We start from the raw sequence: 71,857 nt of genomic DNA, 5'->3' as shown, positions 1-71,857 counted from the left end.
AGATGTGCTTGGTGAGTGCACCGTCTGTCTACTCCGCCCCTGCTCGGAATCGTAGCTCAACCGGTAAGACAACGGGCTCACGCTCTCTTCCTTGATTCGTTCCAGGTTAGATTTCTTCTTTTATTCGTAACTTTTATTCCTGTGCAATCATTTTCTGTTGACACTAGCAGTCGCGACAGAACCCTTGGGAGGTAGAGGTAAACAACTTCCCTTTAAAAACAGTTTTGAAAACTGGGGTGGTGTTGAAAGCTCTCCTTCCTAAGCGATAACTACGACACCTAATCAATTTGGCGATGTAGGGACTGCCGAAGGAGGAGAATAATAAAGAAAGGTCAGCCGAGCAGCCAGCGTGCCTCGACTTTCCATTTGGACATGAAAGAGGCGAAAGTGATAGAAAGTAGCGAAGACAAAAAATTCACACCAACACTAACGAACAGAATAAGCACACAAAACAGATATACGAAAGGAACGCACACACAGCACACGCACAGGAGTAAAGTCAAGGCAAACGTTCCCAAAGATTTGTTCAGGTCGGAGTGACGGATAAGTGACATCAAGAACCTTGCAGTCGTGTCACCAGGGCAGTTGCAAGCGGTGGACCAATGAGATAGCCGAGCATTAATGCTGCATCTGCACGCAGTCCCAAAGTAGTCTTCATGGTTTGCCGTGGCATCCCCAGCTTTCTCGCTCAAAATTCCGACCTCTCAGGAACCTAGCGAAACCACTACAGGAAAGTGATATTTAGCATAATGCAAGAATTCAACGTGGAGATGAACGCACTAAAAGCCTTTTATAGTATTCTGAATATTTGCTGTGTAATTCTTTGTCAAATCTAACTCCCCATGCATTTGTATCGGCCAGTTTCCATGGCTCTGGAACTTAGTCGCGGAACGTGCTAGACTTCAAACTGTGCACAAAGCAAGCTTGCGCCCCCAGTATTACCTGCGCTAGAAAAGTTTACATTTAGCTAAATAACTACAGAGTAATCATTGTAGAAAGAACTGCTTAAGCGTGAAAGCTGCCCATGAGTAGGAAAACGGGGACACATGTAGTACATGTTTAATGTCCCCACGAACACTGCAAGCGTCACAGTGAGGAGAAGCAGCTCAGCGTATATTGTGCAAATAGTGGTTGGCGAGAGCGACGTTGACGTGAATGCGGCGAACAATAGCTTCGTCACACTTTCTTAGGCCTCACTGCTTTTGGAAAGTACAGGTGTGATCAATTCTATACAGTAGCTGGTAACGTTTTGATCTGTCCGTTCATATTGATGCCACCACAGTACGCCAGCGTCATGGCATTCCGTCGAGTGAATGGAATAGAGATGACGACGCGAGACTGGCTGTTGGCCACGGGAGCTATTTGTTCAGTACAGCGTGTTGTTGGGCTAGTTGGTGCATCAAGCTAGCAAAATTTTTAACTGCCGTTTTTGGATCGGATAATATTACACCAGGGGAAGGCCGGTGTGTGAGATCCAGGGGTTATGGCCACCTCTTCCGCCACATGTGGGGTTGTTGTGGCAATTGTGAGGGTCGTCACGGGAGTAATAGTCGGTGAGGAGACGACAGCGACAGTGGAGGCCGGTCTGTGCCTGTGTGCTGCAGCAAATAACACGCGAGAGATCACGCCGTGAACGCTGGGCAGAGTATTCTCGTAGGTCGAGCTTGCCGACGCGGGGCGCTCCTCACAAGGCGCACACCCTTGAGCGCTCGGTACTTTTCTGGGGTATTTTTTGTGAGCTCCTCACGTGGCGCAAGCCGAAGTGCAATCCTGGCCGACGCTGGGCGCTCCTCACCACGTGCACTGGGTAGTTTTTTTGGCATTTATTTGTGGTGACGCTCGACGGCGCAACTAAAAACTGAAAGAGACCATGCAGACGAAACACGTTTGGTACATTCGGAAGATTGCCTCGTTAGAATTATACTGACAGCACTTTTATCGTAAACTTTGCTCACATAAGCTACATAATTAGGAGAAGAAAAGGGAATGGCCATGCGACCTACTAACGCATTTCCCGCAACAGAACCTAGTATGTCATATGTGCCAGTTCTGCGATTGGCTGAGGCTGACAAAAACAAACACCAATTAGCCAGGGATTAAAGCTTGCCGAACGAGCTATTTGCGCTTACATTTACGGCACATTCTTTTTATAGCAGTAAGAATTCGGGGGGAGGGGGTGGGAGGGGGGGAGGGAAGGGGGGGGGGGTACACAGCGATGCTTACTGCTGTTGGTACTCTGCGCACCATGCCTGTTTTAGCTGCACATCAGCACTGCGGCATTTTGGGGTTGGCTCAGACGACACTGGCCGATTGGCATAAGCGACGGTGTCTTACGTGACCATATTTGTCGAGCAAGCACCATGTTTCACGAAACGATTTTTTTCTACCTTAACAAAACCAAGCCAGGTAAAAATACGGCCAAAAACAAATCAAATGCAGAAAATGGCCCTCCGTGGTATGCATGGTGGCGCCACCTAGGTGGACTTGCGGTAACAAGGCTCGCAGCACACTAGGTTTAGCTTGAAGACCTGCTCTTGTGATGTCATTGCACACGTAGTGAAAACACACGATTTGGCGGGAGAATCAAAATTTTAAGTTAACTTGATTAATTTTTCAGTGCATAAAGCATCGTTTCCTTCCGTACCAGCGCTGGGAGCACTACAAATCAAGAAATCTTTCGAATAAAATAAACTTGTACTGTCTCCGCATGGCTCCTATAAACAGCCCTGTTGGTAATATGAAGACTGCACGCCCCTTTTGAGGGGTATTAAAATATTCCGTAGTCGGCGGCCCAATATGAATGGTTAGTGTAGGAACAGCACGAGCTATGGCTGAATTTGCTTTGAAACTTATAAGAAGAATATGTTAAGCACGACCGATAAAGTCTATACATGAAAAAGTAAAGAAAGGTTAATCGAGTGACAATTATGTAGGTCACACGCTAACAGTTGCAATACAGTTAAGTCATATATAGCTGGAGGCGAAAATTCTGCATCCACATGCCATAACAGATTCATATGAACGTTGATAATTCACGTTTGATGCTCTAGATGGATTCTTTTTACACCTCTAGAACCTCAAATTTCAGGTCGCTTAGAGTGTAGGCTGATCCATGTTAAAAGCGCTAGCCAGGAGTCTACATTTCGCTATCTCCTTCACTAATTACGTCCTACGCTGGCTTACAGTTTACGCATGGAGGACTGAAGCGTTTTAGTGTACCTCTAAATGAAAAAAAGTATAGCCCACCCGCATGAAACATCTCATTGCTCGCTTCATAAACCAAAGTGCCCCTAGACGTTATATATCTATATGCTTACTATACACAACGCCCAGGCTGCATTAATGGGGTAAAATGGAGAAATGAGCTAATTGAGGAACAGACATCTGGAAATTTAAGGGCGAGCTAAAACAGCCACAATAAAAGGGGCCGACACCGGTGTTTACTATCAACTTACTATCAAGTTTATTTTCAAAGGAAACACACATACCCCTCAGAGCCTAACAAACAGGCACGTGTCCCAGCTGCACTTGCGCATACGAAAAATACCAAAAAGTCCTTCAACTCCTTATCTACCGTATTTTTTAAGTGTCGCTTCCTTTTCAGAGATAGTGAGAAAGTGTTGGGTGACACAACCCGAGACCCTTATCTCCACGTAGAGCGCTTAGGCAAGTTCTCTTGTGCGATCTCGGTGCTTGAAAAGCCCTTCTGTGCCGTAAAAACACGGTTCACTGCCACATTCACACCAATGCGAGGCCAAATGAGTGCAAGGCTTTCCTTTCAAAAATGAATGATCTTCCCTAAGGCGCACATTATTGCACCGGCCAGTCTGGCCCACATACACGCAATTTTCAGGTGTTTTGTAAAAAAATCGCTCATCCTGTGGTCCTTTCGTTTGTGTACCGTTTTCAATGTTGCACTTTTTGAAGGTTTCTTCATGCAAATTCCCCAACCAGCCCAGCTCGCCATTCTGCTGCAGCATGTTTCCAGTACAGTGGGCTCCTCTTTCATTCCTTATCCCAGTCTTCACAATCCCGCCACCCTGGCGTCAATGATTGTTACATGGGTGTGGAGAGCCAGAGTGGCATCTCTTTACGCGCGACAAGGCCTGTGTCCTGCTGACCTTCAGGTATAACGTAAAAAAACCGCTTGTCCTGTGGTTATTTAATTTGTGTCCCGTTTTCAGTGTCGCTTTTTTTAAGGTTTCGCCACGCAAGTTCACCAACTAGCCAGACTCGCCATTCTGCTACAACATGCGACCACACAAGACTGCAGTACTCAGCATTAGTTTCGTATGCTGTTATATGTATTCCGTGCTTGATTGTACAGTGCGGTCCAGTATTAAAGGGATACTGAAGTGAATTTGTAAAGCCCCTGTTTTTGCTTGCTCTGCGTAGACTGGCTCAAAAAACACCTTTTTAATCGTTTATTCCAGCGATAAGGCTACCTTATTTATTTTATAAAGCCTCAAAGAAGAAAAACTATACCATGCGCAGTTTGCGGCGGTCGCAACAACTAACAGCATGACGTCAATACCATATGCTACGTGATTGGGTGACCTCCAAGATTAGAAGTCAAACCAGTTTTGGTATCGGTTCTTTGAAACAACGTGCTTGGCATCCGAAGTTATCGTTGGATGGGCATCCTCGACATCTCAGTCGTCGGCATACCGCGCTCCTGCCATGTTGTCGGCTGTAAAATGCGTCACATAAGCCTACCAGGACGGCTTGTAATAGTAACAATCATTAGCCAAGGTATACGCAGTGGATGAACGGAACGGCCCCTCCGTCACGAGAGGCGCTCAAATGCGCTCACGCCAGCTGTGACAAGGTCCTGGCCACCTCAACACCATGCCCCGTTCAACTCCACGTGCCCCTTTTGCTCCACTCCAATTGACCAGGGTACAGCAGAGCACATGGTGTGCAGTTGCCCTGCTCCGCGAAGCCTATGCGCTGTGCACATCACCACCTGCGGCCCGCTCCCCGGACGTCCGCAAGATTTCACAGCGTGGATAACAGGTCCACATCATGGCCCCCTGCTCCGATTCTTTCGGGAATCCGGAGTGTATCTGTAGATTTAATTTCCCCTTATGCGGAATAGCAAACTTACGCAATAAAAAAATGCGATGCGCTTTCCCCCCATCTTTGGACCTTGCCTGGCTCGTGCCTGTATCGTAAAAAGCGTGTTAGCACCAGGCCAGGGGTCGCTTAATTCAAAATAAGCACCGAGTGCGGAAGCAGTCTGCGCTTATGGCAACATCACGCAACAAGAAGTCGCCAGCGTGTCTGGGTCAATCTGCACGCGTTCTGCGAACTCACTCGTGGCTAAATGAACGTTACAGCGCAGAAATGGTGTAAGCCCGCTGCGTAATTCTCGTTTTGTTTACCGGCGAGACGCGAATTTGGAAGCCGCGAGCGCATGCCTCGCGTTCCTTCCCTTTGTGCGGCGAGAGGAGGGGGTGCTTTTCCCGAGAACCTTCGTTGCGCTGGTATGCGGTCAGCTCTTCCCGCGGTCGGGCGGCGGCCGTCCTTGGCCTCGGGAGGGGATTAGCCCCGACTTCCTCATTGTGCCGGCGAGCGCTCATGGACAAAAGCCCCGTTTACATTGACCCGACGAGGGCGCGTTGAGTCGAAATAAACAGTTTTTTTGGACTCGACACCCCCATGTATAAGCGGACGGGGTGGGTCAGAGAGCCGTCGCGGCGAGTCCAGTCAACTCGGAGGCAGGGGGTGGGTTAGCTCGCTCGTCGGGCTGAGTCGGCGGGCCGCGGGGAGCAGAATACCGTATTTGCGCGGTTCTAACGCGCCCCCAATCGTAACGCGCGGGTAACTTCGCGCAGGAAAATTCGAAAAAAAAAATGTGACACTGACGGTACTGCGCAGATGGAAAAGACATGACACCACGTACATGGAAGAGGGAGATTTTATTTGGCGTATGCAGCTCTGGAAGCCAAAAATGAATTGTGCTTCACAAGGTTGCTGATCCAGCTGCTGCTGGAAATAAAGTTATAGCGGGGCACACTGAAGCTGCTTGCGATTTAAAGTGCCTTGATCTTCATAATTCTAAGCGTTAGGGGCTACGCAGAAGCACAAAAAAATGTGCAACAGCCGACCAGGGTATGCGGCATGCCATTGAGGAATTAGTGCGCCGAAATTCACTCACGTGGTGTTGACGGATTGTTTTTATTGGATTGAGTTGGATTTTGCGGGTACTTCGTGTCCGTTGCGCATGGCAATGCTGCTGGCCGCTTTAAAGCCTATTTCGGTTTTGAGCCCGATTGTAACGCCCACCCCACACATATATTAAGCTACCTTTTACCAAAAGAGGGTGCGCGTTAGAATCGTGAAAATACGGTAGCCCCTTTTCCGTGAACCCCGCCGCTCCCCTCACCTCGATTCTTTGGACGGGGTTCATATAAACTCGGACGCGTCGAGGTAAGCTGAACCCGCCACTCAACTCACCCCGCCCCCGTCGCGTCCATGTACACGGGGCTAAAGGCGAGGCGGTGAGACGTTAAGACGTTGCTGTAAGGCGTTAGTCTAGACCGTTCTAAGCCGTCCGGCTTTCGCTTTGGAGCAGTTACCGCCCGTTCAACCTAGTGGGGTGACTGCGCCTCACGGTATGCGACTTTGTGTAGCCGAGGCCTTGCCTTTGGCTTAGCGGTGGCAATAACGTTCGCGGAAAGCTGACTAGGAGTTGCCTGAGAGAGATTATCGGGTCATGTGACCGCGGGGGTGACAGGTTTACGATTGGTTAGTTCTTTTTGTGTGTGTGTGTTTTATTTGTTTGTAGCGTGCCAATCGGGGCTTTGAGAACTGATGTCACCCTGATGTCAGCCCGGATATCCGCCTGACATCATGTGCACTCTCGCACCAGCAGGGGCGCTGCCCAAATCCTATAAATGCTAGGAACCCCATTACCGGGGGTCGGATTTTACTTTTTGCAGGCGCTTCGCGCCATCGGCTATGCCGAGCGTTCTTCTAAGATCCACCACTTGGGTCCATTCTCGTTTGTAGGTACCCTGTACCTTCGGCTATGCCGAGAGTTGTAACGAGTTACCCCATTTTATGTAAATATTGTAAATTTCTCTTGTAAATAGTACTGCCCATAAACTCCAAGTTATATCGTACCCAAGCCTGCGTCTAATGGCCACCGGAATCCAGCAACCACCGAACCCATCGACCCCTCGACGGCCGCCTCCGGCAGCTTAACAGATCGTCGGCCGCACTGGCGAACATCTCGTCTGGTCCTCATCGGCTGACGGCGGTACCAGCGGAGCCACCTTTGGGGGAGGAGTGCGAAGGAAAACTTTACTGGCGCAGTCGGACAGGCTGGTATCCGGAAGCAACGGTACGACACCTGCATCGCCTCTGGCGATTCGCCTCGGGCGAAACAACTTGGCAGAACTTCACCGCGGCGAGATCTCGGATCGTCGCCCCTGGCTGCGGAGTAGCCGAACGTCGACAGAGCCACAACCACCCTGGGCGGAGTCACCGATCGACAGCATCACCAGGAAGCCTGGCGTGAACGCCGAACTCCGGAAACCTCGAGCGACCACAGGCCGCTAGCCACACTTCACGCAGCTAAAGTGGGTGAGTCTCCTCATTTCTTTCCCCGCTGCCACTGTTGTGTCAGAGCTGTGTGTGGGCCAGAGATAGCGGGTTAAAGGGCATTGCAGCGGTATAACATTGTGGTAAAATACCGGAAAGGCGAGGCACACACCAACGCGGATACCCTGTCCCGCCTCCCGAACGAGTGCTGGAATGAGGCGAAGTAACGGCTCTGACATACGCACTGGCCGGGGAACAGCGTGGGGAGGCCACCGGTGTCGGTGTGTGTGCGAGTGTGTGCGCGTAGACGAAAACGGAACACTGAAGAAGTGGCCGTATGAACAATCGTCTAACCAGTGGCAACCAGTGTACCTCTGGCGTTTCTATGTGTTTTTTTTTTGTTCCTTTTGTCTAGCATTGCGGTATTGTTGTGTCAGGGTGTAGTGTGTCTCACGTTATATTGTGTCATTTTTAGTTTCAGTTCTAAGCCCTAAACTGCGTGAAAAACAATAGCTACATGCAGCTGATTTTTTTTTTGTTTTAGTTTTTTTGTTCTGCTAATACTGAGTTCAAGTTATTGAGAATCTTGGCATGGGGGTGTAAGCCCGCTGCGTAATTCTCGTTTTGTTTACCGGCGAGACGCGAATTTGGAAGCCGCGAGCGCATGCCTCGCGTTCCTTCCCTTTGTGCGGCGAGAGGAGGGGGTGCTTTTCCCGAGAACCTTCGTTGCGCTGGTATGCGGTCAGCTCTTCCCGCGGGTCGGGCGGCGGCCGTCCTTGGCCTCGGGAGGGGATTAGCCCCGACTTCCTCATTGTGCCGGCGAGCGCCCATGGACAAAGGCGAGGCGGTGAGACGTTACATGTAAGGCGTTAGTCTAGACCGTTCTAAGCCGTCCGGCTTTCGCTTTGGAGCAGTTACCGCCAGTTCAACCTAGTGGGGTGACTGCGCCTCACGGTATGCGACTTTGTGTAGCCGAGGCCTTGCCTTGGCTTAGCGGTGGCAATAACGTTCGCGGAAAGCTGACTAGGAGTTGCGTGAGAGAGATTATCGGGTCATGTGACCGCGGGGGTGACAGGTTTACGATTGGTTAGTTCTTTGTGTGTGTGTGTGTTTTATTTGTTTGTAGCGTGCCAATCGGGGCTTTGAGAGCTGATGTCACCCTGATGTCAGCCCGGATATCCGCCTGACATCATGTGCACTCTCGCACCAGCAGGGGCGCTGCCCAAATCCTATAAATGCTAGGAACCCCAATACCGGGGGTCGGATTTTACTTCTTGCAGGCGCTTCGCGCCATCGGCTATGCCGAGCGTTCTTCTAAGATCCACCACTTGGGTCCATTCTCGTTTGTAGGTACCCTGTACCTTCGGCTATGCCGAGAGTTGTAACGAGTTACCCCATTTTATGTAAATATTGTAAATTTCTCTTGTAAATAGTACTGCCCATAAACTCCAAGTTATATCGTACCCAAGCCTGCGTCTAATGGCTACCGGAATCCAGCAACCACCGAACCCATCGACTCCTCGACGGCCGCCTCCGGCGGCTTAACAGATCGTCGGCCGCACCGGCGAACATCTCGTCTGGTCCTCATCGGCCGCACCGGCGAACATCGCGTCTGGGCCTCATCGGCTGACGGTGGCACCAGCGGATCCACCTTTGGGGGAGGAGTGCGAAGGAAAACTTTACTAACGGGGAATTCAGTATAGAAAGCATCGACCAAAAAAAATCAATTTCAAAAAAAGAAAATCGCAATCGGGGATGCGAACTTTCCACTTGCAAAACATTACACCTGGCGCTCCAGACCACCTCGTTGAGGCCAAAATGAAGTTTAGGAAGTTATCACACGCAAGTTTTTTCAAATAATAGAAAGTTGGGTTGGGCCTTCATCGTCCAGTTAGCGTCTTAGGCCAAGCGCATAAACGAAATCCATCACAAAAGAAGCGCCGACCATTGGCAGCGGCACCTTTGGCATCGAGCTTGCTATCACGTCAACAAAGGTAGCATGCTGCCTGAATATACCTACATAAAATAATGTCCGGAATGCTTTCCCGCACCGTGCGCGCAAGCACGCGCGCACACACGCACACGCTCACATCACCAAAATCCATCCTTCCGTACAGAGCAGCTTTGTGTGTAGCACGCAGGACTCCACTGGCAATCACTTAACTCGAACGTCTAGCGCTTAACGAGACACTAAAGGCCAAATGAAATTTTGTCCTGACTCAAAGATCACACGTTTCCTAGTTCTCTCGGCTTTTGTTCCACGAGCCAAGATGCGTTATTTTCGGCAGAAACATCAACACAGCGCTGTTTCTGTCGAAGATGCACCCACTTGCCCAACCACGAACCCTGATGCGTTATTTGCTGAGAAATAAGTACTTAAAGCTGGCATTTCTCTCTCTCGTTTCCCTTTCACTTTTTCGTGACGTAACCATTGCGACACAAAGTAGGGGCGAGAAACCGGTGCTGTCTAGGTACTCTCACGCTGACAACGGTAGCTTTTACGTCTCCAAGCCGTGGCCAACCCCGACAGCGTTTCTAACGGCCGGGAAGGCTGGCTAAGAGTTTTACGATTTTCCACCGGCGGAATGAGAAATGCTCTTCAATGCTCTATCGGTCGGCGTTGCCCACTGTTCAAGCCTCCCAAGCCCCATCAAGCCGGCTGCGAGCGAAGCGACAAGCACCGTTTCGAATTTCAAGCGCGTCGTCTTGACCAGCATGGCTTTAGGCTGACGCCTTCGCCTCGCCTCGTCCTCTCGATAAAAGCTGTCTCATATTATCTTCTCTCGCGCGATCCTAGCATGAGATAAACTGGCATCACGGCAGTCGTGTCGGGTAGTCGTCGTTGCCCGCGCTCCCACTGGCCCACGCGAAACAAGGGCAAGCAACGCTCGCTTTAGGGATTATCAACAGCTCCTCGCGGCGAAGAGCACAAGGTCAGATCGGTCAGTTAAACTACTAACAATACCTACTGTACCTTTCACAGGCGATAAGGTTCGATCTGGGCGTGGGAATGCTTTACCGGTAGCAACACTTTAAAAAATATTACTGTTCCTCTTCCTCCTCCTCTGAGTGAGGAGAACGAGAGATTCGAAGCTCAGGAGGGTAGCTTAAACACGTCGTGTGCATCTTGTCCCTTTTGCTGATCCTAATGAAGGGAGTTTAGTCTCTTTCTGCCGGGAGTATTGCTTGCAGACTCTCGGGCGTTCACCGTCGCCGGTTATTCACTTCGCTAATTGCGCACCCGTTCTTTTCCATACTGAAGCTGAAAGCATGGTGGGCAAATGAATAGTGAGGAAAGCAGCCGGCCTCCCAATGTGTGAAAATGCTTTTTTAAATAAGACTAGCTCACGGAAAGCTTTGGTTTACTGTTATTTCGCATGCTCAATCACTTAGGAACTGTTTATTTAACGAAAACATCTATTGATGCTTCTCCAATGAGCTCTCGCCGTTCATAACTTTTGTGGCGCCACAAACCGCATTACCCAAATGCGTACGTGGCGGGGTCGCCTGCTTTCTCGTTTCGCTCATTTTCTGCCTTATTAAACAACTGCAAGTTGAGAGAATGGTGTACAGTAGCTGACCGTTTTTTCGGTGTCCGAAAATTCGGACTTGCTGGATATTTCGGAATTTCCCGAGGAACCCCCAGTTGACCTATACGAGTAATGACTCACGGATTTTCCGGACTGCTTTTTTATTCGGACTATTTCTTGTTCCACTCCAGGTCCGAAAAATCGGTCGGCTACTGTATTTAGATCCTCGGCTACTTGCTTCCGACCTTAGTGTACCTTTAAGGGGCCATAATGACAAAATGCAAGTTTGGTACAGTTATAGGGCTGGTTTGTCCCAAATAACAATCACAATTTTGTCCGAAGATTCAAAAATACTCTAGATATTAAGGGAACATATCAAGTATAGCCGGCAGGCGGGTAAAGCTAGCTCTCAAATCTGTCTAAACACGGATGCCGCCATGATGCCACGCTATAGTTGCCAGATCAGTAGTTGAAGATACGGCTAACAATTTTTTTGAAAATCAGGAACAAATTTACCACGCTAAACTAAAATTAATCAACTTCTATGGCAATAACTCAGCATATTTATGAGTTTATATGCTTTTATGAGTTTTTCAACGCATTTATGTTTGCCGGACAAAAATAAATGAAATATGAAGCAAAAAGAGGGGTGCGGGCTGAGGCGCCAAATTCAGTTTCCGTATTTTGTGAGGAGCGTAAGTCATGTGGTGGTAATTTACAAAGTTTCACTCTACCACACCTTGGTACCTGCTGTGTCACTTCGTTGCTTGAGAAAACAAGCTTATCTACCCCCGCGCTGGAGCCCGCGCACTGCCGACGATACGGAATAAAGCCGCCGTCGCCGCCTATCTTCAAAGACACCGTCACTACATGTCAGTAGTGGCTGTTGCCGATTTTAACTCGCCGTCAGCCGGTCATATCATGTTACGCGAGACATTGCTGGGCGGATCGCCTCCTTTTGAGCGTATGTGATTCGTAAATTAAAAACGAACAAATGTACGAAACATTTTACCATGCCTAGCGTGTAACTAGGCTCTTGTTTACGTGTGCTGTTACATTTTCACTGAACGGTGTTTTGCTTGAGTGAGAGATAAAACAACCGCTAACTAACAATAATAATGGCAACCTTATTTGCACCATAAGGTGGTTTTTTAGAGGAGGACAAGGCGAAGCAGAAAGGTACAAGTTTTCAATTGATGCGTACTCCTTCAATCACTGAAACATGCAATCCAAAAATTATAAGATATAGTGCACCCGTACGCACTCCTGTTCAGTATTCGCATGACACATTACGGATGCTCGATGGATCAGCGAAGTTACATATTTTTGCGTCTACCTGTACTTCCACTCTTATATCACCCACGTATATACCTGCACAGAGGAGGAGTCCGAGGAGTAAAATTCATTCATGCGAGCCTTAGGTGCTGATGTCTGGGTGCCATCCTCGTTGGTGTTTTAAAAGAAATATTCTGTCCTTTCCTGTGTGCTTTCGCTAAATAGGGAAAACGGCCGCTTCCGTTCGCGCCCGGTTTTTCCTGAAATGACTGCGGTTTTGGGCCAGAAATCTGTCTATAGAAACCACCTGTGAAACCTCTTGTGCTAACGTACATACGCGCATTCTCAAGTCTCAATGGCCCTGTCGCGTATTTGAGCAAGGTAAGCCGAGCAAGGATATATGTCTCCCTTCACAAGTAAATGAATTTGCGTGTACCTGTGAATTAGTTATTGCGCCTTATCTGTTATATCATAGGGGTTAATGTTCAAACAGCTGACAAATATTAACTATAGAAGGCGAATCAAATTGCTTAGCATGGAACAGTCATCATTCACCAGTGTAGAGTATTCAGACTTAATATGTATTGCATGTAGCAGTCATTAAGATAGCCGACAATAAATTAAACTGAATTTTTCTATTTGCGACAATTACATCTGCGCGTATCGGTTCAGCCAGGACCGCCTGGAGACGTTCTTCAGCTGTATAGATCCGTTAGAAGGAAGGGTTTATAAACCAGCCGCCTCGCAGTCCGATACGCGTAGCACACTCCTTCCTATCTGTGCCAACGTCAAACTGGTGACAAACCTTGTCGAATTTCCACGCTTCCTTCCAGCGTGCTCACAGCAACAAGAACGATGACGAAGTTGCACTACCAGAGCTGGGTGCCAGTAATGCTGTAGCTGATTATGAAAGTTTCGGCTAACGCTCATTCTGGTTGAAGTCACCAGCATTCTTATTTTCATCAAAAATAATGGCGGCATGATAAGGACATCAGCCCCTATGTATCATGTACTTAACACCACAGAACATATTCTGTGTTGCAATTCCGGCAACGAAACAAAGACAAATTCGGCATTGACAGCCGTGCCCTCTCATTCTTCATCAGGTTATATTTGAGACCTGAGAAGGTATTTGTGGCAACTGAACCCAATAAAATCCTCTACACCTACATCACTACATTACTTTTCATACATACAGCACATACAGTAAATTACTTTTTGGCTGAGAGAACAAGCAAAAAGAAACACAGAAAAGGCAACGAGCCCATATCTACGAGAAATTCTCATGGAATTTTATTTACCCACCAGTAACCCCACCAGGCCTATAGAGAAGCTTGTAATGCTCAAAGCGAGTCTAAGGTGACCTAGTGTGCGAATTGAATGAAAGGAAGAAACAGTAGAAGAAAGGTGAGGAGGTTACTCAAGGAAAGAATGAGAAGAACTGTCCGGTTGGCTGCGCTACCCATGGATATGGGAATAAGGGGCTTGAAAAGGAAAGAAAGGCGTGATATAAAATAAAGGATAGAAAATTGAGGAGAAAATTTGAAAAACGGGGCGTGGAAACGGCAAGCACAAAGACAGCACCTCAAACAAAAAGCAAAACGGCATAAAAATAGGCAGGAAAAACGATAAAATCAGGAAACGAAGAATGCTACTCTCTGTTTTTCCCTCTTATGCACTTCAATCTGCTTCTTCAAGACGAGAATCGATTTGATTGCTTCCGCCGCACCGTGTCTACAACTGATATATGACTGATTGGCTGTGTACATGATGTTAATAGTGTACGTAATTTTTATTTTTTCCTGAGGTGGAGCTGCTCCTTTCTGGCAGGCTCTTGTGCCAAACTGACTCTTAGAATTGCACTTGTTTTGTTCATGCCTCACTCACTTATGCCTCTCGTTCATGCTGCTTCTCATTTCATTTATGAAGTATTCGCTGTAGTAGTCATTGCCGCTGCACACGGGTGCGTCATTGTCTTATGCTGGTGGTTTAGCGCTGAGAGAACTTGAAGAGGCGATGAAGCAAACATGCAAGTTTTCATTATTAAAAACACTGCATTGTTCCAATATCAACGATTCCAATTTTATGGCAAACATCTACTATATAGTGGATCTATTAATGAAAACACAAGAATTCATAGCGACACCGCAGCCATTTTCCGGTGTTTCGTATTTGACGTTACAGAATCTTGTTCGTGTGATTGGCGGCCGCCTATTGAGCCCCCTACGACAAACATGACTGGGTGGTTGCTGTGGGCCTCTTGTTTGATTTTATCGGACTACTTGAACGCTAACTGGTAGGGAACACGCTCATAACTATGTGCTTTTTTAGTTTTGACAAATCACGTCACTATAGGGCGAAATGGGAAAGCTTGCCAATATTTCTGGCGTTTTCTCAGTTTAAAAAAATTCTGCAGATTTTCAGAGAATTAGCTACTGATGCGTATCATTCTTGTACCGCTTGTCTTGAGTGTGAGTTTTTTCCAGCCAAATGTTTTGGTTTTTCTAAATACTGTTGGAACAATTATCCCCATTTACGTTGTTATAACGATTAGAAGTAGAACTTTCACGACGTCTGCATTATTGTGTAAATGCAGGACGTTAAACGGTTCGCCATTTTCTGTAACTTTTTTATATTTCTGGTATTTTTGCAGTCTTTCAGAATTTCTTTTTACCAATTATCTCATTTACGCTAATATAACAATTATAGGTGGGACTTTGGCAAAGTGTGCAATATTGTGGAATTGCAGGTCGTTATATGATTTTCGATTTTCGATTTTTTAATCTTTTTTATTCATCACTTTTTCGAAATTTTGTTCGAACAGTTAACTCCATTTACGCTGTTATAACGACCACAGGTAGAACTTTCACGAAATCTGATTTTGTGTAAATGCCATCCATGCGTCATATATTTTGCCATTTTCCGTAATTTTGTAGCATGTGTGGTACTTTTAGTTTTTCAAAATTTCGACCGACAAATTATCGCCATTTACGTTATTATAACGATTACATTTAGAACTACCGAGATATCTGCATTTTTGTGGAAACGCAGGGCGTTACGCGTCCTGGCTGTGGGGGCACTCGGCAAAGAATGCCGCGCATTAAATCATTCTTGCCTGTAACAAAGCTGAGCGAATAAGCAAAGACAAGTTTTTTTTTTTCCCAATGGTACAAACGTGTGGTTTGTCTTCATGGCCCCTTTACGTTATAACAACCTGGGAAGTTACCAAGGAGGCCATTTGGACGGCGCACTTCGATTCACCCAAGGGCGTGCAGAACACGAGGAGTCCTGCAATGAGTACGCAACTCTTCATCTTTGTTGTGTGTCCTCACTGCTAGTATGCTCGGACCAACAAGGCAACGTGCGATCGCGGACAGTCATTTCTAATCCATGTGATTAATTGTGTCTGTGTATTCGACCGCACTTAGCCGTCAAGCAGTGCGTAGGTAGATAACAATCGTAATTTCGCAATCAGCGACACAGTGCTATTAACTGGAGCAGAGAGATCTGCTCTCGCATTGTCTCACGTCTTACCTTTATGAATGCAGCCGAAGGCAACAACAAGACCGCTTAAAGGGACCTTGCGACGCTTTCGATAAACGCTTTCACTCTTTCCTTCTTCATCATCATCATCATCATCATCATTAGTTATCGTTCGACTCGAACAAACATACACAAAGGCAATTGCAGACCAAGAACATAAAGTAGGATACAATTCAATAATTTGAATTACAGGGAAATAATAATAACAAAACTCGTCATACAAGTAATAGCACAAATTCAAAGTGGCACAAAAATGTAAAAAAAGCAACTGGTTACACAACTAATACAGATACATTACGACGGTGCTGTTGTCGAATGAGTTTTGAGCAAGGTTTTAAACTTTATAGTATTACGCTCATTGGCTATTGTATTTGGAAGCCGATCCTCAATCGTTAACGGAAGAAAAGATTTGTTGAAAGCGTTGTTTGAACCTTTTAAATTTTGAGCACTCAAAGAATTGAAGAGACGGCGCGAAGGTCGAATTGGTGGAAGAAGCAGGGATCCATGTAAGTACGCAAAATTGAAATACAGTTTGTGAAAGAAACAAAGGCGTGCTATTTCTCGTTTAATATCCAGGGAGTTGACAGACAGCGATAATTTTATAGTTGTAACACTTGTGCGGAAATTGTACTGGGAAGATATGAAGTGCGCCGCGCGATTCTGAATGGCTAGAGGGGCGTTGATTAAATAAGATTGGTGTATATTCCAAATTGGAGAAGCATATTCGAGTTTACTACGGACGTAGCTTTCGCAGGCAAGTTTACGAACTGAGGCCGGTGAGCAGGACAGGGACCTTCTGATGAAGCCTAATGTTTCATCAGATGAAACCTAAACCTAATGATGAAACCTAACGCCATGTTGCCCGCTGTATGCGTCCAGAAAAACTGACTACTAGTCAATTTTTCAGGCCATGATGTCTGGCATAAGTCGGGCCAGGCACCACGGTGCTAGCTGCATTCGCCGTGATGACACGTTTTGATATACTAATGGTTGGACAAAGAAAATGATCTGTAGAGCAAAATCTACCTTTTGGTGTTTCGCTTATTCGACGGCTGAATGCATAAAAAATGGCATAAATTATTTGTGTTGCAACTCGACACGGCATAGTTTAACACCAAGGGCTGGTCCCGTGGAAACGCACTTGTCAATCAATATTGGCGCATTTGATTCCCCGAAGCTATTTCTGTACTATGAAGCACCCAGTATATTGAAGGCCGCCACAGCAATTTGGACACCTTGGGGATCTTTACGTGTGTCTAAATCGGCACACAAGGAAGTTTTTGTTTTTTAGTTACATCAGACAAACCCCAATCCTTGTGTGTGTGTGAAGGGGACAGTGTGTTCGAAGTTTTCAAGTTGATGGTGCGTGAAAGACAATATCCCCGAACGGAGTTGACCGCGAATTATCAACTGCGGATTTCCGAACCGTTTCCTCGTGAACCGGTAACCATTATTTATTTTTACGGTTCAGTTTCCGTTCGGGCTCAGCGTGCTCAAAAAATCACAGTTCGAGTTCGCGTTCAGTTCCGGCAAAAATACCAGTCCGGTTCCTGTTCGTCACCCTGGTTGTTGGACCTTGCTTTACATTCACTTGGTGTACATCCTTGCTTTACACTCAGTTTATCCTGTGCAAGTTAAGCACGTGAAGCAGAATTCATTGTAGGTGTATGCGGATGTGTCCATTTGTGTGTTTTTATGGTGACAGTTTTGCGCCGAGCGAGCTTAATGTCGAAACAACACGTGAAGTCATAAGGAAGCAATTTCGACGGGCACTGTTCGACTCACCCACAGCCATGCAGAGCACAAGAAGAAATGCACTGAAAACGCAAGTCTTCATCGTTGGAGTGTCTTCGCTATAACTACTGCGCTTAGCGCGAAAGCCAACAGACGGTCGTTGACGACCTGTCACTTCAAAGTCTTTACAGGGCCGGCGTTATCTAGCGGATTTTCCCAGGCGACGGGTGGTTGGCAGCGGCCATAATTCCGCACCAAACAGCATGCGGCTTTTATGCTTAGTGCTGAAATCCTCTGTCGCACTTTTCAACGGTTCACTTTATTGAATGGTTTTATTTGCAACACCCGAATGAAGGCTCACAACACTTGTTCAAAGGCCTTCACAGATGCGCTTAATAATCACGCCCAGCTAGGGGCGCTCCTTAAAAGCGTGTCGAGGATTAGCAACAGAGTGCGGGGCTGTAGTGTTGCTCTTCTCTTGATCAACAAGTGCAGATCCTGCTGGTGTTGACGGCGACGCGCATTGGGACAATAAAATTGTCTGTCCTTAAAATTAACGTCCTGCTTGTATCCGCTTACTGCCATCGTAACTCTCCCGAAATGCACGCGCAAGCATACTTTTTACAGAGTTTATTTTGCCGCAGGGCATTTATAGATGAGGGCGTATGAATAGATGAAAAAAGGTGACTTGAGGAACATACAGATATTCGCTTCACAGATGAAGTCTAGAAGGGAACGATGATGGTGCCCCTGTCTCCATGCGACGTGAGTGGATGCATTGTCTACGCGCAAGCCCGACGTCACAAGATGTCGCATCTTCGTCGGACGCAAGGTGACCTAGGACAAAAGTAAATGATGGAGGTAGGCTACTGCATCGCCGCGCCGCGGTGGCAGACTGAGAATCCAGGGATGGGAAAAGAACCTTGGAAGCGATACCATTGGTGGGTCACGGGGACAGTTAAGGCCATCTTCGCTTGAAACCTCCGAAGCATAAGCTTCTCGGCAGGGGTAAGACCCTGGAGGAGTGTGGAAGCGCATGGTTGAAGGAGAGTACGTCTGCGGCGCCGAAGGTGTTCCTTTCTTGCAATCGGGAAAATGGCATGATCCAGTTCTACGGGACCGTCGGGGTTCGAACGGGGGCTGCTCGCCGAGCTGCTACGTTTGTCTTGCAGTGAGCTAATATTAGGTCACGCGGAACCCATTCAACGTGTGATCTCGTGGGCCATTCGTGCCGAAAGTTGGCGAACGCTCTGGGCCAGCATAGAGCTACGACTGACTAACCAAAGTAAGCGGACTGCTTGAAGAAGAAGAAGATGAAGAAGAAATTTGTTTTCCGAACATATATTTACACAACAAAACATACAGAAGGCATCACTGAGAATACGGTGCGTCATTTTATCTGTACAGAGATTCCGATTAAATTCAAAACAGCCTCTCTCATCGTTACAGGTTCCGCACAGTAGGATTATGGAGGTTACCTGACCTTAAATCGGGACGTGCCAGTTGAGGTATGGGTGGCTTGTAAAATGAATGGCAGGGAAATCACAGTATCTTCAGTACTGGCGTCGGTATAGCACATGGGGAGGCCGCATATACAGAAGGTGGCTATCCATTTCGAGCATGCTTTGTTGAAGGGCGGATGCTGAACTGTTGAACTCTGGGCAAAGGATGTCGGTTGGCTTGTTGCCGCTTAACTATGTGAACTGCCAAGGAGAAGACTTCGCTGCGGTAGTAGTGGCAGCATGTGAGATAATGCGTAAACTATTAGTACGCGCGTAATCACACAATGCAGCCTTCAATTTTCGAGCTTCACGACGTGGATGAACCATTTCATCCACCGTCTTCATTTGAGCATGTTCCTGGAGAGCAACTATAGTGCTATCGCGTGGAAACACAGCAATTGCTCTCGTATACTCTGTTAGTTGTTCCTAATCGATGCGTTTACGCTGCCGGCAAATGCTGGAACTGAGCAGAGTACACCAAGCGCGGTTGTAAAGCTGCTCTCACTATCGGTCGTGCCACGTGTGAGCTCTCGCCTCCAGCTTTGGGAGCGACGGCATACTAGTGTGTTTGGCCGGCTTGTTGTTTAGCCTGATAAAACAAATAATTCGCCGTTCTTGACTGATGTATCATCAACCTCAGTACTTGACCACCGGGCTCCTTGGAGTGCTTGTCCAACCAGTTGGAATGGTAAGGCACAAGCCGCAAGTTTCCGGCGGCCCCAGTGGTTTGCAACGGACTGTATATTGTTACGCCTGTTAAAAGCTGAAGGCCCATCGAAGAGGCAAAGGCAGCGGCGACATCTACTTCTGATTGCAGGGAAGTCGCCTGAGTGGCCAGGTGATGGTGAGTGCGCCACTCGGTGAGGCAATCAACGTAAACCAGAAATTGAACATTCAGTTCACCATGAAGCAGCCATGCCAGTGGCATAAAATCCATACTGAACAAGGTCGGAGCCAATACCGGCACCACGTACAGGAATAAAGGACCCAACATCTTCTCAATAAAGGTGCATGGCAGATGTCCTGTTTTGAAGGAATGACTGGACGAACTGCTACACCCGCATGGGAAGGTGAAGCATATCAGTTGAGTCCAGGATAGCAGCGTGACTGATGGTGCAAACGCTTTTTGGGTGTCCATTGCTAGGATGGTCCGTACACCATGACTGCGGCTTGATGACAAGGTTGCTGCTGCAACAACGCTAAGCCCGTCCTCTGTGACTAGCGATGGGCGAAAACTGATTTGTGCGGTGTGGTAATACCCATGCGGTTAAAGCCACCACGAAAGGTGGGTGCGTAGAATTTTCCCTGCAAGCTTGCAATACATCACCGTAAGTTATATCGGTGGCAGGTTTTCTAGTACCATCGCTGTTTGCCAGGTTTTAGTATCATCATCATCATCATCATCAGCCTATCTACGCCCACTGCGGGGCAAAGGCCTCTCCCATTATTCTCCAATTATCCCGCTCCTGCGCTAATTGCGACCAATTTATCCCCGCAAACTTCTTGATCTCATCTGCCCATCTAACTTTCTGCCGCCCCCTGCAACGCTTGCCTTCTCTAGGGATCCATTCTGTTACCGTTAATGACCAACGGTTATCTTGCTTTCGCATTACATTCCCTGCCCACGTCCATTTCTTCTTCTTAATTTCTACTAATATGTCCTTAACCCGCGTTTGTTCCCTGACCCACTCGGCTCTCTTTTTGTCCCTTAATGTTACACCGATCATCTTCCGTTCCCTTGCTCTCTGAGGCCTCCTGAATGTAAGTTGAACCCTCTTAGTGAGCCTCCAAGTTTCTGCCCGTAGGCGAGTACAGGTAAAATGCAGCTGTCATACACTTTCGTCTTGAGGGACGATGGAAGGCTTCATTATCTGAGTATAGTATAGTGTAGTATAGTATAGTATAGTATAGGTTTTAGCATAGTGACGACCATAAGTCGGCGTACTCACTCGTGAGTACACTCATTTGTACTAATTTGTAGTCAAACTCACGAGTGAGTACGATGACGATTGAGTACACACCCAGAAAAAAAGGTGAGTATGATGACGAGTGAGTACAGGGGTAAGTCCACTACTCGTGAGTACAGTACTCATGAGTACACTACTCATGATTATGAATACTCATGAGTACAGTATTCATGAGTATGAGTACTCATGAGTTTGAGTACTAATGAGTTTGAGTACTAATGAGTATGAGTACACAGTACTCGTGAGTACACAGTACTCATGAGTACAATACTCATGAATACTGGTTTTGCGAGTGCTTGCACTCTGAGTATATGTACTCGTGAGTAGAGTAGTGCAAACAAGTTTTATCACGAGCTCGAGTCCGGACGCGCGTGTACGAGTCGCAAACATTTAGCGGTGCCGCTGTGCAGCTTAACAGTTAAGGATGGCAAAATTAGACAACGAAAACTGCACCTCCCCCCTTTCCCGGTCCCTCTTTGGCGCTGTAAGCGTTTCTCGGCGGTCGCTCGCAAAGGCATCACGGGGAAGAGAGAAAAACGAGGGGGTGAGGACCCGGCGGGAAACGCGGCCGCAGTTGCTCTTCTCCTATGGCACTTGTTGACTGCCGCAGTTATTTTCGTTGACGCGGCCTGTGAACGCGTGGCGGCTTCATTGCGCTTGCTGCCTTCCAGTTGTTTTAGGGGAGAGGCGGCAGAGGCTGCTAACAATGCACGCACTAGGCGTACTGAAGTCCCTCTTTTTCGGTCTTCAGAAGTTTCCGTAGACGCATGTCACGCTGTGTAGTCGTTTCGTGAGCCGAAGCGCTCATTTCAAAAGTCGGAGTTAATTTACGTAACTCGCGTCAAACCGACTGCGTGGTTTGTAACGTTTGTCTCACCGAAATTGTCCGCACCATTCCGCTGTGCGTATTCAAGCGACAATTTGGCTAATGTACGTGCGCCCATATGGTTTTATTAGGTTCCCATTTTCAAACATTTTGCTCAGGTTAACTAGTAATATGGTCTCGTGTAGTGCCATTTACAAGTGAGCTTATAGCCCCACCGTACAGGCGCGGTGGTGGAATTTGCCCCAGCAATGGAAATAAAATATCCGGGTACAACTAAGCACGTTTGTGAGTTGTGAATCGGGCAACATAATATCCAGTTGAACACGTGCGACGGCTTGTTTAGCCTCGCATATTTTGTTTAGCCTCGCATAATTAGTTAAACATTTTATTTTTTTCTGTTTAGCCTTTCATTCCAGCCACGATCTAGCTAAGATGTTGCAGTCGACAGGATCAGGATTTGAGACCATGAGAGGACGAACGGACGAAGAGACGAACAACGTGGACGAACCGCGCCACGACTACGAGAGTGCGGCACGCAGACGTGAGGCACCGACGGATGTCAGTGCTGGTCGACACACTGCTGTCTTCAACGGGACGCTACGTCCTATGCTCTGCGAAGAAACAGCAGTTCGTGAGCGCACTACGATTACGCAGGCTACCCTGCTTTGGCCGTAAGGACGACATCGTCTTGCGTCGTCTAGAGGACAACGGAGAACGTCGCCATCTCTCCAAATGGACGAATGTGCCAACGCTACTTCAGGCTGCCTCCGACACTAAACGGCAGAGGACCCTGCAAGCAGCGCTGTTTGAGAGCAGGAGGCTGCGTGAGGAGGAGGAGGAGGAAAAACGTTCTTAATGTACAAGACAGAGTTAAAGAGAGGGGGAGGCGGTTAGGCCTTTCGTGCGTGGGTGGTATTCCTCAGTCCGGGATCCCATTGGTCGAGGCCGCCACCCGTGCCCTCTGGACGAGAGCCTGCTGAGACTCTAGGTCCGAGCAGCCGGACAGGGCCGCCTCCTAGCCCTCCCTCGTTGGCTTCACTTTGACTTTTAACCCTGAATTATACTGGCAGGCCCATACCATATGATACGTGGCTGCCCACTGACCGCAGAAGTTACACGAACCCGAGAAGGACGGGTTGATGTGTTTGAGCATTGCGGGGCTGTAGAATGAGCCCGTCTGCAGCCGGGGAAAATGGCGCTCCTCAGCTTTATCCAGGCCCTTGGCGGGCACTGGGAACGCCCGCCTACTGCGGCGCAGGCATGTTGTGACCTCAGAGAATGTGGTTAGCGCGTAAGGTACAAGTGTACGGTCAGAGCCTGGGAAGTCAGAGGAACTCCGGGGGAGAGACGCTCGGGCGGCTGTGTGCGCAGCCTCGTTCCTTTCTACTCCCTGGTGGACAGGTACCCATACAAGTTGTTTTATGGTGTCGCATATTTCTGGATTGGCATTTGTGAGAATTTTTTTCTAGTTTTTCTAGCTAGGAGTGCTATCCGACCCCTGATGAAATTTCGGCAAGCTTGTTGTGAGTCAGACATTATGTGCGTTGCGTCAGAGTGAGTGGCGGCCAAAGCTATAGACGTCTCTTCAGCAAACTCAATTTTACTCGTTTTCACCGATAGTCCATCCACCTGTATTCCCTCATGCAGGACCGCAACCGTACAGATGCCCTCCGGTGTGGGCCCCGCTGCGTCTATATAATACATGCCTTTACGGGTGCCATATTGTTTTATTATGGTTGTTGCTCGGGATTGCCTTCTTCCCGAGTTTCAGTCAGGATGCATATTACGGGGCAGAGGTTTAACGATTAGTTTGCGGCGCCAAGGGGGAGGGATGTCCGCTCTGTCCTCAGTGGTAGGGAGTAGAGCGATGCGGAGATCTTCAAGTACCGTATAAACCGGAATATAGGTCGAGTTTTTTTCCAAAAAAATCCGCACAAAAGTCACCCCTCGTTCTATATAGCGGTCATTGGCAGAATGTAAATCATTGTCTGGCTACATGTGCACGCGTAGTCCGTCGCCTCGCCAATCGCCATTTGTGTTGGACTGCTCTCTCGCTCTATCAGGCCTTTATTCGATTTCGCTTTTCTCTAGTTTTTCGTCTTTTACTCGTCTATTACGCGTGCGTGCGTACATTTCTGTACGTCTCTGTTTCGAGATGAGTGGCGGCAGTCGACGCCAGTTCACCGCGCCGTTTAAGCTGACGGTGATTGCGTCACCGAGCAGAATGGGAATATGGCGGCGTAACGCCAGTTAGGCGTTTCAGAGAAAAGTGTGCGGTACTGGCGGAGCCAGAAAGCTAAGCTGTGCGCGTGCAACCCCCGAAACCGATCGTTCTGTGGACTTCAAGCGGTGCACCCCGAGTTGGAGAACAAAGTGGCGGACTTCATCCGGTAACTTCGCTCACGATCGCTCCGGAGGCCATGCGCGGACCGGCTCCGCGAACTGTACAATGAGTGGATAGCCGGCGACAACAAAAATACCTATACGGGCCGGTTGCGACCGTGTCAAGCTGGGTGTCCTTCTCTGGGCAGTCGCTGCCCGACGACATGGGTACACGAGCGTTCAGGAAGTGCTCCATCAGCAACGCGCCTGATGGCATGGAAGATGACAGTGCGAAGCAGTCATCCTCGGACGACTCTGAGAGCTCGGACGAGTGACTTCGGCAGGCATAGTGAGTGGCAGTGACAGACGGGCGTCGAAAATAAATATAGACATTGTGAGTGCGCTTCTGTGCCAAATTATTTTTTTTGTCAACTTTTCCCACCTCAAGGTCGACCTATATACCGGGTCGACCTATAATCCGGTTTATACGGTACCTTCCTGCCAGTAGTCGTCATTGACAGTCGCATTATTTGACTCGTGTACTGAGCCTCTATGAGCTCAGTGATCGTATTGTGCATCACGAGCTGTGTTAAACGTTCGGTGGACGTTTTAGAAGGGAGTAATAACAAATGCAATAACGCCATTGCCCTTAACAAACTTAAATCCACGTGTGAACAAATCAGCCGCATGATCGGTCGAGTATCAGGCAAACACCGGGGCCTCCAGGAATGCGAGACGCTCCGCCTAGTGCAGGCCTTCGTCATCAGCCGCATAACATATGCAGTGCCCTGTCTTAAGGTACGACAAAACGGTCTTAAGAAACTTGACAATATGATCAGGTCAGTTGTTAAGAGTGCGTGATGAACGAGAAAGTTTTCAGAGACAACTGGCGAGAGCCGGCTGCACGTTTTCCACGGTGCCTGGACTGTGCGAAATCCGGACACAGGCAGAATGCACGACGGCACGCACATGAACGAGACGACGCATGCAAAATTGTGATTGCGTGCTCACCGGACCTCTCCCAGGTAATCTCCACGATTACGGAAACGCATCGAAGGTCACTGCATTTCTGGCGAGATAACGAACACACGTTGCTCTGCTACATCGCCCACGAGCTACATCGCCCACGCGCAGGTCATTCCAGCAACGAGCAACGAGACGCGCAACGTACGCAGCGTGCACGAGCCAGAAGGCACCACGTTCCTGGCACCCGCTATTCCGGTACAGACATACACGAACGGAAAGCTGAGAGCACAGAACGCAACGGAGCCAGTACGTAAATTTTTCGCTCGTGCTGTATCCGGCGCCGGTGCACGCAACCAACGATATCACATCCGAATTGGTGGATATGGCCACGACAAGCGAACAAGACACACGGCGGCCGAAATGCACCATACGTGGCGAACGACCGCACACCAATTAAAGGGGAGTTTCCTAGATAAAACGAGACGCACAGCGCACGAAACGCTCCAGAGGCGACGAACGACATCCAACTTGAACCAGTGGAGCTGACCACGGCGAACGAAATGCACAGCGCACGGAACGCCACCAAGCCAGCACACTCGGAGGAAACTACTATTCGCGACATCCTCCGCTCCCACGGCTGCTATCCGGACTTGGCCAGCGAGTGTGACAACCGCAGAAATCACCTGGCCACAAGCAACAATAGACCCAGAGCACGCAGTTCAACCCTACCAGAACGTACGAGCTCTCCACACCCGCTGCTCCAGCCCGATGTCCAGCAGACGAACGACATAACACTCGTGTAGGTAGGTCCGTCAACGAGCAACGACACGGCCAGCGCATGCGGCATGTCCGAGCTAGAACGAACAAGATCCCCGGCACCCACGCTCCAACCGAGACTCATACGACAAACACCATTTCGTACAAGAGGACGCAACCGCGAGCCAGCGGACTCGGGACGAACGGAGCCTGCTTGTATGGGAGAGATAGCGATTATAGCATTCTCGAAACAACGGTTAAAAGACGGGCTTGAGCGACGACACGGACACGGCAAGAACGGAAACAAATGAACCCGATCCAGACGAAGGCATCGAATGCCCTAACGATGAAGTCACGCTTGCGACGCCAAGGAATGTGGGACCCAAAGGGACGGCATCAACCACGCCTGCTTCCCCACCACAACGGTTTCACTTCCGAAACAACCCCTGCGACTGCGAGCACGGAGCTGCAACGACCTTGACCGATCAGCCATGCCACCCTACGAAAAGGCCACGCTACCGCACACTAAACGAAAAGTCAAACGGCTCCCGCACCATACGCAACGCACACGACAATTCAAGCAACGTCCTGAACACGCCGAACTATGCCATCCCTACACAACGCAGCTCGCCACCGGACAAAGCGGGTGTCTACGCCCCCACATGCATAAGCACGCGACGAGCTACACGAACACAATCGCCGACGGAAGCGGCGCGGCTAACAATGCCGGCGCGGCTAACGCTAACACTGCCAAGTTCAGGTCTGACGAAGGCAATCCCACGGCACACACACAATAAAATCAAACAGATTTGAAATTCACTGAAACGCAACGAGACGAACACCCTCTTAACGAAGTTTCTAGTATCCGGAACAATAAAAAACAAACGCCAGCATCGAGCATCTGTGAATAAGCGTACAGTGATCTGGATACGAACGGACGTCAATCTACGCGAACATTGTGCCTGCGGGCCGGCACAATTCAGATTTGGAGCACGATTACGAGAGTATCAGCGCGCCCGGAAACAAAAACGGACGACAAAAGCTGCCACCCGAAGACACGCACAAAATCGCAGCTTACGGCCACCGCCGCAGCGACAAGTCCCGAGCTCCCCTGGGCCCGACCCGGCCTAGACTTCGTGTTTTATTCCTGAAACAAGAGGAGATGCCAGACGCAACGCGAGTGCTTACGTTCCGTTTCGCTCCCTCACATGTACGTGCCTTCGCGCAGTAAGTCGCCCTACGACATTGCACCGCGTCAGACGTTTTCTTCCTCTGTCCTGATATATATGTAACCTGTGTTTTTCTAATCAAACATTTTATTTTTTTCTATTTATTCTTCCATTCGAGATGGGACCTAGCTAACAGTGCAGATAAGTTGATTATTCGTGAGCAATACAAATTGAATACTCATGAGTACAGATTGAGTATTTATTAGTGCAGAATGAGTGCAAAATGATTAGTACTCGTGAGTGTAGAATGAGTAGTACTCATGAGTACAGAAGATTGAGTACTCATGAGTACAGATTGAGTACTCATGAGTACAGAGTGAGTACTCATGAGTACAGATTCAGTACTCATGAGTACAGATTGAGTACGAATACTCGTGAGGACAAATGAGTTTGAGTACAAGTGAGTATGATTACAAATGAGTATTTGATGAGTGAGTACGAGGGATTTTGTGAACAGACGAGCTTTTTGAGTCTGAGTTTGATTGAGTAAAGCGTGAATGAAAAAGATTGTGATGGAGTTTGAGTGAGTCCTTTCTGTTTTTCCGACCTATGGTGACGACAGAATCCGCTGTTTTCCAGCTACCAGGAATGACGCCCCTAAGCCACTCGCTCAGCTCCTCGTTGATTGAATCGATGAGCGTCGCGAGCACTCTTTACATATAGCGAATTAGAAGGGGAAATGAGGGAGACTGAATGAGGGAGACATTGAGGGAGACATTGAATGGAGACAGAAATAAGGGTAAGCAGTTAAGAAAGCCAAGGAAACCAAAATATAAAATGTGGTAGGTCAGATATTTTTTGAAAGATAGAAAGAAAGTGTAGAAAAATGCCCTCCGGGTGGGATCCGAACCCACGACCTCCAGAATACGCGTCTTGTGCGATGACCAATACGATAACGGCGGGACTGTTTTCCCCTCCACTTTCTTGGGTATTTATGTTAAGGTATTTGTTTCCTGCGCTTGGGGGTGGTAACCAGCGCCACTCCGACTGCTCGGGGTGGCTCCGAGCAAGTGCCAGTCCGACCTACCACATTTTCCCCTTTAGTTTCCTAGGCTTTCTTGACTGCCTACTCTTATTTCTGTCTTCATTCAACGAGCCCCTCATTACCCATTCGAATTCGCTATTTACATAGCGAGGGTCTCTGTTCTGGTAATCTTGGTGCCATAGGTAGGTTAAGAGGGTTGAACGCTTGTCGAACGCTCCCGACATGTCGTAGACGCTCAGGGCAAGGCCCGGGGGTTACAAAGAAGGTCCCTAGTGAAACAATGACACTCTCGCCTTATCGCTCAGACACTGGCTAACACCCCTCCGCCGTAACCTTTCACGCCATCTCTTAGCCACACCAGCACGCATGGTCTCGGCGGCTATTAAAACCGCTGCGGATAGTTTTGCTTTCTTCGCTAAACTTCAGTGCTTTGAAAGCATAAATGATAAATACAACTCCATTCCAAAATTCTCCCTCAACTGCGAAGTAAAGGTACAGTGCTGTACATCTTAAGCCTTAACGTAGATGTCAGCTGCAAATTTATTCATTTTGAAATAATTTTTAAATTTTTGGAAAAAAGAAAACAAAAGTGGAGGCTGATTGATTGATTGATTGATTGATTGATTGATTGATTGCTTGATTGATTGATGGATTGATTGATTGATTGATTGATTGATTTAAAAACGGCATGATCCTTCGCCAGAGTATTTTATTTTTGTTTTTACACTTGTTTTGTACAACAAAAACGAGCGCATAAAGACCCAAAGAAAGACTGACAACACAGAAAGACTCATACCCCAGATTGCCTGCCTTGTAGCACTGTTTCATACGCAACTCATTTATTTTGAACAAGCACGGAAGTAATTATGGCGTGGCAGCCCGAGGTTCGATGCCGGCGCCCTTACAGGTCACAGCTCAATGACATAGAAGTTGTCACCGTTGTAGTTAGGCTTGACATTTCCGTAGCGGATCAGGCGACGGTCGACAGGTGCTGCATTCCATTGGTCGTACACCTGCAAACATGGGACAAAGCGACAGGAAACAAACCGAGATTTAAACGCGAAAAAGCTTGAACTTCTCAAAGAAATTAAAAAATATAGAACTGATTGTTGACACTGGCAGTGGGGCTCGGCATGTGGAAAAGTTACGTCAAAGGTCATGAGGCTGCCATAAAAACTAGTTCCAGGCACCGCCCCCTGAGGACGTAACAAGAGCGACATATAGACTGAGAGCAACTTCCAAAATATTTCGGAAACTCAGCAGCTACGAAATAGGCGGTTAGGCAGACTGCCACGAAATTTGAAATTTCTTCTTGGCGCGATGCTGGCCTGAAAGAAGAAACACAACTAGTTATCCCTCAGTCAGGCGGTACCAACTACTCGAACGGCGCACTTTATTATTCTATAGTTTCACAGCAGCACCGTCACTTTCAACCAGCTCGGACAACGACATATCTGGCCTTGCTCCGCCGTGGCACCCTGAAATAAATTTCTTCTTGTGTGCTACACATCAGAATTCGATGTCATTGGAAGATTAATGGCATGCATGACAAAAAAACAATGGGAGGAAGAATTTCCAATTACTTTTTTTTTTCTTGAACTCCGAATTTTAGGATGGAAAGGTCTTAAGTTGGTAATATTTTGTTTATTATTCGTTTGGTTGGCATAAAGGCATATTATGCTTAACATTGATAATGCTTATAATGGCTTGATGCAATTTTTTGATGATTTCTTGATGAGTTCTTGGTAAACTTTCTGTGCCTGTAGATTAATTTGCAGTTTTCTTTGCTGGTATGTGTTGTCTATTGAAACCAATCAGCCGTGTACTCATACAGCGATGTTATGTGCTTACTCTATGATCCATCTTTGTCTAATTTAACAGAGTTACGCGTACTCCCTGTCTATCACTTGCGCGTCTTCGCAGATAAGTTGTTCGATTAAATGTACGCATTTTGTTGCAGTTAGCGCCAGGGGGTTACAGTATATTGATGTTTGTTGTGTGGCAGCTTCGTATGTCGTAGGCCTATGTTAGCGTAAGAGCTTTCAGTATTCGTTTCTTGAAGCCAGATAGAACTCTTTGGTTTCAATAGACAAGACGTATACCAGCAAAGAAAACTGAAAATTAATCATTGGCACCGAACGTTTATCAAGGAATCATCATAAAATAATAAAAAACATCGCATCAAAAAATAATAAGCATTATTAATGCTAAGCATAAAATGCCTTAATGCCAAGCAAATCAATAATAAACAAAATATTTCCCACTTAAAACCTTTCCAGCACAAGATTCGGCGTTCACAAAAAAGTATATGAAAATTCTTCCTTGTATTGTTTTGTTTTTGTCATGCATTCCATTACGACATTATGCTGCTTCAAAAGATTAATTTGTTGCGCGTAAATCGTAATCCTCACAAGGTTTATTTATTTATTTATTTATTTATTTATTTATTTATTTATTTATTTATATGTGTCTACGTATGTATGGATGTAAACAACTAGGATGAAGCTTGAAAGGTGGTGGGCGATAAGTAAACAAAACATTGGAGAAGGGTCAGCCTTATCCTGGTGTCAACGTTTCGTCTAGAGCACTGCCAGAGAAAATCATACCGAGTCTAGACGCCGATACCTGCAATACGAGCTACGTAAAAATGTTTCGGCTTGTTTTTGAGGCTATACTACGCAGCCGTCGCTACAGATTATATGGTGAAAAATATAAATATTTCTAGTTGATTACCGCTGTTGAATTCCAGTAGTATCGTTATTGAGCCATCCATGCACCATACAAAAGATTCGCTTCCTATATATTAAAGTTTTCTTTTGATTTGGGGAGAAGATATCTGGGGATATTTCAAAAATTGCAAGATTGAAAGGAATAGGGACTTCATTAGGTTGTTACAAAATTCAGGTTTGGAACCCAAAAATCGGAGCCCTTTTCTTATTGATATAGGCGGTTTATAACGCGAACTGAGTCAAATCGAAATCCAAAATCCACACTCCTAAAAATCAGAATCTAAGTAATGGTCAGCCAAAGTCCAAATCCAAGGCCCGCGTAACGAACCCAAACGAAATTCTGAGCCACCTCAATGCGATAATGGCGCAATGGGTTAGACGTCGGCTTCATAACGCAAGGGACCCAGATGTTACACCGGCCACTGGAAGCGTTTTCTTTTTGTTTGTTTGTTTGTTTGTTTGTTTGTATGTTTGTTTGTTTGGAAGGTTGGCTTTACTGCAGTGCGTTTTGGTTCCACCTCCATCAGTTAGATTAAGAAAGGTTCGCTTTAGTCATAAAAACAATAAAATGCAACCTAAATAACATCGAGGGGCAGAACTCTGTTACAAAGGTAACTCTCCACGAATGATCAGTGTCAGTGTGAAAACGAGCCTTTCCGATTCGTACTACCTTTGCCGGAACTTTAGGCAAGTCGTCACCTTCGTAATATTTTTTTTAAAGACGCACAATTTTAGAATTAAATGTAACCTCAACGGACATCTGACAGAGCCTGTCATTACCGCGGAACTCTGTAGTTCCGTTTCGGTTAATCCTGCCGTCGAACTTGGCGTGCGAATTTCGCTGTTAAAACTACCAGCGAGCAGTATTACCAACAAAATAAAATAAAATATTCTAGTACTACGGCCGTCGCCCTAGACTCGGGATTTCGGCGCTTCGGTTCTCAACTTTGCTTCGTTTTCAAACGTTATCATGAATGCATTCCAACTTGCCGAGTTTGTTGAAGCTACACTGCTAAAAAACACACTGCACAGATGATGTTTAAGGTACTCATTGTAACAAGACCCCATAAAGGTAAGTGCATCTTAATCCCTAGTGGAGGACTTGGCTCCTTGTCACAGAATTAAGCGAAGTAATAATTTAGTGGCCGATGTCTCGGACGGGAGGAGCGACAAACAACTCCCCCTTACGTGCGAATTCGAGAATGTGGTTCGGACCTGCTAACCGGCGATAGGTCCACGCCTGATTGGCCGCTGGCGTGAGGCACGAGACGGGGCACGAGAAAACAGTTTCGAAACAACGGAAATTTACTTAACATTCACGGGAAATTCAAAACAGATAGACAGAGAGGATAATACAGGCAAAGAAAACGAAGCTCGGCTTAAGAAACACGAGGGAAGGAGTAAGGCACACAATAGGCGGGCAGGGGAGCTTCCCCCCCCCCAACTACTCTAACACTCGGCTCGCTAGACACACACGCACACACCCGTACACACAACGGGGTACACTAAGAAAAGAGGGTAATCAAGTCCGCGGAGTCGATGCGAAGGAGGAAGATAATAGTGAGGGCGATTATAGTCTGCAGAAGAGTGGGGAAGGGGAGGAGGTCTTAGCTGGACCTTGGTCGGTGGTCTCGTCGGGGAAGATGCGTCGGCTCGCCGGTCGTCTGCGATGAGTCCCGTTGATCGGCGACGCAATTCGGGCACACCTGGGCCGCGCACCGTCCCCTCCTCGAGGGGAATTCTCGGGGGCCGAGGTCGCCGCTGTCGTCGCACTCGGGGCTACAGCGCAGCCCACAGAACCGGCCGCCGCGTTTCAACCGCACCACCTTCCACCGCCACTGCTCGCTTCCTTCTCCCCGCGAGTCGTGAACCCCGCGCTGCACCGAGCACAGTCTTTCGGACCGCGCCTCTTCCGAGAACCAAGCGGGTGGAACCTCCGCTGGCCGCGGCACTCTCGCCCCTCTCTTCCGAAACACATGGCCCACTGCCCCGCGGGCCGAAATGGCGGCGAAAACATTCCTGCTCCGCCGGGATCCTCCCGCTGGGTCCCAATATGGCGAGCGAAAAAAAAAAGAGACAGCCATGGAGGGGCCCGAATTTCGCGACACTGCCCCCCCCATCAAGAATGTTATTCCCAATAGCATTCAAACCAAACATCCAAAGCGAAATACGGGCACCAGCCAAAATCGCACCAAGTAACCGACATCGCCCAAAAGGGGGTGGCCATACTAGCCATAGGAGGGGATACACACGATAACAAAGTAACAGCGCGTTGCATATGAACAGGGCCGCGCTTCTCCGCATACACCGAAAATTAAGTCGAGGAAGATAAAGAGAAAAAGCTACACACTGTCTACATACATAGTACACTCCAATACGCACTCGCAATGGCGCAATAAAGTTCTGGGGCCATGCGGACCCCCCACTCACACATGATCTCGCGCAGCCGCAATAGAAACAGGCGAAAATTCGACTACATAGCGTGGCACGGGGTACACTTGGCTATACATTCACAGAGACATTCACCGCGGAGCACACGAACACTTCACATATATCAATGACCCGGCCCATGAACGAGCAAAAAAAATGGAGCCGCTGTCATTTCCAGGCCACAGGAGCCAGGTAGTCCTTCTACACCCTGCTCAAGTAGTCGGCCCCGACATTATCTCGCCCCTTAATGCTGGCGATGGTGAAATCGTACTCCTGGAGCAGGAGGGCCCAACGGAGAACGCGAGCGTTCGTAAACTGAGCCTGGCGGATGTAAGTTAGTGGCTGGTGGTCCGTCTGAATAGTGAAGGCCCTCCCATACAAGTAGAAGTTGAAGCGTTTCACCGCCCAGACTATGGCGAGGCACTCCTTCTCTATTGCTGAGTACGCCCGTTCTCTCGGAAGCAACTTCCGACTTGCATATGCCACAGGGTGGAGCACGGCGCCTTTCCTCTGCAGTAAAACCGCCCCGAGCCCCTGGTCGGAGGCGTCAGTGCGTAACACGAAGGGCTGGTCGAAATCGACGACTTGCAAAACAGGTGCCTCGGAAAGGATCCGCTTCAGTTCCTCGAAGGAGCGCTGCTCCCGGTCCCCCCACTTAACCGTGTTGGGGGCGAGCTTCTTCGTGAGGTCGGTTAGTGGGGCGGCCACTGTGGCGTAACCGGGGATGAAATCTCGGTAATAGCCAGACAACCCCAAAAAGGCCCGCACTTGACGTTTGGTCACCGGACGGGCAGCGTGCCGGATCCTGTCAAGGGTTGACTCCATGGGACCTAGGTGTCCGTGACCTATGGTGTGACCCAGAAACGACAACTGCTCGAACCCGAGCTGGCACTTCCTGGGATGGACCGTCATTCCGGCTTCCAAGATTCGCGCGAGCACCCGGTCGATGGCCACCAAATGGTCTTCCCACGTCTCTGTGGCCACCAGCACGTCGTCGTAGTAGTGGTAGACGTTGTCGATGCCGTCCAGTACTCGCCGCATGAGCTTTGCGAAAACTGCTGGGGCTGTCTTGATACCGAAGGGCATGCTTTTGAAGTGATACAGTCCACTAGGGGTCGAGAAGGCGGTCTTCTCCCTGGAGGCCTGATCGAGGGGCACCTGCCAGTACCCCTTAGAAAAGTCCATCTTTGAAAAGTATTTCCTCCCCCCAACTTCCGCAATTAGACAGTCAGCCCTCGGAATAGGCTCTGCATCGGGCACTAGGACGTCATTCAGCCTCCTGAAATCCACACAGAACCGGTAAGTGCCGTCCGGTTTTCTGACCAGCACGACGGGTGCGTGATACGGTGAGCTGGATCTCTCAATCACCCCCATTTCAACCATGGCCGACACTTCCCTTTCGATGTTCTGTTGCACAGCGAAAGGAAGCGGATATTGCCTCACTTGGATCGGCGCGTCCGTCATCGTGGACAAAGAACACTCTGCCCAAGTTGTGAGTCCTGGCTGATCCGAAAATATGCCTTTGTACTTTGACAGCAGAGAGTGCAGCTGCCCCGCTTGTCGGGTAGTCAAGTGATCCGACACGACAATGTCTTCCGGTCCCACCTCGCCTCCGAGGGGCCACGCCATCTCTTCGGCCCCGATGTCGACCGCCACGGCTGACACCGTCTGGACAGGGACACCTGATTTTAGTTCCCTCCTGATGTACTTTTTCAACATGTTCGCATGGAACGTCTTGGGCGTCCCCTCGACATTCACCACGTAGTCAACTTCTCCCTTCCTTTCCGCCACGGCATACGGGCCCTTCCACTTCATGGTGAGCTTGTTATGTTCTGTGGGTAACAAGACGAGCACCTCGTCCCCAGCCTGGAGGTGACGCATCTTGGCTCGGTCGTCGTAGTACGCCTTGTATCGCTCGGCTGCCTGTTCCAACGCCTCATGGGCAAGTTGGCACGTTGTCTCAAGCCTCTCCTTCAGGTCGATGACGTACTGGTAGGCGGTTTTGACCTCTTCTTCCACCTTGTTCCCGGTCCACAGCTCCTTGAGGATGGCCAGTGGACCACGAACATTTCGGCCGTAAAGCAGCTCGAACGGGGAGAATCCGGTGCTGGCTTGAGCAACCTCCCGGTACGCAAACAAAAGGGGTTCCAAGAATCTGTCCCATTCTCTCGGTTGTTCAGCACACATCCTGCGCAGCATCTTCTTTAGCGTGCCGTTCATCTTTTCGACCAGGCCATTGGCCATCGGGTGGTAGGGTGTCGTGGTCTGTAGTCGCAAGGATAGTAGGCGCCCCACCTCGGTCATAAGCTCGGAAGTGAAATTTGATCCCCGGTCGCTGAGCATCTCCTCGGGTACACCCACCCTCGAGAATATCTGCAGCAGAGCTTCGGCCACCCTTTCCGTCTCAATACTTGGCAGCGCGACCGCTTCGGGGAAGCGAGTAGCGTAGTCGACCAACGTTAGAATGTATCGGTTGCCTCTGCGCGTCGTCGGCTTGAGAGGCCCCACGATGTCGATGGCGACCTTACGGAAGGGGGTGTCCACCAGTGGAACCCGTTCCAACGGTACTCTTCTGACCGTGCCGCGATCCACGGTTCTCTGGCAGATGTCGCAGGACGCGATAAACCTCTTCACGTCCCCATGAAGGCCCGGCCAGAAAAAGTCGGCCAGTATCCGATCAATAGTCTTCGCCCGGCCAAGGTGCCCCGCCATCAAGCCCGCATGTGCCAAATGGAGAACTTTGTATCGGTGCTGCTCCGGCACCACGAGCTGCACGGAAGGGGCTCCCGATTGGGGTACATACTCTCGAAAGAGGAGACCGTCGCGCAGGAAGAACCCGCAAGAGCCATTTCTTTTGCAGGTTGACCTCGTTCCCCGTCTTTGGGCCTCAAAACACCGCAACAGAGTCTCGTCTGCCTGTTGATCCTCTCGCATTTCTCCCGCACTGACGTCGGAGATAAGCGTCGGCGCACGTAGGGCCCGGAAGTTCTCCGAAGTCTTCGCTCTAGCCTGCTGCCGGGTCGTCACCGCCGCTGCGGGTAAGGTAGGCTCCGTCACCGCGCTCTTGACTTGTGTCTCCTCTGTCTCAGCCGTCCATGTTTTGTCGGGCTTCCCTGGTGGCCTCACCCCGTCGACGTTCCCCAGGATGAGGTCAAATAGCGGGTCATCCATACATCCCGCCACTATCTCCCCGCTGTAGTAGGGCGTGTCTACCTGGATCCGAGCTTCCGGTAGCTTCCTAGCAGTACGGTCCGCCAAGTGAACCGTCCGGTGGGCCCCGGTTAATTCTCGATCGTCCACAAATCTTCGGCTGACGATGACGATGTTGCACCCCGTGTCTCGTAAAACCCTGCAGCGACGGCCCTTGATTCGGCCCTCCACCACCGGCAGGTCTGGTGCCCCGAGAGGCTCGGCAGCGTTGTCTACAGAGGTATGCTTGTCCTCGCTTAGGCTCGAGTACCCCTGTTGCAAGCAGGCGGACACGTTCCTTGCGGCCCCCAAACCCGTGTTCTTCGGGCCTTGTTGACCCCGGTTCGCTCTGCACTGGGCGGCGACGTGCCCCATCCGGTAGCACAGGTAGCAGCGTACGCCCGGTGCTGGCGGATGTGGTTGCCTGTCGAACTGCTCGCGCCGGCCTGGGTCTGCGGTTCTGCCCGCCAGGGGGTCCTCCCGCTTCTGGTCTTTCCTCCCAAAGTTGTTCATGTTCCTAGCCATTACGTAGTCGTCCGCCCTTTGGACGAGCTCCTCGGTGTCCCGCGTCTTCTTTTCTTTTAGGAAGAGTGCCATAGGGGGCCCGCAGTTCTCCAAAAACTGCTCGGACAGGAGCAGACTCTTGACCCCCTGGTAAGCCCTCTCCGTCCCGGAAAGTTGTAGCCACCTTTCCCAATAATTTTCCAGTCGGGCGAAGAACTGCGATGGAGTCTCGTCGTCTCTCGGCGTTTCCCCCCTGAACTTCTTTCGGAAACCTTCTTCCGTGAGGCGGAAGCGGAGAAGGAGTGCCCGCTTCACCTTGTCATAGTCAGCGGAATCGGACGCGGGCATTCGTCCGAAAACGCTCAGAGCCTCCCCCGTGAGGCAAGTACTGAGCGTCGTGGCCCACTGACTTCGGGGCCATTTCTGTGCCTCCGCGACACGTTCAAAACGAGTCAAATAGGCGTCGAGATCGTCGCCCTTCTCGTTAAACGCCGCCATCAGCTTGTGCAGGCTAACCGCGGGCGGTCGTGATGCTGCTTGGGTTTCATTCAAGTCGCCCACTGCACTGCCGCTACTACCAGCCTCGCTCCTCGTGCGCAGGAGTTCCATTTCCTTATCCATTTCTAGCACCCTCTGTGCTGAGCCCTCTTTATCGCGCGCCGCGCGCTCCCTCTCACGCTCCTCGCGCTCCTTCTCGCGCACCTCGCGCTCCCTCTCACGCTCATCCTCCTCCCGGCGCCTTTCGCGCTCTGCGGCTCTTTCCTCTCTCAAAAATTCCTGAAGAGCGGTCCCTTCAAAGCCCATCTCTTTACCCAGAGCAACTATACGCTCCAGATCGGCCATTCTGTCTGCCGCGGAAAGATCACCCGTTACCCTATGCCTCACGCCCCGGGCCAATCGTGGTTAGCGGTCCTGCCGTGGACGCCAGTTTGTCACAGAATTAAGCGAAGTAATAATTTAGTGGCCGATGTCTCGGACGGGAGGAGCGACAAACAACTCCCCCTTACGTGCGAATTCGAGAATGTGGTTCGGACCTGCTAACCGGCGATAGGTCCACGCCTGATTGGCCGCTGGCGTGAGGCACGAGACGGGGCACGAGAAAACAGTTTCGAAACAACGGAAATTTACTTAACATTCACGGGAAATTCAAAACAGATAGACAGAGAGGATAATACAGGCAAAGAAAACGAAGCTCGGCTTAAGAAACACGAGGGAAGGAGTAAGGCACACAATAGGCGGGCAGGGGAGCTTCCCCCCCCCCAACTACTCTAACACTCGGCTCGCTAGACACACACGCACACACCCGTACACACAACGGGGTACACTAAGAAAAGAGGGTAATCAAGTCCGCGGAGTCGATGCGAAGGAGGAAGATAATAGTGAGGGCGATTATAGTCTGCAGAAGAGTGGGGAAGGGGAGGAGGTCTTAGCTGGACCTTGGTCGGTGGTCTCGTCGGGGAAGATGCGTCGGCTCGCCGGTCGTCTGCGATGAGTCCCGTTGATCGGCGACGCAATTCGGGCACACCTGGGCCGCGCACCGTCCCCTCCTCGAGGGGAATTCTCGGGGGCCGAGGTCGCCGCTGTCGTCGCACTCGGGGCTACAGCGCAGCCCACAGAACCGGCCGCCGCGTTTCAACCGCACCACCTTCCACCGCCACTGCTCGCTTCCTTCTCCCCGCGAGTCGTGAACCCCGCGCTGCACCGAGCACAGTCTTTCGGACCGCGCCTCTTCCGAGAACCAAGCGGGTGGAACCTCCGCTGGCCGCGGCACTCTCGCCCCTCTCTTCCGAAACACATGGCCCACTGCCCCGCGGGCCGAAATGGCGGCGAAAACATTCCTGCTCCGCCGGGATCCTCCCGCTGGGTCCCAATATGGCGAGCGAAAAAAAAAAGAGACAGCCATGGAGGGGCCCGAATTTCGCGACACTCCTGGTGGATGCATTTCATATCTCCAGCTTAAGCGGAGAACTGTATCTTTGCTAGTAATGATTTCCTGCAAGCTATATCATAAATTACGTTATGTTGCCACACCCTTCTCCTAATTACATTTAAAAGGACTCTGCAACACTGACCATAAAGGCTTTCACACTTTCCTTCGCGTGTGAAAGCACTGCGAAATCTCTAGTTATCGCCAGCATGGAGCGGCACTGCGGGATTTGCTAGTCGAAGCAGATACGCCTTCCGCTTCTTTTTACTTTTGTGTCTTTTTTTTAAGTGGCTATCGAATGCGCTCACTGATGCACCTTAAGGGAAGCCGGCCAATGGCGTCCACAGCGCTGTAATGACGTAATTCCCGCGGCCGAAGAACGACAAGGCCGGTAAAGAGTGAAAAATCTTTTGAGCAAGTTTTTAAGTTTTCTGATGGGCATAGAGCCGTAATTTTTCACTGAGGTACATTGAGACCCCATAATCCAAGTACCAGAAGTGTTTGTTGACTGCGTTCTGTAAGCAAGGTTTCAAAAAAGTAGAAAAAAGTGTTGCAAGGTTCCTATAAATGTTAAAGAAAATAAAGCAGGCATATCGAAATGGCCCTCAGTATCAACAACTAGCAGGACGAGACTGCGTTCGTCCTTGTGTACCGTATTTACACAATTGCAGGTCGACTCGAATTTAGGTCCACACCCCCCCCCCCCCCCGTCCCCCACATCGCACGTCGATAAAAAAAGACAGACGGAACAACCGATCGCATTCCACAACAAAAACATATTGGTCACCTGACCTACAGCTTGCCCTCGCTAGTGTGTTCACTAGTACTGATGGTGCCACTATGAGAGCTGTGGCACCGCTGAGAGCTGCCGACACCTTAGTACGTCAATGAGCACCTCCGAGTTCCCCACCCCGGGTCACTGCCGACATCCGCGTACCATTCCCACTTGAATCTTGAGTTGGTAGTTTGGGGACGCTCTGGGGCGTTCTCTAGAGCAGTGTCGTCTTCGTCACGACGCTGCTCGTGAGAGAGCCTTAAAACGGCCTACGGAAGATGCCACGTGCATTACTGTGAGTCCAGTAAAATAAAAAAGCAAGTGCTCTGAAGGAGCGTTCGAAATACAGTGTAAGCCCGTTATATGACCCTGCGTTTTAAAACCCAGGTTTTACGATGGATAAGTCGAATCTCGGCGAAGCCCCCGTATAAACAATGCATTACAAACCTCGGTTATTCGAAGCTAATTCATGCCTGACCCAACGTTACTAGAATAGCTTAGTAACGTTGGCCTGACCAGCGTTATCCCACGACCCACACGAAGCGCGCGACCGATCAACGGAAGAAATGAAAATGCCGCGGGCCTGTTACGCGAACCTTGAGCCCACTCAATCGGTTCTCTCCGGCATAGCTTTCTTCTTCATCTCATCGTTCGTTGGTGACCCGAGCATAGACGGCCAGCCGAAGTCAAGGCATCCCGGACTAGGGACGCCTTCCACGGAGCAACAAGGCCCACACATCAGCCTCTGCTGGAGAAATAAAAATCTCTCTCTCTCTCTCTCTCTCTCTCTCTCTCTCTCTCTCTCTCTCTCTCTCTCTCTCTCTCTCTCTCTCTCTCTCACCATCAGCGGCCTGCTCCTCTGCACAATCACTTTCCCCCTCCCCTCGCTGGCGTCTCTTGCATTTTTGCGCAGTGTTCGCAGGGGCAGCGTGCAGGGGTTTATTTCTTGCACTGAGCAGTGAATTAACAATGAGGTTACGCTGACAGGTTTAGGCTTCCGTGTATATTTGTCGTGATCGCGTGGGCCATGATTCGCACTGGCTGGCGCGAATCGCGGCGGTGGACTGCAGTACAAGGTTCGTTTTAATGCAGCGTGAATAGCACCTGCAGTGCATTATTCTTTTCGCATTTACTTTTTTAGTGATTTCAGTTTTCGAGCACCGCAAAACATTAGTTTGTAGTTCACCCTAAAATTTCTTGCAAATCAATCGCGAAAAACTGTATTTCTTAGGCGTAATTGTTGTTCCGATTTTGCGACGCTTTTTCACGGTCCCGAAAGAGTCGTATTATCGGGGTTCCATTGTAACTACTATACGCAGTAGGTAGACTGGAGAAGCAAACGCACTGTTCCAACTACGCCGTTTCCTCCCCTATTCCTCGTTTGGATTGCCGTCGACGGCGGTACAAGTATCAGTTTAGACTGCAGGTGGACCACCAGACTTCAAGTTTTCAAATTTCAAGAACTGGGTTGACCTACAATCGTATAAATAGGGTATTCTCCCTTCAGTGTCGTCTGTTACGCGCTATTTTAATATGTTCCACAGCTCCAGTGACCAATTCGCTCACATTAATTTATTGATAAATCGGACGAGGTCGTCTCTAATGCGCACTGCCAAAGAATGTGGTCTTGGGTATTTGTAATTTTGCGCTCAATACATCCAAATTAGAAAACAATACACCAGAGAGTGGCTGACCTCACCTAGAAGAAAAGAGGAGCAACGCGGCCTGATTGACTTCTTTCAAGAAGCCGTCAGCAAAAGCCTGGACCGAGGACTCTGAATCTCGCAGCGCTCCCTACAACTCCTCCTCACTTTCTACCTGTGAATAAAATATTACCCCTCTCTCTCTCTCTAATGCGCACAATGGCTGCTTTGCTGCGTGGTATTGCTTTGCGCTTTGTGACCTGCCAGTTTTAAGATCATTTTGTTTATTTGTTTCAGCAAAATAATGTCTTGCGTTCATAAGCCACCCCATTTTCCCTCTGGTACTAAGTTTTGCGTTCTGAATATAAATGACCGAATAAATATAAGCGGGTTAGGGAAACATGATGCCTGACTGGATTTGAGCAAAATTCAACCTGCCGTTTGTCCGTCCGTCTGTACGTTGCGATGCATCACCACCGCGATAGCTCGGTCCTAAATACATGAAAGGGATAATGGGCGGAATGAAATTCCTGCTGCTCGCAAGAGACGGTGGCGGGCCATATCACTGCCAAAGTTAGTGAAGAATTCAACTACGTGGGAGCCTAAGCACGATCTCACTTCTCATCAATGCTCTCTCTCTGATGAATGAGCGAACCGTAGAAAGCAATGACACGCCACCGTTCCTCTTGGGAAGCTGCACCCTCATATTGAGGAAAGTGTCATGGGACAAAGCACTCAAGTTATGATCCTTGCCCTTCAACTCGTCCACATCGTGTTCATCCCAGTTCATGAGGTGTCAGCGAGCGTTGACTACGTCTCTCACCCAGATGCCATTAGGGGCGCACGACTCGAAGATGGCCGCGTGTCCTCGGTACTTGGCGCCGTCCAGGAAGGTGGCGATGGCCGTCCATTGAGGGATGCTGCTGCAGTTGTCCTTGACGCGCTTACCGCGGCGCCAGCTGTGCGTCGAGTACTGGCGCATGCCGGAGCACGTCTCCTTCACCAGGGCCACGCACTCCTTGCCGTCGACGCCGATCACCCACTTGCCCTTGAAAGGCCGCGGGTCGGCGCAACCGATTGCCTCGCTCGCTGCAATCGTAACAGAGACGTCACTGTTTAGACAGCGGTGAATGACAAAATTCGGGGGGTTTGTGCCTAGACATTGAAGCTGCCAAAGTGTTCATAACATCTCGAAGCGATAGAAAAATTGGCAGAAACTTCCCAGTGAGAATCGTCTAAACCAAGGGTCCGCAACCTTGTGAGGTGCAGGGGCGAGTTGCACGAAGCCATCGGGTGAAAGGGGGGGAATTGGGCTTTGAAGGCAAAGAAAAAAAATTACCGAATTGACAGTAATAGTTGACAATAATTGAAACTGATATAGCAAAGCGTGAAAATGTGGGTCACTGCCAACTGGAAGCGATCAATTCTCTGTTCTTGTCTCCCGTCTAACCCAATTTGAGGTCAAAACTGGTGTGTCGGCTTTCAGATAGGAAGGGACAGGGGGACGGGTGGGGGGCTTCTGATGTCGTGCCGGGGGCCGAATAATACTTTGTATTTTTCTAACGAACTAAAATCGAGCTTCGAGCACGCGCTATCGGATACCAAACGCCCGTCAACGCGCTTCTGCGCCGGCTTAGTCTCCACCTCCGCCACGCTGTCACGTTGCTGTGACATCGACACCGCAGGATTCTGAAATTGTTGCTGATTTGATGGCGTCTGGTATCAGTGCCACCAAATAGGCGCTGCTGGAAGACGATTGCCTTCGCCCGACGTTGAAAGAAGCCCTTTCTGCTACCGATGTGCTGCGGCGATACTTCGCCGAAATTCAGGGAAGTGGACTGGAACTCGTCGAAATGATGCCGCCTGTCGAGAATGCAGTTGTCATTGGTGGTGCTAAACGCAGTGTTCAGGCGAAAATCACTGTCTACTGAAAATAGTTGTACATTTCTCTGTAATATTTTTTTTAAGTATGCTAATGGTGAGCGGAATGTCTTTCTTTCGCCGTCACGTTTTCAGTAAACTGTACACATTTTTTATAACAAACTTGATCCCGAAGTTTCTTATAGGCGGGTTCTGATTTATCGAGTTGCTCCGTATAGCGAACACATCGTATTGAAACACGCTGTTCGTTATAACCGGATTTGACTGCAGTCTCGTGCGCATGCTGCATCATACCAAATGCGTCATCATGCATCATACCAATGCTGCATCATACCAAACATTTTGTTAGCTGAGTACACAGAGCGCATAAAACGGACAATGGGCAGATAAAAGGGCAACAAATAAGCGCTGACTTTAATAGAAAAGACACATGCCTAATACACATTCAAACGAAAGGTCACATCAGGTCAGATAGCTCCATATCACTACCACGTGGAAAAACACTGGTGCCTTTCGGAATATGAAATGACAAACCCTGTCGTTGCTCTGTCACTGATCTGACAGCTATTTGACTCTGCTCAATGTTTTTCCACGGGGTAGTAATGTGGAGCTATTTGACCTGATGTGACCTTTCATTTGAATGTGTATTTAGCCACGTTTATTTTCCATTCAAATCAGCGCTTGTCTGCTGCTCTTGTCTCTGCCTTTATTTTTTGCGCCGTGTGCATTATGGTTCGCCAACTGGCCGACACACTCACGTTTTAAAGATAAGCTTTTTACCTCTACCCCCAAGCATTCTGTCGCGACCGTTGGTGTCAACAGAAAACTCCCGCGAACAAATAAAAGAAGTTACTGGCACCGCCAGGAATCGAACCTGGAACGATCAGAAAAACCAAGAGAGAGCCCGTTGTCTTAGCGATTGACCGTTGTCTTACCGCTGTCTTACCGATTTCGTCGCCTCTGTCGGCGGCGGCAGAGACGGAGCAGAAGTCTAACACGGGGTTTGAGCTTCCTTTCATTTTATATAAAAAAAGAGTTTCCACTCATGTGCCTCACCAATACAACTCAAACAACCACCGTTCATTATTCATGCATTCATTTAACCTTACCAAAGATTATGTCCTTGAAGTAATGAAGGGTGTGGTTAAGCGCATTTTGCTTGTCTGTGGTTTCACTCTTTGCAGAGCCACGTGCGTGAATTCAAGTAACGTCGCATGGGTAATCGTTGTGGGTGTCGTTTACAGCTTCGCTTTCCAATCACCTTCACAGGGTGTATTGGCTCACATTTTTTTTTTGTTAGCTACTAAGGAATGCATCGAGTGAAGAGATGTTTTAGGTGTAGAAAAGCAACAGTATCAATTGGGTGCATTTTCTCACAGTAACACGTCATCCAATTAAAACCACGTCCGGCTTTCTGGAGGTGAACGGAGGACTGCTCAAGCTTAACAGACGGACACTGACCCCTAGAATAATTTGAATTTATCCCTCGGCCCTAAACGAGGAGCAAAAATGCATAGACACACTTAATGAGAGGCAGGGCGAAAAAACTGACAACAAACTGTCAAGCTATCTTAGAAAACAAAGAAACAGGTAGAAAAACGAAAGGAAATGAAAGATTCGGGTGCGAAAAAGTGAATCGAATTGGAGGAGTTGTCAAACTTGATTAACGGAAGCGAGAACTGTAAAATTTGTGCCTCATACGTTGCAGAGATTGAAGAAACATTAACCAAAGGCGGCGGCTTAATAAATAAATAATGAGCGGCTGACTAGTGGCGCAATTAGAATGCATGCACTGAAAGGTGAAACTAGAAACGCAACGAGTAACATGGATGCGATAATACTAGCGGACAAGTTATGTGCCGATCATACTCCAGTAACTTTCGACGAGGAAACAGTATACTGACCGATTTATCTTGGCTCGACAGAAATTCCAGCACTTACAGAACACGAGGTAGAAAAGGCGCTTAAAAAAAAGAAGAGAGGCAAAGCCGCAGGTGTCGGCGAAATAACCACGGAGCTACTTAAGGATAGTGGCGATGCTGTACTAGGAAGGCTACCAAAATTACTCTCAGTATACCGTGGGACATTGAAAGTACAACGGGCCTAGAAAAACGCCAATACATTTCTCATTCACACGAGGAGCGATGCCAGACAGTTCAAAAATCATCGACATATCAGTGTACCCTCGTTAGTGTAGTGTTAGTGTATGTTAGTGTACGAAGGTTTTCATAAACCACATAAATGGCATAACCCAGATTTTGAACCACCCAGGAAGCAGCCGGGTTTCGGTCAGGTTACTCAGCCATGGAACGCATTTATGTTATCAATCCGGTAAGGGATAAATCCTGGTTTCTATAAAGCTCTTCACTTGGCAGTTTTATATTACTACAAAGCAGCATTTGATTCAGTGAAATCTTTTGCCGCGATGGAACTACTCGGAGAGCAAGGAGAAAAAGAGAGGAGCATAGAGCTCTGGAAAACATATACAGTAAAAGCTCATTAAATCCAACTCGAAGGGGACCACAAAATTCTTCTAATTCAGCGGAGTTCGGATTAGCGGACTGGCGCTAGAATGAATTAATATCGCTCCACACTGCGCGGGCAGAGCACAAATGAGCCACCTCTGGACTCGCTCTCGCGAATTAGGCGCTACTACACGTTTCATGCGCACGACGCGTGATTGCAAGCCTAGACCATAGAGTTTCTTGGTAAGTATACTAGAGAGGAAACTGCGCCTGGTAATCCATGTCGTTGTGGGGGTTTATGGGAAGTCCCCCCTCCCAACCTTTTGGCTTGGGCTTGGCATGACAATTGGATTCTTAAGCGGTTTTGGGAATTTGCTTTCTTCACTAGGCATTAACACGTCTACGAGCTACGAGGACGCCGAAATCCTTCCTGTTCTGTGGTAGCCGTGTTCGGTGGAACAGCAGACAGTGCGTGATGGTACCTGCCGTTGGTCGTGCCGCAGTCCAAGGACGTATGACTGAGCGGGTAATATGCCGCCGAAAAAAATTCTAGCTGACGAAAAAAAGAAGCAAAACGTACTTCGCCGACGACAAGATGTGACAGATACGGGTGCCTGTATCCGTCCTATCTTCTCATGGTCCACGACTGTTTAACGTCACGTCTTCTTTTTTCTTGTTACCGTAATTACCCGATTCTAACGCGCCCCCGATTCTAACGCGCACCCGATTTTCTAGGCAAGAAACCGAAACCACTTGCACCTCCGTTTGTAACGCGCAAGGAACTTTGTAAGCAAGCAAAACGAATGAGAAAAACGGGCGATTTATTCCCCGAAGTAATCCCACTCCTCTCACTCCTCGTCGCTCTCCGAGAGCTTCTTGTCGCCTTCCGCTGACCGCAACATCTCGTCATTGGTGCCGTCAAGCGCATTCGCGATGCCACACTTCTGAACGAACGTTCAACAATGTTCGATGGGATCGTGGCCCACGCCTCGCATGCCCATCCCGCGAGCTTCTCCTGAGGCATACGCTTCAGCCAACCGCTGGCTGTGAACGCGTGGGAGCCGTTCGTAAGACGCGAAAGCGGCGCACCTTCGTTGCCGCGGCTGCCATTGCTGCTATCAAGCACGCAAGTGGAATAATTTGACGATTTGTGTGAACGCCGAAAGAAAAGCCTAGGCGCCTAGATCCGAAAAATTGTTGCTAAAAGCTTTGGCGCCATCTTGAGATGGTGATGGCGATGGGTGGAACAAAATTTCAGCTGTTTCGGCAGTTTCGGTTTCGTATCCGATTCTAACGCGCATGCGATTTTTCAGCTTATTTTTGCGGAAAAAAGGTGCGCGTTAGAATCGGGTAAGTAATAGTAGCTGACGGTCGGTGCACCGGTTCACCACGAAGGCGACGCTTTCATAGGCACGCTCAAAAAAATTTCCACTCTTCAAACAAATTATTTGAAATAATGGTAAAATTAATCAGATAAGTCTCTAATGAGTTCCCCTCTCCCCCAAATACGAACATTGTTCGTAACTACCACCTTGGCCTGCAGTATAGCAGGCACAACCACTCCGGCAAAAATACGCTTTATTTCCTTTTTCCTTAGTCTTAGAACAGCCTGTTTTATTTTCCACTTACAAAATTTCACACTATTCTTCGCATTTTTATGGCATTTTGTTTAAATTTTCGGTCACTAATACGTTTCAGTCCAAGCCAATGATGAAACTAAGGCGACCGCATGATGTAATGGCGGCCCATGACGACACGACGACCTTGATGTGAGCCGCATAGACGCTAGCGCCAGATTCCTCTCTAGTGTATAATGTAAGAAACTCTGTAAGAAACCTGCAACTATACTGAACTAGAATATTCTAGTTCACTATACCTGCAACGACATGCGCCAGCGGCGTGGCGTCCGCTGCGGAAGCGAAATAAGCCGTCGCAGCAGCGTACAGCCCGCGCTACGCTGTCGTTTTTCTGTTGCGTTGTTTTGCGTCTCTACAAAATTTGGTTTGTTTTCGATTTATAACACATTGTAATCATTCTGTGCCGACTTTTCTTTTGTGAGGAGCGATGGAAACAAGGGGATCGCAATTCGAATTAACCGTTCTGGATACCGACGCATTGGAATTACCGGTTTTTTTAGATGCGACGCATCTCATTCACTCGCCTTGTCCCTGCATCCATCCGGCGTTGTCGGCGTACACCCCTCCCCCATTCTCCTCGCCGCGCCAGCTGCGCTCTCCGCCGCTCACCCCCTCTCCTCTCCGATAGCGAACACTCTCTCGCGAGGGGCATTGGATTGGATTCGATTGGATTGGCTTGGCTTGGCTTGGATTGGATTGGCTTGGAACTCTGCGGTGCTTCGCATCACCTCAGGGTTCCCCTCGGGAAGATGGTGTAATTTCCTTTTTTTCTTTTTTTCATTGAAATATACCGGGCTGTGTCACGACCTGGGCGTAAGTTCGAATTAACCGAGTTCGAACTAACGAGCTTTTACTGTACAAGGTGTAGGGGCACGATACCTTTAAACAAAAAGAGTGGGCAGTTTCCTATCAGGAAGTGCGTCAAATTATTTACAACAGTGTGTGTGTGGGGGGGGGGGGAGGTATAAGGTTGATGGGGGAAGGTCAGGGATAAGAGCAAATGGGAAACGCTTGTCAACTGAGATTTGCGGATTCGGTGCTACGGGAGAAGATCGGCAAATGATGCTTCAGTAACTGTCCTCAAGCATCCTTGGCGTAGGATTAAGGATATATTCCAACCCGCCGCGATGGCTCAGTGGCTAAGGCGTTGCGCTGCTGAGCACGAGGTCGCGGGTTCGATTCCCGGCCGCGGCGGCCGCTTTTCTGATGGAGGCGAAAAGCAAAAACGCCCGTGTGTACGAGATTTCGGCGCACGATAAAGATCCCCAGGTGGTCAAAATTAATCCGGAGCCCTCCACTACGGCGCGCCTCATCGCCTGCGTTGCGTCGGCGCGTTAAACCCCACAATCAATCAATCAAGGATATATTCCAGTAAGTCGAACGCAGTGTTCACATGCAGAAAGAAGCCGTTTTAGTCAGGGCAATACGATGGTCAGAAAACTGTGGTTGATTCCTCGGTCATAAGAATCGGTAAAACACGAAAGTGAAATGTGCCGCGAAATCTGCAGCTGAGCATGATTTGCGGGTCGGCGGCTGTCTTGTGGGTGTGCTTGGCGAGCGAAGTCTCGCTGGCGGGTCGCTTCGGCAAAGGTGTACTGGCGTCATTTCTTTGACGTATGTGACGTCAGTGAAATCTTGGTGTATCCCGGCATAAAACACTTTCCTGTTAAAAGGTGGGGAAATATCGGCCGCGGGGCCACCTCTGAAGAGACTGGCGCTGGCACTGCGATAGTTTTGACGACAAAGGTAGGAAGCCCTCTCCTACCTTGCTGTGCTCGTAGTCGCACTTTGGCGGTGTAGTTGCGTGTTCATTCCAGTGTGTGAAACCGGCCGCCTGGGGCCTTCTCTGGCCTCATGCTGGAATAAATGCTCCGGGCAAAAAAAAAATCGTCCATTTCTCCAACCACAAGGCTTCCTTCCTGACAATGTAGGACTGGGAAAGGAGACTTTCTTGAAAAAGGAGTAATGTGTGACGAACGAAAGGGATCTGCAACCATTAATATATGTCTGTCTGAAATTGTTTGCCACGAAATATTTTTGCACAGTTAAACAGCTGCGCTTCAATTTCGCATATAGGAAGTATCGTGATCGTCAGCCACTTTTTTTTTTCTTTTCCGTTGTACAGTCCACGACAGACCGCACAGTTAAAAGTAAAATAAACAAACACTAAACAAAACAAAAGTAAACAAAATAAAACAAAAGTAAACGAAAATAAAATGCGTGTTCAAATACGCTGTTCTTGTGTGTGTGTGATAATTTCACAAAAAAAAAATCAATTTCGGGATTTTTTACCAACCGTTTCACCTGGGCTGGGAGGCGCGCCGAAGTTAAGGGTTCCGGGTGTTCGACCACCAGGGCATCTTTAACGTGCGACGAAATCTCGACACACGGGCGTCGACCGTCGCTGCCCGAATGCTATAGTGGGTGCGGCACGTCATTTGGATGGGATTCGATGCTAAATGTGTCGTTGGGGCGGTCATAAAAGCTTTAAAACCGGCGTCATTCAGCCTGATATAAAGTTTCTCACTAAGCATCGGGTAACATTTTTCGATCATCATAATCTGAAAGTCCAACTCCTTTTAAATGAAGCGTAAATGAAATGACCTTTGCAAATGTGCTTCGAGTAGAAGTTGATCGCTGTCTTCCAGGTAATGTACATGGTGTATTAGTCATTGTCAGCATATACGGAGGCGTCCTTTTCTATTTCCTTTATGCTAGTAGTTTTGCGCCGAGAGAGCTTAACGTCGAAACAACAAGTGAAGTCATTAAGAAAGCAATATCGACGGCCACAGTTCGACTCACCCACAGCCATGCAGACCACGAGAAGAAATCCACTGAGAACGCAACCTTTCATCGTTGTGTTGCGGCTTCACTACTGCTGCTCTCGGGTTCATAAAAGCAGCAGGCGATCGTTTACAATCTCTCAGCTCGGACTGAAGTATTTATACGGGGCTTCGTTATCTAGCGGACTTTCCCAGGAGGCGGGCCTTTGCCAGATAGCGGCCATAATTTCCCCACCGAACAACACGCGGCTATTTATGCTTGGCGCTGAAATATCGTCTCGCACTGTCATACGGCTGACCTTGGTAAGTGCCGCCGAAGCCAACACAAGCGATATAGCAAAACACTTATTGAGAAGGCCTTCACTCGTGCGCTTATGGATAAGGCCCATCTGGGTGCGCTAGTTATCAGCCCGTCGGAAATGAGGAATACTAAACGGGCCAATAGTGACTCACCCGAACTATCGTTCCTCTTTGCTTGCTGAACAAGTGCAATTCCTGCTGATGCTGACGGCAACTCGTGGTATCAGGATCAAAGATTTTATTTCAAAAATAACAAGTTCTGCTTGCATCCACCCGCTACCATCATGATCGACCCAGAATATACGCGCTAGCTTGCATCCTAGACGCATGGCTCAGCATTGAGCAGATGCATGCACTTTCCAACCTGCCACGGTTCAAATCTGTGACGTCTGCTCGACTGCGGGGCAGTCGTAAATATGCCAAGCTATGGACATCGAGGTAAAAGCAGAGCGAAGCTGCTTTGTGCAGCACGCTTGCAACCAGCCCACAAGTGCGCCGCATTCACGTACGCATCGCAATGCGGAAAAATGATGGAGAGAACGTGCTCAAACAAAACCGCTCCCTTCAGCATAGCGAGCTGTTATAGCAGCACAGCCCACTCGTCACACCGCAATTTTTATCAACAAATAATATTTACATCTGACGTTAAGCAGCCTTTTGCGTGCTCGTAAGAAGTAGGTGCACCGAAATACATTGCTATTACCGTCGACGGAACTATTTCACGGCGCTGGCGATTATGATGATGGCGTGAGTTCGTGATTTGTGAATACAGGTAAGTCACAGTGCACCACGAAATACAGTTGTAAGTGTGGGATGCAATTATTCAAGCTAGACGGTAATGTCCATCAGTGGATGGCGACCTGAAGAAGTACCACCATAACAACTTTCCCCTTAAATTGTGTTTTTTTTTTTTGCAACAATACAGCCAGGTTTGTGACTGAGCGCTGCTGAGAATGACGACAAAATAAAGCTTTCTGGTATACGCGAATACTTCGTTCCGATATAGGTGCAATCCCGCACTTCCGGTGCGATGCACAAAGTAATTAAACGAGTTGACATGCTGCGCCCCGCTCCTAAACAGAGCTAAAAGGTACCAAATTACCTGTATTTACAAAAATAATGGGTAGAATTGAGCTAGGAAAACATTTTACAGCAAAAAAAAATTACTTACAGTTCCTGGAAAAAATAAAGCATGGATGCGGCTCGACCCGTGGCCCGCCGCTCAAAAACCCGCGATTTTACTGCTAACCTACTGAGGCCAACGCGATACAGCGGAATTCTTTCATCAGTTGTTCAAAGGAACAGGAGAGTTCCAGGTGAACACACAGGTAGGGCTGGGTGCGCACCGGAAATGCCTGGCTTGTACCCGAAGGGGAAACGGGATGTCGAGTCTGGCACACTGCTTACGGCTGCGTATACACCCGGCACTGCTTGCAGCCTACTATGATCATATAGAAGAAGAAGCACACGCATATACAGCCGAACCTCGTTATAGCGAACACTGATATAACGAATCACCTGATATAGCGAACTAAAAATTTATCGACACCGGCAAACGTGGAAAAATCGCACGACTGAAGTTTTTGTACCAGCTCTCTACTAATAAATTCAATTTAGATCAGTCCATACTCATATTCATAGTAACAGCGCTGACAACACGAGACAAAGAGAAGAGAGAACAAACACAGCGCTGACTAACTGAGTTTTTTTGCTTAGGCCAGTGGTTTTTATGCACACATGGGCCAAAACAACAAAAATGAAAAAAGAAGGAAACACTAAATTTAACACGTGAACATTTGAGAGAGCGTGAGCATTGCATCATACTGACTTTACGTTTCTTTACACGTTAATCTACTTACAGGACAATATGTACGTTCAACACAAAACACAAGCCCTTTTTGTAATCGCAAGAGCACTTTGGAAACTAAAGAATGATTACCAGGGTGGGGTTTAGTTTTCTTTAGTTTCCTTTAGTTTAGTTTTCGTTAGTTTCCAAAGTGCTCTTGCGATTACAAAAATGGCTTGTGTTTTGTGTTGATTGTACATCTTGCCCCGTAAGAAGATTAACGTGTAAAGAAACGTAATGTCAGTATGATGCCACGCTCACGCTCTCTCAAATGTTCGCGTGTTAATTTAGTGTTTCCTTCTTTTTTCATTTTTGTTGTTTTTGCCCATGTGTGTATAAAAGCCACCGGCCTAAGCAATAAAAATCAGTTGTTAGTCAGCGCTGTGTTTGTGCCCACTTCTCTTTGTCTCGTATTGTTAGCGCTTTTACTATGAATATGTACCAACTCGCCCAATCTTCCGTTTTAGTTAGATCAGTCGCGCTATTTGTTCAGTCCTGGCAAAGTCTCTCCCCGTGTAAATCAGCCTTATGTTTTTGTATTTTACCAAGCCAGAATTGATGTTTTTAAATATTCACCCCTTAAGACAATAGAAGATTGGACTTCCCTTAATGCACTGAGTTTTGACGACGCAATGGCTATACAATTGTTTGAACGTAAGCTGGAAATGTACCTCTCGTGATGTGTTTATTTTCTTTCGTTGCTTGATGTGTTGACAAAATGTACGTGTCAATCCTCCCACCCTGTATCAGCCCGAGAAGGGCTAACCGCAGAAATAAATAAATAAATAAAATACGAAGTTTGTTTGGACAAGCTTCATTTCAATGACACCTATTCTTTTTATAACGAAACCGAAACCTCGAGAGCCGCGTGATATCGGCTATAAAGAAGAAATGCTTGGTTTCCGCGAGGCTCAGAACTCGACAGCTAGCATATTAAAAGCAATATGTAAAAAAAGTGGGACAAAACCACCATTTATAGTAGCTTCAACAACTGCACAAGTAGAAAAAGCCCTTCATTGCGTGGACACTGCGAAAAAAGTCATTGCACTCAGATTGTGAAAAGCCACCAGGCGAAGGCCGTGTCTTCCTTCAAGTAAATAAAAACGGAGGCTTGTTTTGCCGAACGAACTTTGTTATGCTGTAATTTCACGATATCACGTCCCGGTCTGTTTAGTTTGAAATGCCAGAAGGAGGCAGATAAGGATTACCTCGTTTATAGTGGGTTCAAAGCCTGGAACAATGGGTTTTTATCTAGAATTGTTGCACGCACCAGATTGTCGATTTAATAAAGCCGATTTTTACCTCTGTGGTTACACAGAATATTGGATATAAGGAACTTATTTGTTGCCCCGATACTACGTTATAATGACGTTAGACTGTACTACACTGTGTTGCATACTTGGAGCTGAAGTTTAAAAGAAAAAAAGCGTGCACTCTTTGTGGAAATCAGCCTAGCTGAGACGATTGAATTTTTAAGGAAAGGGAACTGCAGCAAAGAATTCGATGAGGAATGGTTTCCAAGATGATAAGTGCAACTGTACGATCAGAAAGGACTGATTAAAGGTTAAAAATTGAGTTGTCGAACTGTTTGAGGTGTACCGAGGTGCGAAAGACGACACCATGAAGTATAAAAATTGAATGATTGATTGTAGGGTTTAACGCGCCGACGCAACGAAGGTGATGAGGCGCGCCGTAGTGGAGGGCTCCGGAATAATTTGACCACCTGGGGATCTTTAACGTGCGCCGAAATCTCGTACACACGGGCGTTTTTGCTTTTCGCCTCCATCATAAAAGCGGCCGCCGCGGCGGGAATCGAACCCGCGACCTGGTGCTCAGCAGCACAACGCCTTAGCCACTCAGCCACCGCGGCGGGTAAGCATAAAAATTGAATTGTCAAAATGTTTGACGTGTACCAAGCTGCGAAGGACGACACCATGCAGTAAATTTCTACGATATACGCCGTGCAGCCCTCTACGCTGCTTAACCCCAATGTCTCTAAATAGCAGCAAGGCGTCCGGATCAGGCGCCTCTTTCCTGTTTGTGCTATTGCAACGTATCGTGACCTTTCTTACAATTGTGCTCAGACTTTGATAACGTCTCACCAGATCGGAGCGCTACGAAGGCTTCCTGCTTACCTTGAGTGCTCTGGTCGCACCCATTTACAACCCTTAATGCAAGCTCACGTGTTTTGTTAAAGGCCACGGCAAAGAAGGGTGGGGCTGATGCCCACAGCCGAAACAACACTTCATGCTCCTCTGGCCAAGCTTTATTCGTTCATTCCGTTGCGGCTGCATAAGCCAAGGTGACAACGCACACCCTAGCTGTAAGAGCAGTCGTCCAACAAGTAATGTTTAATAGAAAAGGAAACCCACTCACTCACTCACTCACTCACTCACTCACTCACTCACTCACTCACTCACTCACTCACTCACTCACTCACTCACTCACTCACTCACTCACTCACTCACTCACTCACTCACTCACTAATGTCCAATCCCTCCAATGCTTTAGTTGGAGACCGCAATAAATTCAAATGCTCTTCGCATAAACTGAATACTAACAGTTATTTTTTCAAGTAGATTCCACTTTACTTTCCTTGCATTGCTCTTTCGGGAAAACTCCGATAAGATAAGGCGGCAAGAAGAGAATCGACGGCGTCAGCTGAACCAAGGCCGCCTGTATATACAGGCGGCGTTGGCTGAACCGGCAATCTACCGCTTCTATCGGCACAACTGCAATCTGCTACATGTGCACCACCCAAACTACAAAGTAATGGCCGCCCCATTTGTTGGCACAAGGGCATAGCCGAAAAGCACGTACACAGTAAGTGTGTGTGTGCGTGCGTGTGTGTGCGTGAGTGAGTGAGAGAGAGAGAGAGAGAGAATTAATGCGGGGAGAAGTTGTAGGAAGCATTGCGAGATTCAGAGGGGCCTCGGTCCAGGCTTCTGCGGACGGCTTCCTTAATGAAGTCAATCAGGTAGCGTTGCTCCTCTTTTCTTCTAGGTGAAGTCAGCCGCTTTCTAGTGTATTGTTTTCTAATATGAATGCATTCGGGGCAACGCTAGCGTAGCCGCACGAGCGTATCCCAAAAAACACAGCTGGCAAAACAAGAACGGCAAAAAAATCCCCCTACCTCCCCGAAGGGGATCGTGCGGAAATGCGAATGCATTAGGTGCACCGATGAGTGCGGTGCGAGTAATTATTATTAATGGCGTCGTGGTTGGCGTCAGCCGCATGGCATTTGAAGGACCTTATGTTGAACAAGGCCAGAGTGAGCCCGTCGTTTTGGCCGACATTTTCGTACGCCACTCTGCAAGAGCGACTTATCGTCTCCAGCCTCTCGAATCGCGGCTTCTTCCACGGCCGTGGGAACTATCCTCGGCCTGGCCAGGGGGATTCAATGATAACCTACAGCAGCTTCGACATTGAAGTCGCGGCTCTTCTACGGTACAGCGCACATACGCACGGCGACACGAAGACGAACGAACGAGGAGCGTACGCTATGACGCGTCTTTCTCGTTCCGAGCAAGTGGTTCCGCCATACGGCGAACGCTGGAGTTTTATGTTGGCCAATCTCCCTACGTGGGTATGCTTAGTTGGACGAACGTGCACTCGAGGCACGCGTGCACGAGCGCTCGGCCTTACACCCGCGGGCGCACGCCGACGGAGCACGACAACCCCCGACTAAGAAATGCATTCGCATTTAAAAGACTCAGCACGCGAAAAGTACGGAGTGTTACGTCATAGCGTTGTCGGACCCGCGCCCTTCTCGTTGGCTGGCGCGGCTCACCGAACTATTCCCACTTGATAAAAATACCGCTGTCGTTTAAAGAGACCTTGCAACACAATCTTCAACTATTTTTTTCACGTTTTTAATGCTCTCAGAACAAGGTCAACAAGTACATCAAGGACATTAATTAGGTGGCCACAATGCACCCAAGAGAACTATTGCTGCTTTACGCCCTTCAGGTAGCTTAAGAACGTGCTCAAAAAATGTTCGTACTTTTCTTGACCTGGCCATTTTTCGCGCGCATGAATGACGTCAATCCAGCCGCCATGGTGGGTCAGTGGCTAAGGAGTTGCGCTGCTGATCATGAGGTCGCGGGTTCGATTCCCGGCCGCGGTGGCCGCTTTTCTGCTGGAGGCGAAATGCAAAAACGCCCGTGTGTACGAGATTTCGGCACACGTTAAAGATCCCCAGGTGGTCGAAATTAATCCGGAGCCCTCCACTACAGCGTGCCTCATCGCCTGCGTTGCGTGGGCGCGTTAAACCCTACAATCAATCAATAAATCGAATGACGTCAATCAAGGGATGTCGCGACTATTATCCGACTTACGTTCAGTTTTAGCAATAAACGCCTTTGGTAGCCGCTTTAAAGAAAATCGCAACAAAAGCAGAGCAGAAGATGGAAGACCCATATTCTGTTTCCCGATGTGACGAGTTAATCATGCAGTGCCGGTCTGTGCTGGTGGTATCTTCAGCTCTCGAAGAGCATCCAGTCACGGAGAAAACAAATTCTGGTTTAGAGTCTGTTATCTCCTTCTGCCCCGTTTATTGCACGATTCTCTCTCTTACTTTTTTTCCGAAATTTTTGTTATATTTTATAACTACTCTTTTCGCCGCTTAGTTCTCATCAAACATACTCCGCGAGCCCCCCGAAGAAAACGGGACGAGGAGAAGCGATTGTATTCTGACCGTTCACCCACGGATGCAGCGAAGGCCTGACACTAATTAAGTTCCGATCTGTTTGAGTGCGCTCTCCAATTCTACCGGTGTACACACACATGAGTAATGTACGAAAAGGATGAAAAGTACAAAAGTAACGTAAAAAAAGAGGAAAAGCAGTCCAGCAGTAGGAATGGCTAGCTACTGTGAATTATCAGTGGACATCGAGGGGGCAAAAAAAAACGAAAAAGTTAAACAAAAAAGTGTCGAATGTTGCAGTGTCTGTTCAATTTTCACCAAAGTAGTCAAAGTGACAGAAACAAAAGACCGAAACGGAAGAGATAAAAAAAATTGGCGCTACTGGCACTTGTGGTGCAAGGCTGGAGAAACAGCGGAGCTGGGGGTCGACCTTGGTTCTTCCTGTTTTGCTAAGTTTTGCTAAGTTTTGTTAGGTTTTGCGATGTCCTTGCTACGGTATACGCTAAATGCTGAGGGGTGAGGCCAAATTTAGACGGATTTCCCGTGTAGGCGCGGCGTCTTCGGCGCGGTTCTCGGGTTTGGATCGTAGCCGTCTCGCATGTTCTCGAACAGCGACACGACGGTTTTCGCGCTGCCGTCCTTCTTCACCGGAAGTTTTTATTTTTTTATTTATATTTACCCATACTGTTGGCCAGTGAGACGGATACAGGGCGGGGTTACAAAATTCTTGTAATAACATATAAGCGTGCACAAGCACACACATAATCGTGCATGCCAAAATAAAAGGGCCCATCTCCCCGCGAGGGGGACTCGAGTAAATGGGTCGCATAGGGGGTGGGTGTATTGCGTTAACGTTTAGTGTTTGGGGAGTTGGTGGTAGTGAATGCGTTGTATCAGCAGCTTCTTGACGTAGTTTGAATGAGTCAAGGATATAAGGCGCGTTCGTAGCCTTTCATTCTGTGTCGGTTTTGTGGCGCAGTGGAAAGAGCACCATGTACCTCGCGTTCCGCCAACAGGTAGTGAATGCGTTGTATCAGCAGCTTCTTGACGTAGTTTGAATGAGTCAAGGATATAAGGCGCGTTCGTAGCCTTCAGTTCTGTGTCGGCTTTGTGGCGCAGTGGGTAGAGCACCATGTACGTTGCGCTCCGCCCGCAGGGTCGTGGGATCGAAACCAGGCGCCGGTAAGTATTATTTTTTATATAGTGTAAGGGGAGGAGTGCGGACCTGTTATTGAGAGCGAGGAGGGTAGCGTGATGCGGGAGAGGAGGAGTGGGAGATATATATATATATATATATATATATATATATATATACAGAAAGACAGGGCAGCAGTCTACAACGCCAAAGGAGGCATAGGGGTGTGGTTAGGATCTTTTCTTTTTCACTACGGTTCATGAAGTAAACATTTTTTTTAATATACAGAAGAAAGAAAGAAAAACACGCGCCCAGAGTGGAGACCGAACCCACGCCTTTCGATATATATATATATATATATATATATATATATATATATATATATATATATACAGAAAGAAACGCCGGCAGTCTACAACACCAAAGAGGGCATAGGGGAAAGGTTAGAATATTTTTTACCGTTAGTGACGTTAAATTATTATTTTTATTAATTACGTGAGAAAGAAAGAAAGAAAGAAAAACACGCGCCCAGAGTGGGGACCGAACCCACGCCTTTCGATTAGATCTCGAATGCCTTACCAATTCGGCTATCTGGGCGACTACCGTAGTCGCCCAGATTCTTAATTAATAAAAATAATAATTTAACGTCACTAACGGTAAAAAATATTCTAACCTGTCCCCTATGCCCTCTTTGGTGTTGTAGACTGCCGGCGCTTCTTTCTGTATTTTCTAACGAGCCCCTCATTTCCAAACCCATATATATATATATATATATATATATATATATATATATATATATATATATATATATATATATATATATATATATATATATATATATATATATATATATATATATATATATATATATATATATATATATATATATAGCGAATCAGAATAGGAAATGAGGGGCTCGTTGAAAATAAGACAGAAATAAGAATTGGCAGTCAAGAAGACCTCGGAAAGCAAAGGGGAGAGTAAAGATCGTTTCCCCGAAGTCCGGTGTCGATCAGGAACCCAATCGCCCGGGCTCCGGTTGATTTGGCAGGAGGCTGGCTGAGCGATGGTGTTGAAGTTCTTGGAGATGGCCGTCGAATTGACGAACTAAAGGCGTTGGGGTTGATTAAATGAAACGAAGAGTTTATATACAGCTATTTACAGTACGAAAACTGGGTACATGAGAAATAAAAAGAAAAACTTCAAACTTCAGCTAGACCCTAGCTCCGAGTGCGCACAAATCACTCCAGCTCCTCAACTTCGTCTAACTCTTCCTATTCTCGGAGCGTACACAAACCGCTCGAGAAACCACGGCCGAGACTCTGTCTCGCCGCAAGATCCATCTAGTTGCCCGGTGCGGCGCTGCACCCTGAACCTCCGACGCGATCTTAACCTCGACTAGGGGGCTCCTAAATCCCAACCTAGCGTTAACGGTCGAGACTCCTTGTCCCGCCGGGAACTGCCAGCTCAGCGCTCAGACAAGAACGATTTCCAACGGCCAAGTTCGGCCTTATAAAACCTCGAGATCACCCTCTCTCGGGAACGCCCCTGTTGCGTTCGTACACGCGTATGGAAGTGCCCGAATTCACGTAGACAGCTGTCACTCAGCACGTCACGGAATATTCAATGAGGCGCCGCTATCTTCGGGTCAACGGCACGCTCGTAGACGAGCAAGTTCGGGCGACCCCGCGGGGTGAAAGCGAAAGACGGCGACAGTGCGTCATGCTGACCAGGGCGCGACAACAATGGAGACGCCGGTAATCCCACCAATCGAGCAGACGTTCCGGGAATCCGGCGGCGCCGTTTGCTTTCTCAATGGGGGATTATCCTTGAGGTATGCGGTGGGCCATACGATCCGTCTCCCGTGCGCGCCGTGACGAATTAGCGGCGGTTGCAGCGCAGTGTCGGCAGTGCTACGTCGCTAGACAGAGCGGCGGGTTCTCACGCGCAGCCCGGGCGCCCGGCTGCTAATCTCATAAGTGGACCTTACAGGGAGGATGTAGTAGCTCAATATGAAGAATTTGGAAAATAAGAAAGTGGAGAAAAAATGCCCGCCAGGTGGGATTCGAACCCACGACCTCCAGGATAGCGGTCTGGTGCGATGCCCACTACGCTACCGGCGGGGCTACTTTAGCCTCCACTTTCTGGGGTATTTATGTTCAGGTGTTTTTGTTTCCTGCGCTTGCGGGTGGTAGCCAGCGCCACTCGGACTACTCGGGGTGAAGGGGACCTTCTTTTTAACCCCCGGGCCGTGACTCGAGCGTCTACGACATGTCGAGAGTGGTCGACAAGCGTTGAGCTCTCTTAAGCTCCCTATGGCACCAAGACTGCCAGAACAGAGGCCCTCGCTATGTATGTAGCGAATCAGAATAGGAAATGAGGGGCTCGTTGAAAATAAGGCAGAAATAAGAATTGGCAGTCAAGAAGACCTCGGAAAGCAAAGGGGAGGATGTAGTAGCTCAAGATAAAGAATTTGAAAAATAAGTGGAGAAAAAATGCCCGTCAGGTGGGATCCGAACCCACCTATACCCATTTTTTACTATATATATATATATATATATATATATATATATATATATATATATATATATGTACAAACATACATTCAGCACTACTAACAACGTAGGTTAGGTTCATTTGTACTTGGACCTGCAAGAAGGCGGCTCTCAAATTCCCAACCAGTCCGAGATTGAACGACAGATTCTGGTAATGCGTTCCACTGACGCATTGTGCGGGGGAAAAAATTATGCATAAGTGTTGATGCGGAGTTTTGATACTCTGAAAGAGCGGCTAATTGTATTTGGAGTGTCTCTACCTTGTCTCGGAATTATGTATTAGGTTGTTTTTATTTTAATGGCATCCTGAGTAAGTAGAAAGCAAAAAACTTGAGGCGCGCATGAGTGCGGTGATCTGCTAGGGTTGGCCAGTCAAGAATTTCAAGCGTATCTGAGACAGAGTCAGTGCGTGACTAACGTGATAGTATGAACCAAGCCGCCTTTCTTTGTACTTTTTCGAGCTTATTAATTAAACCTTTATGATGCGGATCCCTGATGATACTAGCGTATTCTAATGTTGGCCGGACAATTGTTAGACAGGCGGATAGCTTCACCGATGCGGGTGCCGGTTTTAGTTTTCTGCGCAGAAACAAAAGCGCTTTTTCGACAGCTGAACAGACATTAGCAATATGAGAAGCCCAACTTAGGTCACTGTTAATAGTCACTGCCAAATACTTTACTGCGTTGACTATACTTATCTCGCCAGTAAAGTTACATACTTCTTCGGCCGACCCATGTTTTGCGGGGGTGTAAGCAGTGTGCTCGGCGCGGAGTCCACCGATGCGTCGCCGCGTTGGCGCAGTGACATCATACCAAGTCTAGGCTTTGCTCCGCCTACGCAGCTGCGCGAAGGTAGTGCCGGGCGGCTCGCGCCGAAGGAGGTTTTTTTTTCTTTGTATTTCTTTTTTGCTAACGCCACCGAACCGAGCTCAAGCTGAAACAGCTACGCTGTTAAAAGTGACAGCCCTTATCAATTTGATGACATGAGTTATCAGAGGCGGGGACCAACAGCCGGAGCAGAATGCCCCTGCTAACAAGGTGTTTGTATAGTTCGGAGGGAAGGAAGCACTCACGCTTTTTTGCAGTAGGTGTTGAATAACATTGAACAACAAGCCTCTGCAATGCCAGCAGCCCAGATACATTTGGTGTGGCCAGCCACCGGCAAAAAATGGAGCCTATATCGGATGGACGGACAAATAATAATCGTTGTAATGGACGCCCACGCAAAGCAAATGGAGGCAATTCAAATGAAAATTGCCGCATCGCAAACAACGGTCGCCGCACTCTGGTCAAGTTGCGCGCTTCGATCTTCCAAAAACGTTTGTTTTAAATAGCGGACTATATTTTGCAGACGTAGGTTCATGATTACAAGCCTAAGTGCCGCCATTCTCCGAGAAACCGCCGTTTTGTCATTGTTGTTGTTGCCGTTCACCGGCACAGGAAATGGACGCCGCTGTAAATAATAAATAAAAACACATTTCGCACAGGATTTGAACCTAGTTTTCCAGAGTAGGGGCCGAGTGGGTCACCACCGCGTTATTTCCGCACATTGTCAGCGGTGGAGCAAAAGTTATAGGATAGTGCGTGCCGCGTACGTGACACGTGAACGTGATGGCACGTGGGTGTATAGGTGCACCCCAGCCACGCAGAACATGGGAAGCTGTGGCTCGTGTTACTAGTCTACTTGGTGAAATAATTCGCACCAGAAGAGGAAGAAACTAATGGGAACGATGAAAAGCAAACACTATTATACAGCAAAAGAGCCGGTCGAAGTAATTCAAGACACGACAGTGAAGAAAAAGGCGCCAATAGAATGTAGCAGTTAAGAAGTCCTTAGTAAGTATCGCCGGGCTTTCGCCTTCAACGTACGTAATCATACTTAAGTGCCCTGAGGTATTTTTACGCTAGTTTCTTGCACAAAAAATAGTGTTATTACCTCACAACAGCCCGTAACCCCCACAAGAAAAGGATAAAGAAAAGAAATCAAAGCCCCTTTCTTAAGAGAAGATGGTTGAAAACCCGAAGATTTCTCCCGTGAAACCTGAGCCAAAGTCAAAAGTCCGAAATCCCAACTGCTTCGATCGTGTCGGAATGGCGCAATGGGATAGACGTCGGCGTCGTAACGCGAGGGGGCCAGGTTCGATACCGACTGCGGGAAGCGTTTTTCCCTTGAAGCGATCGACTGCCTTATCTTCATCACCATCGTTTTGTGAAGCCCATAGAGTAAAGTTGGCTTTCCTGCAGTGCGTTTTATTCAGACGAACGAAGCCATCACCGAGGCATACAATGATTGTCGGGACCTGAAAATGCGGATTACTACAACTTATTGAAACATCAAATACGAACAGAGGGGCACTCCATCACGCCGAACAAGACGTCGGCAGAAATCCAACCGAAAGCGGGGTGACCAAATTAAGCGCCGGTACACCGGGCTGGACCTGCACTCCCAAATTAAGTCGACCGTGAATTTCCGGAGTAGTGTACAGTCAACACGGTTCCCGTATGGCCACTCTTGACTCAGAGAAAGGACTTCAGTGGCGGTATCCGAACCAGTTGAGAAGTCGGGCTGAAGCACAAGACGGCGCTTCGGGAGAAACTAGCAAGCGGGAAACCGCAGAGAGTACCACTACCTCATCGCAAGATACCACATACTATTTCCTGATAGCGTTGAAGCAGCCGGGGCAAGAGCTGACTTGACAAAAACTTTCCGAAGATAGGCCTGACCACTACGCGCCCGTAATCACGTTCGCCATCAGAAAAAGGATGATGGTAATTATGACAAGGATGATGAGAAGGATGATGATTAGGATGACTATCCTTGGTGAATGCAACATACTCTAACAGGAGATCGGCCAAACCCTACGGGTAAGAATGAAGATATTATTTAACTACAAGGTCCTGTATACAAGAAATTTAGAGCGATTGAAAAGCTTTTTTTAGTGTAAAATTGAAGATAAAGAAAAAGGAAGAATTGGGAAGGAGTAAAAAACGGATTTCATAAGTTGCCAGCATTAACGTAGCTAATTATAAAATAAACCATTAGAATGTTCCACTGACCTCCAACTTGTGGTGGTCAGTGGAAAGTTCTAATCAGAGGAAGGAGAAGTGATTCGTCATTACCATCGGCCACCAACAAGATCCCGTGACTGTAATCATCGTTATCGGCAAGCAATTGCTGGAATAAGTCGTCCTCCATGCTGTCGAACTGTTCCTGGCTGCTGCTCCTCCTCCTCCTTGAGCTCTATTCGCTCGGGAGCGACATACCACACCTGGGCACCAATAATACGACACGATCATTTGCGCGCTCGTGGACACGGAACCCTGACAATGCGCCTTGTGAGGCTGGCGCTATGAAAAATAACGTATGCCTGTCATGAGCGATTTTCCAAGACTTATTGCCACACAAATTGTGGTTGGGGATGATTTATATTGCCAGGTAAGCACACGTGCGGTGCGGCTAATTTACGCCTTACCACTGCTGCTCAAAAAACTCCGTTTTTAAGCTATCGGGCACTGAGGAATCGATGACGCTTTCAGTGCAACAACGCAAAAGAAGTTCCGAAACTGGCGCGATATGAGATCTTGCGAGAACGAAGAAGTACAAAGAGCAGGAAGCATGTGCACGCGCAGCCGGTGTTTTAGAAGGCTGAAACGCTGACGCAAAGAATCGTGCTTCGCTGGAATCAGATACACAAAGAGATGAGAGAAGATGCTTCAAGAAGCAATGTTTTAATGCAGCTGACCCCAACGGTCACAACGCAAGGCCCACCGCCTACGCACACTAACGCCGCGCAGCTGCAGCTCAGATCCTGGACAGCGGCCGCCTGGAGCCTCATTTTCACCACGGCTGCACTGCTGGTGATATCCGTGGTCATCACCGCCTTCGTCTCCACCACGCTGTTGGCCGACAGCGGAGCTCTCTCGCCATCCGCGACACGTCCCGCCTCCCGGCCAGAGCTTCCGGCTGCTGGAGACAAGCTCGGTGGCGTCCTCAGAGCCGCACCCATACGAAGTACCCCAGCCTGCGACTCAGCAGCGTGCATGGATCAAGCAAGGCTGCTGCTACGCCAAATCAATGCCAGTCGCCACCCGTGCGATGACTTCTACGCGTACGTGTGCGAAGACTGGGCTCTCACGCGGCCTTTGCCCCCTGGAGCCGAGCAGATGTCCATGGACACCATCCTAATTGACGGCTACGCTGAGATTCTCGAGTCAGTGCTCCAAGAGAAGGCAGCCAGCTTCCCGCCGCTGCGCTTTATCCTCGACCAGTGCCTGCACCCGCCACCGACCCTCTTCCACAGCCTTCGAGCCATGTTCTTGGACACGGTCCGCCTGCGACACTGGATGACCCAGTCGTCATCTCTCAGGAGGCCGTCGCCAGTCGAAGTGTCACGCAAGCTGGGCGTCGCCTTCCGCGAAATGGGCATCGACGCGCTCTTCAGACCGTTTGTTGTCGCCAGCGTCAACAGTACCAAGCGTTTCCTGGGGCTGGGAGAACCGTCCACCGTGCTTTTGGCAGGGCCCATTCAAAAGGAAGAGTACGAGCTGGTCCGAAGGGCCTTCGCTCCGCTGCTAGGGCTCTTCCAGAACGAGACGGATGTGGATCTGCTGCAGTTTGAGGAGCGGCTCTGCGTGATGCTCAGCAGGCCTCATCTGGACGCTGCTGCGCTTTTCAGCGGCGTCACGGTCAAGGTGCGTGACCTGCCGGTTCTGCCAAACTTTGAGTGGACGAGCTTCTTGCAAAGCGTTTTCGACAACGGTCTGCGACCCATCACGGCTAGGACATACGTCAAACTCAGCTCACCAGACTACATCGTGCAGCTCACGCGGGGCGATTTATCGCGCCTACCGTACGAGCTGCTCGGATACCTGCTGTTCCGCGTCACAATGGCGCTCTCACCGTTAATCGAGGACCAGACTACGCGTGACTATCTGGCCTCGGTGAGCTACGCCCGGCACCCAGAGTTCAGCCAAGTGTTGCCGCAGGCGCACTATTGCCTGCACCTGCTGGAACGCTTCGAGCCCAACTTGGCGCTCCACATGTCGCGAAAATCCGCCAGCTCACTCTTGGGTGGAGAGGGCGCCGTGGCTGAGTGCGTCCACGCACTCCGCTCGGTGATGCTCGAGCACGTAGAGGCGCGACTGGAACCTTTAAGCAGCGCTCTCCGGGCGTACCTGCGAGACAAGATAAGCGCAATCTCGTGGGAACCTCTGGCGCCTCCAGCGCTGGGTGACGCTGCTGTTCGGGCCGCGTACGTGGACGGAGTCTACCTGAGGAACTCACAGCTCTCCACAGCCCAGTTTTTCTACACCTGGATACGAAAGTCCCAGGAGAAGAAGTTTATGTCCCCCATGAGCCAGCGCTCAAGGTCCGCCGCCTATCCTGGTTGGACGGGTGGTTTCTTAGGCGCCGAGAGTCACCTACCGCCGCCGTACGATCGCCTCGAAATACCGCTGCCCGTGTTCGACTTCTTTTTGGACGCCGACCCAAGGCTGAGACCATTACAACTTGCCCGCGCTGCGCCCAAGGTGTATCGGTCTCTGCTCCGAGCTATGTACCACTTAGCCTACAACTTCGAAAACACCGACATGGACGATAGGAAGATCGACAGCAGCGCTGGTTTTGTGCATACACTGGATGAACTGAGGCTCTGCCTGGAGCGCCAGTACACGGCCCTGGCCTGGACCGACCGGCGGTTGCAGCTGGACGCGTCACGTACGTCGTGGTCCGATCTCTGGGACAACCTAGCACTGAGACCGGCGCTGGACGCGTTTCTGTTCCTGGCGCACCGCGTGGCGCCAGATTACCGTGTTTCACTGCTCGAACACTGGAACGCAAGCCAACTTTTCTTCTTGTACTATGCGACCAACTTCTGCGAAAATAGCAACGATCGGTTTGTGCGCAAGATGGCTGTACAGGGACCGCACAGTCCCGCCTGGTTTCGAGTCAACGGGCCGCTCAGAAACTCTCCGGAGTTTGCCCTGGCATTTGACTGCAAGCCAGGCACGTTTATGAACCCTGTCACGAAGTGCGCCCAATAGCAATGAGCAGTGCTCGCAGTTCATTGATTGTTATGTGTACAGAAGTTAGTCTACTCGTTTATGTGAACCACTTATGAATAAGCACATTACATACGAATATACGTATCCTCCTTGTTCACAAATCTGTTTGCTGTGTGCGTACAGTTTTTATGCTAACACGTCTTATCTGCGGCGTTCTGTATGCGAAACATATACGCATTTGATTAATAAATGCAAATGCGGCTTTAATTAGGCTTCTTATTGACATATTTAATTGCCTTATGCCTACTCCTTCTATACGATTATTACCCACGACGCTGAACTCCAATTCCGATTCCTTTCACGGAGTTCGTTTTTCTGGTGAAAAGGAAAAGTAAGAACGCGTGTTTTGAGATTTCGGAATACGGTAAAGGCCCCCAGGACGACTAAATTCATCCGCAGCCCTACACTACGGCGCTTTATGGGCCATGGCCCCGATGTATACCATATCTTGGGTGCGTAAAAGCCGCAGCATTAATTTTGCCTTCTGTTTTTACCAGGTCTTTGCTTAAAATAATTTCTTGTTCACTGCACGTGAGCTTGCGATATTTTAACGAACGGAATACAATGAGCGTCGTGGTTAGTTTTTGTTTATTTGCGGCTTCGGTGATGGTGTTTGAGTTGTAAGTACAGCAACTGTGGTCTCCGTTCAAGGTAAAACTAGGAAATGTCAGTCGCCTAGCTGCTTGCGAATACGGCAGTCAACCATTCCTTGGAAGGTAACGTGTTACTCGCGAAGCGTTTCCTGAACCCAGCCGCGCGCAATCAACATTGTGCTCGGATAACTTATCTCGACCTCGCACCTACTAGCCGCAGCGACCTATACATATACGTCACACTGGATTTATACAACCGCATAAGAAAACACCTGCAAATATTGTACACGTAACATGATTTTCAATAGATTCTTATTATGCTCACGAACCAACTTTATTGAATTTACCAATAAATCCTCGTGACATAGACACATCCAGCAAGCATGCATGGAATGTAATTAGTTAATATAATTACTTTACTTTTCGTAAAGATTCCAAAAACAGTACAAAAGACGATTTTGAAAAAAAAAAAAAGTTCCTCACAGTCAACTTGACGAGCCGAAAAACCCGGAAAGCACACGGGACAGCAACACAGCGAAACGAAAAACAAAAAATTCAGAGAAGCTTGCACTCACGCGCAAGAGTTCAGTGGGGAAGCTGTAGTACGTGAACATTGCCGGACACAGTTAAGTTTCCGCATCATTGTTTATTTGCATAGTGGGGGTGCTAGTTTTCGTCGTCATATGCATCGACCAGGTCGTCGTCTTCGTCGCGCCAAGTGGCGGATGCAAGGTCGTCCTCAACATTGTATACTTCCCCCAGCTCTCCGTCATCGACTCGACGCAGCGTTGGCGGGATCTGCAAGTCGTCTCGGGAAGCATTGGCACACTCGTAGCCATGTCTCCAATATTTCGTAATGGCTTCCAGAGAATGCGGCGGACGCGTGACCTCTCCCAAGCAGGACATCTTTTCAGCTTTAGCATTATCGCTGGAGTTTTTCTACATGTAAGGTAGCGCTTGTCGACAGCGCTGAAGTTTAATTCTTGCTAAAGCCACTGCGCGAGCCGGGGGGCGCTTGGCGGTAGCCGCGAGACACGTGCTCACTAGCGCTGGGCCTTTTCTCGCTCCTCGAGGTTTTTGAGAGTTTTTTTTTATTTTTGTTGTGCTAAAGCCACTGTGCGTACCGGGGACGCTCGGTGGTCGTCACTGGGCACGCGCTCACGATCATTCGCATTTTCTTGGTATTTTTTTCCTGCTACACCGAACCTAAGGCTTGTACAACAGCTGCGCTGCTAGAAAATTATCACCCATACACAACGTAATCGAGTTGACATTGTTACCACACGATACTCGGTGATATACAAAAAAAAAACAGAAAATGAAAAAACAGAAAAAAGAAAATGTGGAACAACAGAAAAGAGAAGAAGGAACAAATTAAGAGCTGAGAATCGGTGTATTTGCAAAAGCCTGACGTCGACATCGATATAACGATGACTTTGGACGGGGCTCAACAATTGAACTGTAACTTGCTCTATTCTGTCCTTTTGTCCACCAGCCAGCGTGATCAGAAAATAGGGGCACCAAAGTACAAGTACATGCCACAGTATATTCCAGAGTACAAGTCTGCTTCACTCAAAACAGTTGAGGCAAATGTTGAAAGAGTGGCGACTCAGCAGCCACTTCTTCGCGCAGCCCTTACGACGTCACAAGAATTAGTTCTAGTGGTGCCTGTGGTTCCACTTGAGGACGCCGCTGCAATGCTAGGATAAGGTTAACACTAGGATAAGGTTAAGGTTAAGGTTAAGGTTAAGGTTAGGTAAGGATAAGGTTAACACTCGATTATCAGTCCCCGTATCGTCCGCGGATTGCCCGAGGCACGATCCTGTGCTCTATTTTCCTATGTGTTCCTATGGTGCTTCCGATCCGAGGGTAATCCTCGGACTGCCTGCAGACCATCCAGGACTGGTAAGTCGTGGATGCCTTCTGATTACTCGATTTCTCCTCAATGACGTCACAGGTCACGCTTGGTAGCGGGAATTTTGAACTTTTGTCGCTATTAAAGTGATCTCTCACTGTATACATATCTAGATGTAGGTATGCTGTCTTCGTGCACTGTCCTTTTGGCAAACTTATAACGACCTTAGCGATAACTGTCTTAAAGGAGAGCGTTCACATCCTTCATATTGTTTACATCATTTCCCCTCACACAAAGAGCAATTTTAGTATCATTTGTTACCCTGTTTTGACTCACCGACACCCTGAGCTGGGGTGACTCGGGGGCGCCGGTACTGCACTATTCTCAGACGAGTCACAGCCGATCAGCTAGCAAAAGAAAGCCCTTCTCGGCCTGGCTGAAAAAGCCCGGAGTCGTCGGCAACAAGAGGCGGTGGTCATCAAGTGACAACCGCTTTGGAGTATCGCCGTCCAGCAGGTCCTGGCGGATTCCGCACTAATTCCTCAGTGGCACGCCGCATGCCTTGGTCAACTGTTGCACATCTTTTGTGCTGTTTCAATTAGCCCGTCACGCCTAGCATTAAGAAGATCAAGGCACTTAAAATCGCAAACAGCTTCAGTGTTCCCCGCTATAACTTTATTTCCAGCAGCAGCTGGATAAGCAATTTTATGAAGCACAATTTAGTTTTGGCTTCTATGGTTGCTTACGCCAAATAAAATCACCTTTTTCCAGATACGTGGTGTCATGTTCTTTTCATCTGCGCGGTAGAGTTGGTGTCAATTTTTTTTTTCGAATTTTTCTGCGCGAATTTACCGGCGTCTTAGAATCGCGCAAATACGGTATTCTGCTGCTCGCGGCCCGTCGACTCAGCTCGACGAACGAGTCAACCTACCGCCTGCCCCCGGGTCGACTGGACTCATTACGACGGCTCTCCGACCCAACCTGATGCTTATACATGGAAGGGGGGGGGGGGGGGTGAGTTAAAAACAAACCTGGTTATTCGGTACATTCTCCGCCAACCGCCAGAGCAATGGACTGTCTTCAAAGATCCCAGGCAAGCCTTCCAAATTCTACTGCGCAACAACTGCTTCAGCATTCACGAGCACGCCTCTCGTGAAATAACTTACTTGCACCACCTAGCCAAAGCACTGCGCATCAAGTGGTATTTCAGTGGCTTCCAAGCCACGGTAGGATTCCAGTGAGTGAGAAGGCAGATGAAGCAGCTCGCAGGGGCCTCCAAATGCATAATATGAGGAAGGTCTTCTTCACCAAGCATGATGTCTCAGCTATGACGAAGGCATTTGTTTTAATGGAGAGGAACCGTCTCTGGTCTCTTCCAGAACACCATTAGGCCTTCTTGCACTACATAGACTCCGAGCTCAGGATTAAGCTGCCAGATCAACTTCCGCGCTGACCTAGAAACTTTGTACCACCGATTACGCCTCAATGCAGCGCTTACTAAAACATACCTGTTTTGATTTGGTGCAACCTCGAATCTTTACTGTGGTAACTGCGAATCGCCGGAAGCCGTGGAACACGTACTTTTAGAGTGGTCCGCTTACATGCTCGCAAGGTGCCATTTGGTGCACAAGATCGAGCACCTACGCCCAGCACCAATCAGCCTAAGTGCTCCTCTGTCCATGGCCCTCCCCTTCAGCTCAACGCAAAGCACTAATGGCGTTATTTGAATACCTGGACGAGATTGGAATCACTTAACTGATTTAAAATACTACTGAGATCGTGATGTTGATCACACAGTTCACACAAACTCCATGATGTCTGCTTTTAGATGCGAAGCATCTCATCCTCGGGGTTGTGTTCCTCCCTCCCTCGTCGTCGTCCGCCGTCCGCACTCCCACTGCGCATGCCTGGCCAAGCACCGCTGATGATAATTGCGGCTGGATGCCCCTAGGGATTAGCCAACCAAAAAATTCATCCCTCCCTCGTCGTTGTCGTTGTCCGCCGTCCGCACCCCCACTGCGCATGCCTGGCCAGGCCCCGCTGATGATGATTGTGGCAGGATGCCCCTAGGGATTGGCCAACCAAACAATTCATCAGGAGACAGCTTCGCGTTCAACCACCGTCGTCATTTTCCCGTAGTCCCCTACGGGAAAATGAGTAGTATGCTAGGCATTCCTCCTCTCCTTTCCGACTCCGACGCTCCTCTCCTCTCCAGCATTCCTCCTCTCCTCTCCGAGGCACCTCTCCTCTCCGGGATTGCGCAATGAATGGCAACACTTGTGGCTCCGCGCGCGATAATGAGAAGCAGCTTCGGGTTAGAGACGCGACGGTAGCCGCTGCATACTCAGCTGGGGGCGCCACGGTAGCTCCGCGGTATAAATGACGCGCGCAGGCGCTCCGCTCCCCTCATTCTCCTCCCGCAACGCCGCGATCAAACTGAAAACTAATGGGAACTTGAGTCGACCCCATGGCTGCTTCGCATACTACTCAGGGTTCCCCTACGGAAGATGGTGATTTTTTTTACTTCTTTTCTCCGCCTTCTGCCCTGTTATCTATAGGGCCTTTTCTACCCTCGCCTACTCATTCCCCCGCCAAGTAGCATGTCAGTGTTGAGCTTCTGGCAAACCTCTCGGCTTTCTCCTCTAATAAAGAGCCTTCTCTCTCTCTTTCTATCTCATTCCCTCGACTCAACTCGCCCTCGTCGGGTCAATGTAAACGG

General features: G+C 48.7%; 2 protein-coding genes and 1 non-coding gene across 3 annotated transcripts; 1 reads left to right on the top strand and 2 right to left on the bottom strand.

The window, feature by feature from the left end:
* Positions 1–28,875: 28,875 nt before the first annotated feature.
* Positions 28,876–50,326, bottom strand: LOC144169513 (domesticated amidase effector 2-like). The gene is made up of 3 exons (XM_077698715.1): positions 50,166–50,326; positions 42,204–42,469; positions 28,876–29,196 (listed from the first exon to the last, which is right to left on the bottom strand). The coding sequence occupies exons 1-3, from the start codon at positions 50,215–50,217 to the stop codon at positions 29,092–29,094; spliced, it is 423 nt and encodes a 140-aa protein (XP_077554841.1). The 5' UTR covers positions 50,218–50,326; the 3' UTR covers positions 28,876–29,091.
* Positions 50,327–60,122: 9,796 nt separating this feature from the next.
* On the bottom strand, positions 60,123–60,195 carry Trnas-gcu (transfer RNA serine (anticodon GCU)). Its single transcript has one exon. It is a non-coding gene; the product is annotated as a tRNA-Ser (tRNA).
* Positions 60,196–64,359: 4,164 nt separating this feature from the next.
* Positions 64,360–66,772, top strand: LOC144168423 (phosphate-regulating neutral endopeptidase PHEX-like). The gene has a single exon (XM_077697416.1). The coding sequence runs from the start codon at positions 64,360–64,362 to the stop codon at positions 66,667–66,669; it is 2,310 nt and encodes a 769-aa protein (XP_077553542.1). The 3' UTR covers positions 66,670–66,772.
* The last annotated feature ends 5,085 nt before the right edge of the window (positions 66,773–71,857 follow it).

Source organism: Haemaphysalis longicornis, unplaced genomic scaffold, assembly GCF_048455015.1.
Source record: "Haemaphysalis longicornis isolate Haplotype H1 unplaced genomic scaffold, Haemaphysalis longicornis Haplotype H1 scaffold_2, whole genome shotgun sequence".
Classification (NCBI taxonomy): domain Eukaryota; kingdom Metazoa; phylum Arthropoda; class Arachnida; order Ixodida; family Ixodidae; genus Haemaphysalis; species Haemaphysalis longicornis.
The sequence above is the reverse complement of the archived record's forward strand: the minus strand, read 5'-3'. Positions and strand labels throughout refer to the sequence as shown.

Coding starts and splice junctions, on each gene's coding strand:
- LOC144169513 (XM_077698715.1), bottom strand. CDS start 50,217: ATGAAAGGTTGCGTTCTCAGTGGATTTCTTCTCGTGGTCTGCATGGCT. Junction 42,470..50,165: donor CGTGGTCTGCATGGCTGTGG/GTGAGTCGAACT, acceptor TTACGATTGCAG/CGAGCGAGGCAATCGGTTGC. Junction 29,197..42,203: donor GCGCCCCTAATGGCATCTGG/GTGAGAGACGTA, acceptor CCATGTTTGCAG/GTGTACGACCAATGGAATGC.
- LOC144168423 (XM_077697416.1), top strand. CDS start 64,360: ATGCAGCTGACCCCAACGGTCACAACGCAAGGCCCACCGCCTACGCAC.